Source organism: Cibotium barometz, chromosome 21 (genome assembly GCF_041138505.1).
Source record: "Cibotium barometz isolate CiBa-2024 chromosome 21, ASM4113850v1, whole genome shotgun sequence".
In the NCBI taxonomy this organism is placed as follows: Eukaryota; Viridiplantae; Streptophyta; class Polypodiopsida; order Cyatheales; family Cibotiaceae; genus Cibotium; species Cibotium barometz.
The window spans coordinates 32,605,241-32,677,329 of NC_141066.1; the positions used below are offsets into that span (position 1 = coordinate 32,605,241).

The 72,089-nt window shown below is 41.7% G+C and overlaps 1 protein-coding gene across 4 annotated transcripts; it reads right to left on the reverse strand.

Annotated features, from left to right (window-relative positions):
* Positions 1-5,285: 5,285 nt before the first annotated feature.
* On the reverse strand, positions 5,286-44,614 carry LOC147627093 (Nucleotidylyl transferase superfamily protein). 4 transcript variants are annotated; one of them, XR_015268442.1, is made up of 13 exons: positions 44,263-44,614; positions 43,378-43,497; positions 42,785-42,970; positions 42,660-42,711; positions 41,927-41,992; positions 41,483-41,569; positions 41,238-41,330; positions 16,160-16,240; positions 15,108-15,179; positions 13,241-13,309; positions 7,515-7,625; positions 5,832-5,982; positions 5,286-5,704 (listed from the first exon to the last, which is right to left on the reverse strand). XR_015268442.1 is itself a non-coding variant. In XM_086815665.1 (12 exons), the coding sequence occupies exons 1-12, from the start codon at positions 44,493-44,495 to the stop codon at positions 5,932-5,934; spliced, it is 1,221 nt and encodes a 406-aa protein (XP_086671791.1). In that variant the 5' UTR covers positions 44,496-44,614; the 3' UTR covers positions 5,286-5,931. The 4 variants fall into 4 exon arrangements, 2 of the variants coding, with proteins under 2 accessions (XP_086671791.1, XP_086671792.1); XM_086815665.1 differs by having other exon boundaries at positions 5,286-5,982; XM_086815666.1 differs by lacking the exons at positions 5,286-5,704; positions 5,832-5,982 and adding an exon at positions 7,336-7,372.
* Positions 44,615-72,089: the final 27,475 nt, after the last annotated feature.

Genomic DNA, 72,089 nt, shown 5'->3' on the forward strand with positions numbered 1-72,089 from the left:
GACCCTCGACTTGGGGATGCATGGCGCGAAAAATTATTATCATTAAAATGGGATTGCGAGAGCTTTGCAACATTGGAGAAATTGAATCTCATCGCAACATGTGAAGCCCCTGTGGAAGCAAAGGTGTTATGGTTGTCTCTATTGGAGGCAAGTAGGGCTACTAATGCCACATATCACCTTGCCCATGGTGATCATTTGCATAGACGACGGTGAGTGCTTTTGTCCTCAACTTGTTTCTCATATGAATTGACCATTGTGGATAATGTGCTAATCTTGTGTTCTCTTGTAGTTGGATACGTAGGGAAGTCTTGCTCGAGAATATCTTGCTACTTTGGCAAGAGCCTCATCTTGAGGGACTTCGTTGATATTCCATGGAGCTTGGTGCTACCTACGGATTTGTCCTTGTCGGGATACTATGAGGAATTCAAATTGGAGAGGAGAAAGGCCATGTTTCCTTGAGAAACACGCGTGGAGAAAAAGGAGAAGGGAGTAACTAATAAGGCCAGGAAGAACAAGCAATTAGTGCAGTTAGCCGCTCAGAGATTGGTATTTAGGTAACTTCAATTCTCTCGGGGGCTATTTAGACACTAGTCCTTCAATGATTCAATACTGAACTATTGTGCATGGAATGTTATATGTGTGCTCTTTCCTTTAGGTATTTTTTGACTTTGAAGGAGAGAGGATATATTACATCGATCCCATCAATGGCTAGGAAGTGGACAGATGTTGCAGAGGAGGCTACTTGTATGTACCCTCAAGAGATGGAAAATCTCATAGAGTGGGAAATAGAATATTGTCCTTGGTGGCTTTACATGGCAAAGGGACATGTTTTAGCAAAGAAAAAGAACTTGTTTGAGGCCAAGGAGAAAAAAGGTGAGTGGATAATATATTATCGAATCAGATTATGTTGCTTTTATGTTTGTTATCTTCTGCACATGACCATGCTTTATTTTACAAGGCCAGTGAGGCTTTCACATAATACTATTGTATGCCACGTAGAGCGTGAGTCCTTGAAAGGCTTATGGTTGTTGTCTTGGTTTGAAAATTCATTGAGTTTACAAGGAAGACTCTATCCGTTTTTTTGGGGAATTGGGACTTGATTTGTAAATCTTTTTTGCAATTTTACATGAGCCATATGACGTGGATGACACGTAGGATGTGTGGGAATTGGGACTTGATTTGCAATTTTACATGAGCCATATGACGTGGATGACACGTAGGATGTGTGGGAATAGGGACTTGATTTGTAAATCTTTTTTGCAATTTTACATGAGCCATATGACATGGATGACACGTAGGATGTGTGGGAAGAAGAGCCATCACAACCATTGGTATGCATGTCTCGATTGCCTTTCAATCTATGCGTTGTGTTTTAAAAATCTTTAAGACTTCTATTCCTTTGTGTTATGTGTCTGCTTTTTTTTGTGTAGGTGGGCGTGATAGACCACATGTCAAGAAATCCATATCCTATTTTTATTGTCTCACGAAAATACCATGGACCCTGTTGTGCTACTTAGATAACCCAATTGTATTGCAGTTGTTGGTGATTATGTGGAGATAGGACGTGATTTCGTTGCGGGATTGAAGAACGTCACCTACACTTAAGTCCATGAGCATATGCTTAGGTGTGCAAGTAAGGGCAGACAATATTTAAGGAAGGGCAGATAAGTGTCATGGGCTGCAAATTTGGTATTCTTGGATCTCCCATTTGGCAGAGTCCTCTACGGACAGGTGCCATGTCCACAGTGGGATGCGCATTCAGAGGATCATGTTCGCTACTATGGCATTTCACTGGCAACTCCTACTCTATCAGATTCTGGAGCATTTCTTGTGATGGCCTCCATAGGAGGTAGCAATCCCAGCCTCTTTACAAATGTGTACCTTCTATTACTTTATTTCTTCATGTTCATTGCATTAATAGTGTTGGGTGGAGCACTATTGTCGTGTCTTTGACTTGGAGATATCGAGGAGAGTTCTTGTGGTGCATCCCTCTCCATATGGCTATTACGAGACCTCAAGGCTACACACTGAGGTAATTGCTTCGCCATGAGACACTTTTTTGCATAGTCAACTTTGCACGGAGGCATCATCTTTGTTTCGCCAAGAGAGTGTGCCTTGCTTTGAGGCTTTAGGCATGAAGCTGAGAATTATGTACTCTATCATCACTTGCCATCCGATGTGAGGGCCAGATCATCTATGGGGGAGGAGTTGCGTGGTGTGATGGAGCGTAGTGTGCCCTTCATAGCATGCTTCATAGAGATGATTTCTCTACCAAATGGTATATGCTTGGAGCTCGGTGGGACAACGCCACTTTTTCAAGCATGCCTACGTATAGGCCATGTTTGTGCAGTTGTTGATAGGGATGAGCATACCATCTCTACCTTTGTGATCCCTATGCTACATAGGAGTCTAGGGAAGTAGGTAGATGTAGGTACCTGGGATGTTGGAGATGATATAGATGTACATGCTCGAGAGAACCCCTATGACTAGTGAGCTTCCCCATGCCACTTGGTTTTGGATTGCTATATTACATTATGGATTTGTGGATTTATGGATTTTTATTTCTCCATTTGTTTGAATGTTCCGTTGAGTTATGTATGACATAAATTTATTCTCCCCTTTCTTTTTGTTGTCGAAGTGTACTGCCAAAGTATGCAGAGGTGATGGCTTCAGCTATGGCAGCTAATCGACGTTACGATGCAGATACTTGAGAGTCCTCCTCAAGATGCAATCCCTTTGTTGACGACAAATATACATCTGATTGATTGACACATATGGATACATGCCATACTTGGCATTCTATGTTTTATTTTGACTACATCTCTTTTGTATTGTGGCTACTATTAGAATTCAACTTGGCTTATAAGGATACATGCATTGTCGTGAAAAACTTAGTGTTTAAAGAGCGATACGTGCTTGTGTTATTATCATTTTGTGGTGAATTTATGTTGCACACCTTTGATGTTCTCATTACCTTTGGTGTTCACTTAAATATTGTCGCTCACTTTTTTCTCATTACCTTTGGTTTTCTCATTTCTTATTACCTATCGAGCACTATTATCGTAACGCATTACTTGAAATGTGTCGCTCGATTTCTTCCGTGCTCTCTAAAAGTTTTACTCGAAAAACAGGAGGACCCACTAATTGTGTGGGCTTACAAACTTGCTAGCTTATGGGCTTATGGTCTTGTAGGCTTGCGGGCTTGTTGGTTTATGGACTTACCATCTTTTACCTGCTTGTAAAATTATGGACTTACCAACTTGTAGACTTATCCATTTGCAGGGTTATTGGCTTGCAAGCTTGCTGGCTTATCAGCTTGTGGACTTGCCTGCTTGTAGACTTGCCAAATTTAAAGGCTTGTGGAATCACCAGCTTATAGAACTAGGGGCTGTCGGGCTTACTGCCTTACCGACTTACGGAATTTTGAGTATACGAGCTTGTGGCTCGCGGATTATCTCTTTCATGCTTACAAGGGATTATCGCCTTACGAGTAGTTTATGGTCTTGCCACATCTTGCAAGAGATTATCGTCTTACTAGTAGTTTATGGGCTTGCCACATCTTGCAGACTCGCATGCTTATCAGCTTGCAGGCTTACGGACTTATGGGATTGTGGGCTTGCAGGCTTACAAGCCCATTTGATAAAAAAACATCATACCCTTTTAATTGGTACTAGGGTTTCTCTCTAATGCCCATATTACTCATTGCTCCATGCTCACATCAAGTCTTATAGCTTGATTTGCTCTCTAACCCACTCAAATCTACTCCCTATTTTCATAACAAAAAACTCCATACAAACGAAAAGCAATTAATGCTTAATTAATGTGTTAATCTCAACCATTAAGGGGTCCAAATCTCTAATTGGAGTGTTGCTATTCCTCTATTTTGCATCAAATTAGTAAACTTCATCATCATTTGGAAGCTCAAATCACTAATCCAAAATAGGGTTTTTTGCATATATATATATATTTTTTTTCCTTAAAATAGAATTAGTGCATAATTAGTGAAATTTAGCTTACATTGGTCATATTTGTACTCATATAAGGTTACACTAACCTTGATATCATTCAAGTCCTAAGACCCCTTCATTAGCATAATCATGGCCACAAGAAAGATAAAAGTTCATGAGTGAGGGCTTCCACATGGCAAGTCAAAATTAAGTATCGACGTATGAGAGAGTTTGTGGGACATCATTGTAAATGGGAGAGAGGAGTGTTCGGAATTCAGAGTTGAGTTGTGGGGCATTGTAAATGGGGAGACAAGAGTGTCTCGAGTCCATATTTGAGATGAACAGATGAAAGAGTAGAGATGAAAAATATCTATCATTATTGCGTTGGGACTAAGTAATGCATTCATACACCACATTGCATAGGAGGAGAACTCCAAAGGGACCTAAGATGAATTGGAAAATTTATTTGGAACAAAGGGAAAGAACTCTAAAATAAGCCTTGCATCATGCAACAATTAGTCAGAATAAGCTCCCTCATAGAAGAAGTTGCCATTGACATCCTATTGAAGAGCATGTCAAGTGAAGAGTTCAGTCGATTTTGGTCTCCACCTTGAAGCATCTTCCCAACCCACACCTTGAAGGCATGGAAGATGCACTTATCAAGGAAGACCAAAGAATCAAAGCCAGAGTTGCATCTACAATGCAAGAACAAGCATTCTTCCACAAAGGACAAGGAGCAAGAGGTAAGACCAAGATGAAGTGTGACCATTGCGTGACATAGGGACATATGGCAAAGGACTACCGGCATCAACTCCAATCCAAAGCTAACATGATGACTAAAAGAAGGAGAAGGAGAAGAATTCTCAAGAAAAAACTCATATACTCTCTTTTAAAAGAATGTAACAAGGACATGACTCTCACCTTTACTTGTAACACTACCATGTAGGTTGCTTGCTTATTTTCACACCTTTCCTTACCCATGAGTATATTTTGGATATACAATCATAATGCTCTTGTTGTCTTGATCAGTTGAAGGATAGTTAAAATTAAACTTTTCATTAAGGCTCTGTTTTTTCTAAAGAATTTTGCAATTCCTCTTTTATGAAACTTATGCATGTTTGCAATTACTTTCATGGCTTCATTCTCGCTCATTTATTTACTAGTCATCATATAAAAGCAAAATTCCACAAACAATTGATTATTTATAGGCAATGTAACTAATCACCTCACTCAACAAGGTGAAGTTGGCATCAACGAGCTCTTCACCTGATGTTTCACAACACTCGGGACAAAATAGCTCAACTTGCATTCAATTTCATCTTTGTGCATATTAATTACTTTCTTAAGGAAAAGCCCATCTTTTATATTACCCAAGTTTCTATCCTTGACAATAGGACTTCATCACTTGATTGCATAAAAGTTCAAATTGATTTTGAACACAATCATGTTTGTCGAAAAATACCAGTGGCCCCCCTGCTTAATTGCACTTCCAGACCAACATACCTGGAGCTTATCTTCATTTTGCATGATGATGATTCAATTGCAATACTCCCACTAGCTCATAATAGTTAAGGGAACCAAAATGTGAAACATTACAATTTGTAGAATGTCTACAGTGCCAAAATTACAAAATCTGCTGAACCCACTGTTCCTGCTACATATTTAGGCTATACTTGAGTATTGACCCTTTTTTATGCTCTTCATGCAATTGTCTCTTCAGAGCTTCCAAAAAGGGGGGACAAAATTCAGTGAAGACTCTGCCATCAAAACATACAGCTCATGTCTCTTCTTGTGCCTATCAAACTACGCGAATCCCATGTCCTTACCAGAACAACATCAACTCAGGTCAAGTGACAAATAAGCAGATTATATAGAACTCGCTACCTGACAAGGAGTAAACTTATTTGAAGATGGCATGCTTTAGGCAGTCTTCAAGAGTTTAAATGATACCCAGTCTCCAGTCTCCAAGGTTATTATGACTCCATCAGCTGAACATTTGTGGCAATGGTCTGACTGCCATAAAAGCATCAACCATCTGCAAACAAAATATGACCCCTCTTCAAAACTGCATGACAATTTTTTTGAGACACAAATCCTAACCAGCAAAACCCTCTACACTTAAACAAATAGCCTACACAAGTTTTACAAACACTCCTTAAAATGAGCATGTCACCATGTCCAAAAGATGACTAGTACTAAACCCACTAATTGAAAAATAAGAAAATCTATTTACAAAATGGCGATACCAACACGCTTTCAATGTATTTAGCACAAAAAAATAGAGTAGAAAGGGCTAGCCTTGAAGACATTCAACAAGACAGTTTGTCACGGCAGATACAGCCAAGTGCTTCAGTCTTTGTAGAAAATAAATCACATCCCTCTATTACAAGTCCTTACATCATTTGGATCTTGTGGGCAGCAAGACGGGCTATTCTTGACCAGAATGATGGCAGGGTAACCACCACCCAGGCCAAACTGCTCATAAAACAGCAGACACTGGACCAAACATGTGTTGACACAAGCAGCTGCACAGTGGCCTTCAAATCGTGACCAACTACCCGACTTCCTTGCCAATTATCCAAGTTAGCTAATGACTATCCAGTTTAGGAGGTGGGCTCGTGCTGTAGCAGTTCTTACAGGTGCGTGCAGCAATCAGCAGATTAGTATTCACATCATTTAAATATAGTGACAGATGGACCACAAGACAGCCTTCAATTGACCTAGGTGATTCCACAAACAGCAAGCTGCCCAAAAATCAACAAACAGTGACCCGAAAATGCTTCCACACCCGCTGGCAGCAATACAAACAGTGATTCAGTATGAGGGAACTCCTGAAGCGTTATTAGTGCAGGTTCTAGTTGTTTGGTACTCTCACAGAAGTATTTCCAAATTAATGCACCAAATTCACGTACACTTCAATGTACAGAAAGGCAAAATAGAAAGAGAGAATCCCCCATGCCTCGATACGCCCACCTCCTCCCTCTTGTCATGACACACCACCATAGAACAGCACAAATGATCAAACACCATCATGTTGTCCATTGTCTCCATAAAATGAGGAAAGAGGAGGGGTACTTCTCTATATCAAACTACAAGTCTTATTCAAGCACACGTCCACCTTGAATTGTGTGATAACATGCAAGTAGAGACATTTCTTTAATAAACCCGGAGTTGGAACCAGACATCTTCCCTGACTTCTAAACATTTTTCTGCAACTAGAAGACCTCTTGCCAAAAATACAAGTCATCACTCAACAACTTTGGTCATATCTTCAAGTCACTCGTCTTCCATTGGTGCTATGCTAGTTCTAGAATTTAAAATAGGAGGATATTGCCTGCATCAGATCTACATTTCATACATGAACATGTAGCCTGTCCTCAATCCATGTGAGTCCTAGCCTGTAACAAGCCCTGTTCATCTTTCTACTGAAATAAAAGGGATATTGGTTGATTGCCACCAACAAAAACTAGCACAAACCAGCACTGAGGAAAAAGTTGTTATACTAAAGATCTCATAAAACAAGTGACCATACATTATGACAAAACTCATGGAGCACACATTTAGTACCTCATCTGTGACGGTGGCACGAGCTTTTTGATGACGATCAACCATCCCAGAAAGGATTTCAATGAGACGACATTTGACCTCTCCAGTTAACATTCTACCAGCACCATACTCCTGTCAAGCACATGAAAGGCAAATGAGGCAGATTTAGATTAAAAAATGCCTTGGCATTCAAAGTTTTTCATTGAACAAGTTCAATCCACCTTGCCTCTAAAGAACACAGGAGCACCTAAAGAGGATTTGACATCTCCAAACTTATTACAACACACACACACACACACACACACAAAAAATATATATTAACGTCTTCAAAAGACCCAGAGGCTTTATGAGACCAAAAAGGTAGTACAATGTATCCACAATGAATTTGAAATTTTTGGAAGCAACTCTGGCACTGGATTGTGCTTATGCATTTGCGATCAGGTCGAATCATTGCCCAATGTACGAAACTAAATACATAAGCTAAATTATTATCCGTGTGATGCTACATGATGACAATATGTGGTCATACAGTGATCATATTCCCACGGAGAGAGAAAGAGAGAAAGAAAGAGAGAAAGATATATTAAGTGTCTACTAAAGACCCAATGGGCCTATGAGACCGAAGTGATACAATAATGTCCATAGCATATCTCATCATGGAATGGACAGTAAAACAAAAAGAAAACATAAACATAGCTATCTCACTTGGGTGATACAAAACTGTCCATGGAAACTCATCATGGAAATACTAAGAACATAGAAACATGAGAGCAACATCAGCTCCGAGTAGATGGTATACCACTCTCCAAAATATCAAGCATGGGGCTAATGAGTATGGCCGAGAGGTCTCCCTCAGCGATGTCACGTGGAAAGGTAGCTCGATGGCGGTGGAGAATGTCTTGGATCTGGAGCTGATGAGGCGATCGTGGTCCGGGGGGGGGGGGGGCACGCTAGAGTGCGAAGGCTCGGTCCGAGGTAACTCCTCTCGGGTGAGGTAGGTCGGGAGCAGCTCGTGGAGGGTCCACAAGATCCACTACATCAGTGTCCTCCATGGAAATCTCATCATGGAATACAAAGAACATGAAACATGAGAGGAGCATCATCCCCCATGGATGGTATACCAACTCTCCAAAATATCAAGCATGGGGCTAATCAAGAAGGCCAAGAGGTCTACGTCACGAGGAAAGGTAGCTTGATGGCGATGGAGCATAAACTAGATCTGGAGCTGATGAGGGGATCGTGGCCGACATCCAAGGAGGCAGGGGGCATCGGGCACGCTGGAATGCCGAGGCCCGGTCCAAGGTAACTCCTCTCGGGCCAAATGGGTCCAGAGCAACCCGAGGTGGGTCCACGGGATCCACTATATGGGTGTCCTCTTCCTGCTGGGTCCAGAAGAAGATGGTGATGGTTGGTTGATGGGAGAGGCCGCGGTGGCTGGGGCCGAAGCTCTCTCAAGAAAGTTTCCATGTATCTACAAAGCTTGAGCAAGAAGAGCCCTAGGCAATGCTAATGAGCCTTGAGAGTAAGCCAAATCTCTCATGGAACAAACAGTGAAACCTCCCGCCGATCTCATAGTATACCGGGAAGCGACATATGTAATGCTCCTCTGTCTCAACCTCTGTGTGGCATAATCGGCAAATCCTCTTCTCCCTGGTTCTCCATATGAGCTCCCCCGCTCTAAAGACGCGCTCAGCTTTACCTGTCTCCACTCTAAGGCGGTGGGATGCAATCGCAATCCGCATGGCATGGGACATGTGAACACTCAAGTAGCTCGGCTGTTGGATAAGTCCATCCTCACTGACCATGAGGAAGTGATCTCCGTAGAAGTGCATCTTCAGTGGCACATCTTCGGTGGGAGCTCCGAAGGTGTGATCCATGTGCAGTAGGTGTAGAGGCCGAGAAGATCTAACCGGATAACCCCATTGGTGTCCTCATGAGAAAGCTGGAGAGAAGTGGAGTCCAAACTGTACTGAAGGGATGGGAGGAGGTCCATGCGGAGTCCATATCTTTAGAAAGACACACACACACACACACACACAAAGCCTTTGCTCTTACCTTAATGATGGTGCATGCACAGTAGAACAACTTGGAAGTGTACCATTTCTTTCTAACGAAGCAGCTGCTGGATGATATCGGGATAAGACAAACTCCCATGCAGCAAAGAGGGGTATTAGTTCAACATGAGACTGGACCAAGAACTTTCTCAAGAGAAAGTTGCACCCTCATCGAGGGTCTTTGTTATAGATGATTAAGATATTGGCAAAAACATGCCATTCTGAACTAGACCCACATTCAAAATTGCTGTATTGGAATTGGGAGCTACTATGCAATATCACAAACACACGCAGAGAACTGACCATGACATAGATACATACCATCCACAAAAAAGGATATAAGTCATTCATGATAGCACAGTTGAGACCCGAGTTTCCACGCTTGCCATGATTAAACTTATTGAGCCTCCACTAGACGGATACATGGTATGTGGCCTCAAGAAACCTAGCTTGCAGGAAACGTGTGTGGAAGAGTAGGAAACGCCGTTTCGGCGTTTCTGTAGAAGGGCCACATTTCTCACCATGGGAAACGCTTAGGAAACGGCGAGTTTTTACCCCAAAAAAAAACGATTTTTGACCTTGGGTGTGGCCCGTTTTGGTGCAGCACATTAAAAGAAAAACGGTATAAGTGGCCCAGCCCATTAAAAGAAAAACGGGGCCACTTATAAAGTGGTCCGTTTTGTTGCAGTTTATTAAAAGCATTTTAAAAAAAAAGGGCCAACATATATATATATATATATACTTTTTGGCTTTTTTTCTAAGGTCCATTAAAAAAAAAGACTCGCCAGCCTTTTTTCTATACTTTTTTTCTAAGGTCCATTAAAAAAAAAGACTCGCCAGCCTTTTTTTTAAGAAAAACGATTTCTCAGTCTTGTTCGAGTGTTCTCTCTACTCGCCTTCATCCTCCATGGGTCCATGCAACCTCAATGAGTGCCTTGAGGATCTAGTTGAGGATGAGGGTGTACTTCCCATGTAATAAATTTGTATCTTGCACTGTCATTGATGGCTGAAATTCAGCCCTTATGGACTCCTACTTCCCATGTAAACAAGTTGTATCTTGCACAATCATTGATTAATGAATTTCAGCCCTTATGGTCTTCTTTTCATCTACTTTGTTACATGCTTTTACATGTTTCCTCCCTTCAAAAACTATATGTAAACATGTGCTATATTTTTTCTAAATGTCTGTGTTCTTTTCAAATCTTAGCCTACCCCCGATGTTTCCTAGTAAATGGGTTTCACGTTTCCTTGCGTTTACTTAGGCTTGCCGTTTCCTGAACAGAAACGTTTCCTGCAACCTAGCAAGAAACTCTTGTAGACAACCCTGACAATTTGACCTTCGTGAGGCTTCCTCTCAAACTTGCTCCAAGGCAGTGTGGTAGAGGAAGGGGGCACCAACCAGGGTGCCTGACTGGCTATCCTGCCAAACCCACTCCGCCCACTCTGCTTAGCTCACTCGACAAGGAACTCGCTAACCCAAGTCCACATCATCCAAGCAAGGTTGTCTCAGATCACAACAACAGATGGGCCAACTTGCCTTCAGTGATCTCTACCACTTGCACTCCTTACTGCCTACTCATGGAATATTATCAGGCCCTATTTACTTTAAAATGTTCTCTATAAGCATCCCTGAGGTATATCATACAGAAGAGAGCCTTGCCATATCCAAGCATCATTTGTGCATTCCAACAAGCTTATTTCGCTAGCAGTCAATCCAAGCTGCATGAAATTCCTGTAGCCACCACCTACTCCTTTCCACTGCCAACCTCATCCTATGACTCACACACAAAAAACTGTGTAGTGTGTCAAACATCAGGACGTGTCCTGCATACTTTTTCATATTACACTTGTCCACTAAGAGAGAGAGAGAGAGAGAGAGATTGTTTTTACGTCTACGAAAGACCCAACGGGTGTTTGAGACCAAATGTAATACTACAAGTGATCTATGGATAATTGTATGCCAAGAAAACATGAAAGGAGAAAAAACTAGCTACCCAAATAACAAGACCCAAGTTGCATGTGCAATGTGATAAACCGAACTAGCCATGTGATATCCTCATCCATGATAGTACCATCCTCCTCCATGACAGAGCATAGGGCTATCATGAAGTCCACCTTGTGTGGTCCACGTCTTCAGAGCTTGTGGTATAAGTGCATGGCACTGTGTGAAGGGAGCCTCACAATACCATCCTCAGCGAGTACAAATCTGATGGTTGAAAGGATGCCTGGGATCTGTAATGGGAGTCTGCCAAGGTGTCGCAAAGCATCCTGGATATACATCTAGCAGGTGGAAGCTCGTGATGCTTGGGGCCAGGGACATCTCACCTGTAGTATAGATCTAGTAATCAGGAGGATACACCAATTAAAACACCCCTCACAACAAGTTTAACTAGGAGGGCTACGTTCTTGTTACATGCATTGCAGAAGCGTGATCATGATTAATGCTAAGCAAAACAAACTAATGTTAATCCTATGTTTAGCAAACACACACAAGCCCAGATGTAACGCTAATTTCCAAAACGTGAATATGTACAATGGTTCTTGGATCTAGACTTAGATCCAGTTTGTGCAATGCTATCCTATGATGCAAACCAAAGACTCCTGATATCCTTCACTTGCTGACGCACAAGAGAAGTAGCTCCTGTTGATCTAGAAACGTGCCCTTGCTGCCTTGCTTCTAGTCTTACAGACTCTGGCATATGGATGTGTACTGAAGTGCCTAATGCATAGGCTACAAGTGGGAACGTCGTGTTCAAGTTCGTTTACCCTTTTCAGCCCATCAAAACAATGTGAAAAAAGTCATATTTTGTGTCCAAACCAAGCCCCAAAGGAGTCCCATCCATGGGTGCATGTCCTCAGCACGTCCCGGCACCATTTCGGCTGCCAAAACAGCCCCAAACAGGCCATACCCTGCCTCATATCTTGCCAAGATTCTGGCTGCAACGGGAAGCCATGACCATGTGGCACTCACAGATGTGATGCACATGACAGTTCTATATGTGGATACACAACTGCAGGAGGATCAAGATGCTCCAAGACATGATTTCCCTGAAATTACTTTTTCCGTTTCCTCAACTCCTAGAAGCCCACTACAAGCTTGGGAGAAATACCAAGAAGCGGTGATATTTACACGACCATAGAGCCATGATGTATCAAACTTACAAATTAATAAATTCTTTTGGATTACCCATAGAGAGATTCTGATAGAAGACATTACGATAAACACAAAAAAAGGCTCCTCTCCAAGCTGCAATGTCAGTAACATGGTAAAAGATCCTCAATCTAAGGTTTTCTTAAGAAATGAAACCAGAAGTTAAAGTTGAGAAAGAAATAGAAAGTAATTGGCAAGTGGGTGAAGCACACAAATGAGAAAAGATTTTGGATTAAGATTACATAATGAGAGAAGTTAGCCCTGACCACGTTGAATAGACGACAAAAGCATAGCTGAACCCCTCATTGATAACACCCTCCAAATGGCATGTCACTATCACAAATATGTCATTCAGTAAACACAGAGATCCGGATCCCCTTTAAGATCTAAATTAGTCTTAGCATTAAGGCTTTTCAAATACAAAAGACATGATATGCCCGAAACAAAATCAACTAGTAACAAAACAAATAGACCACATTAGAAATAGACCACATTAGAAATACCGAGATAGAAGCAACCTTCGTAAGGACAGGGTGCCATACCTGCTTGATGTGAGCAAGCTCTTCATCACTCTCAAGAAAGAATGTAAGGTATTTTACTGGCACGTCCACCTGTCTCAGAAAAAAAAAAAGATCACTTCTCTGATAGTTCACACGCCTAAATCAATCTATAGCTTCATTTTAAGATATCATTTAAAAGATAACCAAAAAAAAAACTGATTGCCCATTATCACCATAAAAAAGGATAAATCTGAAATTGGTAGATTGCAAATGGTTTACAAACAACAGAAACAAAAATGATCATTTCTCAGATAATTCTGCTGAAACACTTGCAGTTGCACAAATGACTAGTTTAAATAAAATTCTTGTTGTGAGTCAAAAATTGAGGTGATATTGTCCCCAAGGCAGTAGCCTAGTGGATAAGACTTCGGACTTTCTACAGGAGGTCTTGGGTTCAAATCCTGTTGGGGACACCTCATACTAAGGGTGTGTTCACGTGCAGGTGGCCACATAGGCTGCCATCCGCACACCTTAGGCCGTCATCATTTGATTGTCTTGGCGCTTGCTTCCACCCTCCTCTTCGATGATCCTGCGGCAACAACAATGTGCAACACTTGCCCTTCAAGCTCACACTCTGGATCAAGGATGATGGTTGCCATGGACATCAAAGATCGCGAATCAACTTGCGACACTCAGTTCTACCAAAGCTGTGCAGGGTGTTCACTCCAATCGGCCGAGCAACTAAATTGTGAGAAAACCAATAGAATAACACCAATCACTTCCAGAAACACAAAACTCAAGAAGCCAATAGACGACGCTATCCACAAAATCTCAAGTACACCCCAAAAAAAAAAAAACCGAGCTCAAGACTAATAAAAAGTGGAGACAGTTTCAGACCCTACAGCAGGATAGTTAAGGCATCAGAGCGTTGATGTGCACAAGTTGGGAAGTCCTGAAGAAACATCTACAGATAATAGGTAACAAAAGAGAATACTGAGAAGCCAAAACAAGAAGACCCTATTATAAGCAAAATCAGTAGAGTACAAGTGAGGGTGCCTTGCACAAGATGTGTATTCTCTACCTTTGAAGCCTGATCTATAGTTGGCAAAGCCCCTTAGTGCATTGATTTGGGTGACGAACAATTCAAAGCAGCCCTAGGTTAGTGAATATTGTACCCACAGGTCTAAGCATCCTAGAGAATTCTAGTTGGAAGTCTCAATACATGATAAAGGCCTTACTTTCAATTATTTGTTCACTCCATATCTGAACCTGGTTTACTACTGTTTAGCAAAACTTTTCGATTGTTGTTCTTACACATGCCCCTCAGAATAGTTATCAGTTTTACCGATGAGAACAAGAGAAACGAAGAACAAGAAAAACAAAGATTGTAAAATCAGCTGAAGGATTTGTTAGTCCTTAACTTGATAACAGCCAGCAATTCAGGTTGACAATTCAGATAGCATGCTCCAGCTAACTACCAATCTATCAGCCAATAGAGATTGGCTAGCCCAGAAAAGATGCACTTAGTAAATTGGAATTCCGAGGAAAACAAGATCAATAAGCCATAAGTGTACAATAAAAGTGTACTCAGACAAATAAAGACTGCAGGTTATGCAATGAAGACGTTTGTATGCATTGGCTACCTCACAATTGTAAAATCAGCTTAAGGATTTGTTAGTCCTTAACTTCTTTGATTACAGCCAGCAATTCAGGTTGACAACTCAGATAAAATGCTCCGGCTAACTACCAATCTATCAGCCAATAGAGATTGGCTAGCCCAGAAAAGATGCACTTGGTAAATTGGAATTTGGAGGAAAACAAGATCAATAAGCCATCACACAATAAAAGTATACTTGAACAAATAAAGACTGCAGGTTATTCAATACAGACGTCTGCATGCATTGGCTACCTCAAGATTGGCACCATTCTTCTTGTGTTCATCAATAGTGGCTCCCCCTCCAGAGAATGCATATTTGTTTATCTGCAGTTGCAGCACACTTAACTTAGATATATGTAAAAGAACCTACTAGAGATAATAAACTAATCTTGTCTTTAATCTATCCCCAAACATCTAAACCATCTTCATTTTCAACTCAACAGCCTGCCTCTTATGGCAGGCAAGGCCAGACAAATCATCACTGGAGCATCACTTCCAAAAAAGTTATACACCAAAAAAGATATACATGCAGCAAATGGATACACTAAAGCTGAAACTAAAACAGTGGGGTGTCAGAGCTAAAAGGCTAACTCGTGATTTCTTTTCTATCATTGCCTAATGCACTAGCACAAGGAAGAAGGGGAGAGGGAGGATTTAACATTTTAGTTCTAAGCCTAGTGGGCACAGGACTATATATACCTAGATGAATCCAGGAACATGCCCAAATTCACCTTATCAGAAAGTGCAATTTATAACCTCATGGTAGTCATCCACAAGAAAATAAACCATCAACTCCATCATGCATAGTATAGGCTTAGATACTACGACATCCCCACTAACATCATCAGTGCCCAATAGTGGATGTAGAACTTGGTATTAATATATCACACACACACATAAGAGCATACATCTATACAAAGGTCTGTGTACTGAATTTCTGTCAGAGCTTCGGAGATACGACTAGCTAATGAGGAGAAAAAATAGCTCATATTCATTTACTGCACTTAAGTGATTATGCATGTTCAAAGCTGCAATTTCTCTTCTTTGAGGAATTGAGCTTTACTAGAAAAGGAGCCTAGACATGTGTGCCCATGCATAACGCATGCTTCAATGTTGATGACAACATTACCATCACTTTGGCAAGAGGCTTCAAACATCATTAGCGTTTTGAGAAAAGAATAACTACCTGCCCAATCATTTATTGAAACAGTATTTTGCTCTTCTTCATGTTCTTTATGTACTCAATAAAATTGATGATGTGTTATATCTAAAAAACAAGGAGCATAGCCATTAAAACTATTTACCTTGTTCTTGATGTCTTTCGCTGAATCTGTCACATATATTGCCGAGTTTGGATCGCTGGCAGACATTTTCCCACTTTCACCCTACATAGCAGTTGTCACACTTTAGAAAAAAGGAACCTTTAACAAATTTAATAGATAATAAACCCATGAGTTAAAATACTGGCTCTGCAGTCCATCCCATACTGATTGACCAATAGTGTATATGCTTTAGCACAGACACACATCACAAAGCAGAGCATATATCTTGCAGATGTTTTATTTTCATTTGGAATTCTATGATAAAAGGTTGTGTGTACATTTAAGTGGTAAATTAAGTTCTACGGAAAGCACCCTGTTACATATTCCATTCAAGGTGGATCATGATTTAGGCTAGAAAAGGTTTGTGTGCCTTGGTAATCCAACAACAAAATCCATTGAGATACTTTGCCACTTGTTCTTATTACTTAAGTATCTCAAGTAGATGCGGCATACCATCAGCTCTAACCCTCAGCTTTGTTGAGCTTGACATTGGGTACACTTCAACACATAATCCTCAACAAAGGATCTCATATGTGGCTAATAAAACAACGTGCCAACCAAGGCTAAGGTTCTCTATGTGCCCAGGTGCCGTGCACACTGTGCATCATGATTGTGGCACTAGTACATTTTTTTTCTTGGAGATGTCCACATTACTAGCCATGATTCAATCTGGGTCATTGTGCACCATTTGACCAAGATAACTAGGTTTACACCTACTAAGTCAACAACTAAAGCTCACAAGTTCGCTCAACTCTTTGTAGAGCAAATATAAAAGCTCTATGGTTTGCTAGAGGAGACTATCAATGACAAGGATTCTAAATTTACTACACAATTTTGACAAGCAACGTTTTCCAAATTGCAAACCAATTTGAGCATGTCATCATCAAATCATCTCGAGTCAAATAGATAGACAGAGCGATCTTTCCAAAGTATGGAGGATAAGCTTAGGGCATATGTCTCCAAGATGTAGTCTTAAGTAGGAGAAGTACCTTCCATGCATAAAGTTCACAAATAACAGTAGTAAGCATTCCACTACTAGATTTAGCCTGTTTATGCTTATGTACGAGTATCAACCTAGATCACCCATAGTATCAAGTGCACACCTTAATTTGGTGCCACATGTAGGCATAATTATTCCTTGCAGCTGCCTTAGCATCAGAGTTAAAGGATATGGGCGGTTTAAAGAAGTTCGACAACCCTATAGGTGCCCAGATGTGCTCATGACATGGACCAATGGTTGGGAATGAACACATTTTTTTGGCCTGAAAAGGGCTGGCCGACCTGAATATGACTTGCTATAAAAATCTCTATAAAAAGGCAAGTCAAGGGTCATTCATGGGCATTCAAAGATAAGAGATGCACAGCCAAGACCAAGGGCAAGAGAGCCAAGACCAAGGGCATGCAGCCACAACATCTCGATCAACAAAGTAAACTTATAAATCAGAATTTTCCATTAATGCACAGCAGAGGATAGTTGTTACGTACGTGGACACTTAGGGACCTAATCAAGCGGGTATAGGGGACCCTAGAATTAGGACTTTGATAGGTAGATACTTGGCTACGGTTCCTGGATTGATAAAACATGCGTAATGGATGTTTTATCGCAAGTTAGCTATTTATGGCATAGTTATCACTATATAAGTGAGGGCCTCGGTTATTGTGAGACGGCTGTGCAGATGCACCACAGAAGGTATGAGATCAGACATGCTCATGCCGTGCACATGCCAAGTACATAGGTTGGCGTGTTGAAGGCCTTCATGTAGACTTTGATGGTATGGGATGCTGGAGTTAGACATGGGCCTATGGGATTGTGCAAGAGCCCTCTTGGCTCGAGGCAGATCGGTGGATGCCGGTCACGGTTGGGAGGCGGGCTAGCCTGCTACCTCATGATTTGGTTTAGTACTACTGTGTTTCAACTGTGTTTAGGAAAAATTTTGAGAAAGACTTCACAATTGGTATAAGAGCCACCCTAACGCAGATGCTAACAAAAGGTATGTCTAGGTGTCATAGATGTCAAGATTTCCATGTATTTCTCTCATGGTTTCTCTTTCTTTGAAAATGAATTGCATTGTTGAAGTTTGTATAAAGATTTGTAAGCGTCGAGGTTGGCATGTTGCTGTGTGTACGACAGATGGGAAAGAAGTGTTGGTTTTGTATGTGTTGGGCTTAAGGCGAGTACCCGACAAATGGTCTAAGAGGGGGGAGACCCTATGAGCAGTGCCTCAACATCGACTTGGATTCTACTTCGACATATTTGTTTGTTTCGTATTCATTGAATGTATTGATCCTAGACAGCATGCCCGTGGATTATTCCTTAATAAATTCCTGAGACGGGGCGGGGCATGTTCACCGTTCAGTGTGGTGTTCTGTGCAAGATCCCTATTCCCTTCTCTCTCTCCCCTCTCTCTCTCTCATTATATCTTGGCCACGTGGTTGAATCTGTCACAGCACGCCCCGCTGAGCTTACAATGGTATCAGAGCAGGATTTCTCTTGAAGAAACTTTCTTGGGATGCCATGTCAAGAGCAAAGGGAAACCAAGGGCCTAATGAAGGGAACAACTATGAGGCCAATCGAGGACTTCAAGATGGGAAACAAGGCTAACAATCTTTCTCGTGAGACCGCGGTCATGTCTTCAGCACAGTACCAAGACTTTCAACAGTTCAAACGATTTCTCAAAGACAAAGAATTTGTTGCTTGGAGAACCAAGAGGGAACATGACCAAAGAAGGGCTCAAATGTTTCAACAATTCCTCAAGGAAAGTGTTACGACCTTGTGTTTTCCTCTGGCCAGTATGCAAGTGGGCACGGGCACGGGATGGACAGTGTGAATGGCATCCGTTTGGAATCGGGAAAGAAACCCATGTGTGGCCAGCCCAAGTGTGAAGAGGACAAAAGGATTTAAAGTTTAGAAGGTTTTAAAACCTTTGATGATAAAATAATAATTTTTATTTGGAGGATACGCTTTTGCTATTGCTTTTAGTTTTTGGAGAAAAGCGAACTGAATCCATCCTTGTTAAAAAGGGAAGGGTGGCAGAATTCGTTGGTCGTGTGGTGTGTGCGGGCGCTTCCTCTCCTTGTATGGCTGGTCGCCACAGAGCACAAGCGACGCATAGAGCTTCAGCGCAGGTAGCACTGGACAGAGAGAGCAAGGGTCGGTGTTTTTGTTTGCTTTCCTTCGGCTATGGCGATGTCACATGCACTCTGCACTCAGTGCATGGTGACAAGATGGCTCATCATCAGAAGTGCAACAGTTGTACAGTTTTAGAACCCAATAGGATGATAATTGTCGTACGCCGTGACCCCATTGTACATCCTCAGTCCAGGATAAGTCAGGCACGAGCTACGTAGGTCATTCCTCAGCCTTAGCGGGTCAGTCAGTCAGTCAAGTCCCTTAACCCACTTGGAGAGAATCATTCATGCATGTAGAGTCAGTAGAAGCCTTAGGGTTTGCATCAGAAAGCACTCTGCATCCTGCATAATATGCATTCATATGCCTGTGCATCATTTCGAACATCCCCGAAGCCTTAGGAAATTTACTGGGATTTATCTGGTATTTTTTCCATATTTAATAGTATTTATTTAGCATTATTTGCATTATTGGGCATTTATAAATATAAAACTTTATTAAATGACCAACCTCCAATTAGTATAAATAGGCTTGCATAGAGCCTATTTTCTCATTCAGTCTTCATTGTGCTAAGAGCTCTCCTCCTCAGCCCTAGGAGCATTCTTGCCTTCAGCCCTAGACTAATCCAGCCCTTGGAGCTCATAAGCTTGCTTCTCCAGCCCTTGAGAACCCCTTGCTTCATACAGCCCTAGGCGCCTGCTATCAACCTCCAATCAGCCTGTTTTCAGCATCAAAGCAGCCCTGATTCAGTCCTCTACAGTCTCTAATTCAGCATACCGTCAAGCATCAGTTCAACGCCAGCATTCAGCCTGCAGTACCCTGCGTTTTTCTGTCCAGCAGCAGAATACCTCTGCGTTTCTGTCCAGCAGCCTCAGTACCCTGCAGTTTCTGTCCAGCGGCCCCAAAACCTCTGCGTTTCAGTCCCTCAGCACCCCTACAGGCCTGCGTTTCTGTCCACAGCAGTTTCCAGCCCTGAATCTGCAGTTTGCATCAGTATCCAGCCTTCTGTGCATCATCCATACATGCAGCAGTCATCTGGTGAAGGTAACACAGCATTCATAAGTGTTTTCAGCATTCTAACATAGTGTAGAACAGTCCACCTTCTTCTTCTCTCAGCCTCAGGTGTGCAGCCCTTCCTCACGCCCTTGGGAAGAGTGCATAGGCTCGAGATCAGGTCATCGAGGTGTTTCTACAGCAGTGTACAGATCGGCCACTCTCCGATCCTCCGAGATCTTGCATTTGGCTTATCTACAGTCCACAGTCATTCTCTCTAAAGAAATAAAGCAAATACTATCTCGTTATCGGGATAGGGGGCCCTTCAGTGGGTAATTCGGGACCCAATCTGGTGTACAGTTCTCATATCTCTCTCACTCATCTCTTTAAAGTTTGAAGTATTGAAATGGATTGCTAAACTCACGAAACTCAGGATACAGAAGACGGTGTGAGCATTTGTGTGACAGGATCTTCCAATACAAAGACTTCCGCTGCATATCACATTGGTATCAGATTCAGATTGTCCACACACACCGTATCCTAGCGTGGGGGCATCCTTGGATGGTTAGATTGCGTTCCGACACGACCACCGACTTCAGCATCATGTCTACAGGAGAGAGTACTCATCAGCCGGAAGATGTCTCCCCCGAAGGAGACCTCGTTCTTCCGCCTACAGCAGACACCATAGCTCTTCTTAGAGCTCAGAACCAGCTGCTCATGGAGCGTCTCCAACTCTTGGAGGCAGCAGCAGCACGTCCTTCTACACCTCCAGCAGCACCCGACTACATCTCCCTCTTCTTTCAGATGGAACAACAAAGGAGAGAGGACGAGGCCCGAAGGAGAAGAGAAAAAGAAGAAAGACGGGACTACAAGGAAGCCCAACGCAGGATCGACGAAGACCGGCGTCAGGCTGAACTCGCCGCTCGGGAATACCAACGTGAGCTTGATCGAGAACGTATGTTACTCGAACACCAACGGGAAAAGGAGGCCATACACTTGAGGTATCAGCAGCTCTCCTCAGTCTCCCCAGTCATAGGTGTCACCAGCCAGCATCCCGCAGCAGCATCAACCACCATCATTCGCAGTCAACCAAATTTCAGTAAGTATGATGGTAAGTGTGATCATTCATCAGTTAATCAATTTGTTCATCAGTTTAATGCTCATTTTCCATTAGCTAGGATCACAGACCCACAAGACAAAGTCCACTTAGCGGCTCCCCATCTCACTGGTGAGGCAGTCACTTGGTGGCAGCATTGGTCTAGTATTCATACAGACCAGGCCACAGGTGTCACAACCTTTGACTGGGACATCTTTGTCGATGACCTAAAGACCAGATTTCTCCCGCCACAGTACATGACCGGTCTGAAAGACGAGTTCTATGGACTCAGACAGAACGGATCCCCAGTGCTTCAGTTTTCCGGTAAGGTTATTACTTTAGCACAGCAGTTAGGGTTATCTGAGCAGGCCAAGATGGAGCAATTCATTCGTGGATTGGACTCTAACATTCGGTTCATAGTTCGTAACTTTGAACCAAGTACATACGACCGGGCTCTGACTCTCACTCAGAATGAAGAAATGAAGCTTAACGGGGGCAAGCCCAAGCAGGCATCTCAGTCCAGTACTAAACCCCAGCAGCAACAATCAGCTGCACAGACAGGGAAAGGTAACGCATCTTCTAAAGATGCTAAGAAGGACAGCAGTAATAGCTCCAGTTCAAGGGGTAAGAAGGATAAAGAACCTAAGAAAACCCCTGATGAAAAGGCTAAAGCAGGCATTACTGGAGGTTATCTTCCTCCAGAGGAGCAAAGGAAGTACCAGTCAGAAAATAGATGTTTTTTCTATCATATTATAGGGCATGGTAAGAAGGATTGCCACAAATGGCAAGCGGCACAAGCTGCCAAAGCTCCTTCTGCCATAGTTGCCACAGCCTCCCCAGCTCCTCCAGCCCCACCTACTACCTCAAATGCAGTTTAACTTTTACCTTCCATGCATCCTATGCCATCCGTGGTATTTGATGCTAAGCGGGAGGGTGAGAGCGATGCTGCTCAGAAGAGCCTCATCCGAGCTTATGGCTCTGCCCGGGGCCAACAGTTTGTAGTCCTTTTCGATATGGGCAGTTCTGAAGATGCCATCTCTCCCCAGTTGGCTAATAAATTAGTCCCATATCATCTGGATGTGGATGGGTTTACACCTGGTCTTCGCACCCACATTTCCCAAAAGGCACAGCAATTTGCCTTTGAAGTTCAGAAGGCCTCATTTCAACGAGATTTCATCGTCTCCCCTCTGTTAGGGTGTGACATGATCTTAGGAATTCAGTGGTTCCGTCGGTATGAGCCTATTCCCAATTGGGGACAGGACACTTTTACTATTTGTAAAGGTTTTCCTGAGCCTGTCATGATTCGGGGGGATAGAAGCATTCTTGGCATCCCATTGATTTCACATCTCCAGGCCAGACGAGCTATCCGCAAGGGAGCAGAAGGAGCACTCCTTTATGTTCGTGCTCAAACAGCCCCTCCCTCATTAGTAGCATCCATTACATCTTCAGTCCCTCAGTTAGCAGACCTCCTATCCAAACACCACGACATTATGCTTAGGGACGATCTCCCACCCAGTCTCCCACCCTCTCGCCTTGAGGACCATCACATGATTTGGTCCCTAGATCAGATCCTCCTAGCAGGTTTCCCTATCGTCTTTCCAAGACTTTAGAGGGCGAGTTGGAAAAGCAGTTATCTGAGCTTCTCCGAGCCGGATTCATTCGGCCTTCTTCCTCCCCATTTGCTGCACCTATCCTATTTGTCCAAAAGAAGGACAAGTCTGCACGCCTTTGTGTAGACTACAGGGCATTAAACAAACTCACTATCAAGAATAAGTTTCCTATGCCCAGGATAGAGTACATTTTGGAGCGTTTAGACGGTGCTAAGTTTTTCACTAAGATCGACCTCAAGAGTGGTTACCATCAGGTCCGCATTTTTGAAGCTGACATTCCAAAAACAGCTTTTCGGACAGAGCGTGGTCACTACGAGTTCGTAGTCATGCCTTTTGGGCTTACAACTGCACCCGCAACGTTCAATAAGATGATGTCTAGGATTTTTGCAGTCCATATTGGGAAGTGTGTTTTCATATTCCTTGATGACATACTAGTCTTCTCAGCCACTGCGGAGCAGCATGAGAAAGATGTGGAGAAAGTCTTGCAAGTTTTGCGAGATAATCAGCTCTACATAAACGCCAAAAAGTCTATATTTGGTGTTAAGGAAGTTTAATATTTGGGCTACATCATCGGTTCCGATGGGATTAGACTGGACCCATCAAAGGTTCAGGAGATCTTAGATTGGGACATTCCTAAGACCGCCCAAGAAATCCGTTCATTCGTAGGTCTTTGTCAGGCCTATAGTACCCATGTCCATCAATTTTCCAACCTTGCAGCACCTCTTACCGACTTGCTCAAGGGGGTGAAGACTCGCAAGCAGAAAGTCTCAGTTACAGGTAAGGCACTTGATGCATTCCGTGCACTCCAGAAAGCTGCCTCAGAAGCACCTGTATTAAAGTTAGCATCATGGGACGAACCTTTCAAGGTCATCACCGATGCCAGCAATGTAGCCATAGGTGCAGTCCTCCAACAGGACAATAGACCCGTGGCATATTATAGCAGAAAGTTGGATGTCGCCGAAAAGAAGTATTCGGTATATGACAAAGAGCTTTTGGGTGTGATCACAGCGCTCAAACATTGGAAGCCTTTTCTTTATGGACAGGCTTTCACAATGAAAACAGACCACCAAGCACTTAAGTGGCTTCAGACTATGCCAAGTGCCCAGTGGAGTGATCGACAGGCCAGGTGGAGTCAAATCTTCCAACAATTTGGAGGTATGATTGAATACATTCCTGGTAAGCATAACCCAGTAGCAGATGCTCTCAGTCGAAAGTCCAGCATCCAGGCAGTCCACGAAGCTACCATTCTCGAAATCACGGAGAAGGACTTGGATAGTATGAAAGACCAATATGTCGACTCCCCTGAGTTTGGTACTCAATATAGTTTGGCCCTCACTTCTGAGCCTGGCCACTATTCAGTACAGAACGGTTGGTTGTTCTACAAGAACCGTCTCTGTGTTACTCGGGAAAAGCGTTCCGCTCTTCTCCACGATGCCCATGACTCCTTAGTTGGAGGACATAGGGATATCAACAGTACCCTCAAGAAATTAGAACGGTCCTTTTATTGGCCAAAAATGAGGCGTGATGTCTATGCACATGTACAAGCCTGTAAGATTTGTCAAAAAGTCAAGGTTCCCCATACAAAGAAGGCAGGTTTACTTCAACCTTTGCCTATCCCCGACGGACCTTTTATCGACATATCTATGGACTTTGTAGGGCCTCTACCAGCATCCACTGGATCCCGTAACACTCAATGTTTTACCATTGTGGATCGCTTTAGTAAATTCTGCATGCTCATCCCATGCAAGCATACGGCCACAACCGAGGACGTAGCCCGTCTGTTTCTCAAGCATTGGTATCCAATTTGTGGTTTGCCTAGCACCATAACATCAGATAGAGATTCCAAGTTTACCTCGCATTTCTGGAGGGCATTATTTGAAAACTTTGGAACTAAGTTGCAGTTGTCTAGTGCATTCCATCCCCAGACAGATGGCCAGACAGAAATTTATAATCAGTTGGCCTTTGGTCCTCAAGTCATACTGTCATGACCAGCAGTCCAAATGGGAGCACTATCTTTCGTTGGTCCAAGCTATCTTGAATGACACGCATTCATCCAGTGTCGGACGGACTCCATATGAAGCAGCCTTTGGTCGCCGTTTTTCTTCTCTTTTGACGAGAATGGTGTCTCCATCTTTAGAGGCTAATAAAACCACGGAATCATTTTCCGAGATCATTGAGTCAGTTAAGGACCGCTTGAGCAAAGCTCAAGAAGCATATACCAGACAGGCAAATAAGCCTAGACGAGATGTCCACTTCAAGGAAGGGGATTGGGTCTATTTGCGTATCATGAAGCAGAGATTGAAACAAGTGGGCAAACGTTGTCCCAAGCTTTCATTCCGTAGTTTTGGCCCTTTTCCAATAGTTAAGAAGATAAGTGATGTCTCAATGAAGTTAAAGTTGCCTGCCAGTTGGACAATGCATGATGTTTTCCATGTTTCTTGGCTAAAACCATATGTTGGTCCAGAAGTGTTTGATGTTTCAGATGAACAGCAGCCAGACGTGGTAGACGAGGCAGAAGTTATTGAGCCTGAGCAGATCCTTCTTCATCGATGGAAGCATGGTTCCGGTCGACGGATTCGTCAGTTCTATACAAAATTCCGAGATCGAGGCACCCATGAAGCCGTATGGCTCGACGAGGAGTTCTTCCAGGAGTACCCCCAGTTATTGGCGGACTACTTGGAAGCCATGAACCTGCCGCCAAGCTAATCAGGAGGGAATGTCACATGCACTCTGCACTCAATGCATGGTGACAAGATGGTTCATCATCAGAAGTGCAACAGTTGTACAATTTTAGAACCCAATAGGATGATATTTGTCGTACGTCGTGACCCCATTGTACATCCTCAGTCCAGGATAAGTCAGCCACGAGCTACGTAGGTCATTCCTCAGCCTTAGCGGGTCAGTCAGTCAATCAAGTCCCTTAACCCACTTGGAGAGAATCATTCATGCATGTAGAGTCGGTAGAAGCCTTAGGGTTTGCATCAGAAAGCACTCTGCATCCTGCATAATATGCATTCATATGCCTGTGCATCATTTCGAACATCCCCGAAGCCTTAGGAAATTTATTGGGATTTATCTGGTATTTTTTCCATATTTAATAGTATTTATTTAGCATTATTTGCATTATTGGGCATTTATAAATATAAAACTTTATTAAATGACCAACCTCCAATTAGTATAAATAGGCTTGCATAGAGCCTATTTTCTCATTCAGTCTTCATTGTGCTAAGAGCTCTCCTCCTCAGCCCTAGGAGCATTCTTGCCTTCAGCCCTAGACTAATCCAGCCCTTGGAGCTCATAAGCTTGCTTCTCCAGCCCTTGAGAACCCCTTGCTTCATACAGCCCTAGGCGCCTGCTATCAACCTCCAATCAGCCTGTTTTCAGCATCAAAGCAGCCCTGATTCAGTCCTCTACAGTCTCTAATTCAGCATACCGTCAAGCATCAGTTCAACGCCAGCATTCAGCCTGCAGTACCCTGCGTTTTTCTGTCCAGCAGCAGAATACCTCTGCGTTTCTGTCCAGCAGCCTCAGTACCCTGCAGTTTCTGTCCAGCGGCCCCAAAACCTCTGCGTTTCAGTCCCTCAGCACCCCTACAGGCCTGCGTTTCTGTCCACAGCAGTTTCCAGCCCTGAATCTGCAGTTTGCATCAGTATCCAGCCTTCTGTGCATCATCCATACATGCAGCAGTCATCTGGTGAAGGTAACACAGCATTCATAAGTGTTTTCAGCATTCTAACATAGTGTAGAACAGTCCACCTTCTTCTTCTCTCAGCCTCAGGTGTGCAGCCCTTCCTCACGCCCTTGGGAAGAGTGCATAGGCTCGAGATCAGGACATCGAGGTGTTTCTACAGCAGTGTACAGATCAGCCACTCTCCGATCCTCCGAGATCTTGCGTTTGGCTTATCTAAAGTCCACAGTCATTCTCTCTAAAGAAATAAAGCAAATACTATCTCGTTATCGGGATAGGGGACCCTTCAGTGGGTAATTCGGGACCCAATCTGGTGTACAGTTCTCATATCTCTCTCACTCATCTCTTTAAAGTTTGAAGTATTGAAATGGATTGCTAAACTCACGAAACTCAGGATACAGAAGACGGTGTGAGCATTTGTGTGACAGGATCTTCCAATACAAAGACTTCCGCTGCATATCACAGGCGAGCACTACTCCAGGTGGTGGTGCAGGTGGGGCGATGGCCTCTGTGGTATCGTGCAACAGGACAATGGCGGAGACGCGGCGCCGGCGGGCGACGACGGCATGGCCTTCGAGACAAGCCCGGGCGTGAAGGTGTACAACAGCTTCGACGCGATGGGCATCCGGGACAGGCTCCTGTGGGGCATCTATGCCTACGGCTTCGAGAGGCCCTTGGCCATTCAAGGTCGCGCTATCTGTCCCATCATCCTGAACCGCGATGTATTTAGGGGTTACTTGACATGTCTTCTATCTTTATCTCTCTGGGATATGGAAAAAGCGCAGGGTATTGCTGTGGAAATCAACCCTGGTTTTGGCACCGTGCTTGGATGGTGTATCTATGGATTTCTCATGGAAACAGGACATTGGTTTTTCGGGAGGAAACGGGACTTTGGTTTCGAGGAAACAGGCCTATGGTTTATGGAATACAAGCCTATGGTTTATGGGATACAGGTCTTTGGTTTCATGTGGAAAACATGTCTTTGGATTCATGTGAACAAGTTGTAGTTTCTCGAGGTTACATGCAAGCTGTGGCTATAGGGAAGGACATGTGGTATGGTACAGTCCTATTGCTGTTTGGGAAAGGGTTTGAGGGATCCATGGTAGAGATGGAGAAGACCTTTGGAAGCAAGGAGGTGTTGTACAGGTGTGCCTTCTCTATGGTATGCGGTGCTGTAGTAACGAGAGCTCTTATTTGGAAGTCCTGGGTGAAACTATAAGGGATCCTGTTGGTGGAGGATTCTACAAGTTGTACTTTGTACTCAAATTTAATCAAGTAAACAAATACCGCAAGGGGCGCCACTACGTTTTGGGGCCAATCAGTGTCCTTGTATTATTTGCATGAGCACTCTAGCTCCCCCTGTTTGTTCTCCTTTTCCAGGTTCTCAAAGGTGTTGAAGTGTTTTGTGTGCGAGTGTTTGTTTCACCGCCCGTCAAATTTCTAAAGGCCGGTTTCATGGTTCCATTGCTGGGATATCGTCAACTTTCTCAAGGAGGCGAGCCCGTGGTTGTCACATCAAAAGCTTCAACATGTGGAAAGTGAAAAGGTAGTACAGGAGACAGTGCAGGATTATAGCCTTTGCCTATATGAGGTGAAGAGCAAAAGCTGAGGATGAAGCTCATGAGAAAAGACACCAAGGATAAGAAGTAGTCAGCCAGGAACAAGAAGCAGTTGAAGTGTTATGGTGCAAAACATGGGTTGAAGGCTATGGCTTTCGACACTTTTTTTTTATCACCAGTGGTATCTTCACGAAGGCTTCATGGGTTCAGAAGGCAACTTCTTTCTATGTTTAGCAGTGGTGATCTACTATGCTAGGGGACTTGTGCTTACCACTTGGATGGAGTGCAAGCAGGTTTTGGGTGCTTGAGGATGTATCAGATGAGGCTCAGCCAAAAGTGGAGGAACTTGATGAGGTTCTTATTCCCGAGCAGATACTAGCACACAAGGAAAGAAAGGTACGAGGTAAAGTTTCCTGTCGCTATCTTGTGAAGTTCAAGAACTGTTCACTGATGGATGCGAAGTGGATGGAGGAGGGTGACTTAGTAGATTCACCTTAGGTAGTGCAGCTTTATCTTGATGCCTTTGAGTTGGGGCCGATTGTTGCGACGGCTCATTCAAGTTCAGCAGAACTGGGGTCTGGAGCATTGCCTGATGCTCAAGAGGGGGGTAGCACCTCCACTCCCTTGTTACAGACACGCTCAGTTGTTATCTAGGAGTCGCTTGGTGACATCTTTGTATTCACCCGAAGGTACTGAGGCTGTCAGTACATCTGCTTATGGGACTTCTATGATATTGTGTACTAGTCACACGAGATGGTAAAGTTGAGTATGGTTCACAGTCGGCCGCACCTTGAACTATAACTGCAACTATGGATGGTTTTTGCCTTTGGAACTAAAGTATGACTGAGGAAATTTTGGGACATTGATCTTTGTCATATGGTTCTCGCTGTTCTTGACCACAAGATTGGTCAATTGGATATTGAGATGATGCTATTTGTGGAGTTGGTCTCCTTTGGAATGGCATGGTTTGGTTGAGCTCAAAGTCTGCAACAACCTGAGCTAACACTTCGAGACTCTATGAAGGGCATAAGTCTTGCGAGCAGTCTTAGAGTTGGTTTGGTTCATGGATATATGTATCGAACTCTATTTGTGCATGTATGCATACACTTTTTGAGGTATTATTGTATTCTAGTGCCATTGGATCCTAGTACCATTGAGAATACATTGGGTAATACTCTGGATTGTGTCGTGTGATGCATGTATATTGGTATGATACATCAAGTACTTTATTATGTTCATGGATGCATCACTGGGTGTGGCTCCTGCGGGATGGCCATGTACAAAGTAGGTAAAGCATCAAGACAAACATATGTGGAAAGTACTTCGTGGATGTATAGTTTAGATGCATTGAGTGCCTTCATATGCTCATGTTTGTACCTCCAGTCGTGGGTCCTGCGGGATATCCATGGGTGTAAGGCTTGCGAGCAGTCCTTAGACTGTTATTTTGGAGTAGGTAGAGCATCTTGAGGAGCATATTGTTTGCGAATGCATATATGTGTCATATGTAGAATGATGCATGGTTTTGTTTTTGGCTAACACAGGTTACGTGTTTCCACTTGGTTTTAGACTTTTGCTGCAGGTTCTGAAGGAACAAGCAAGAGTTGTTTGTCACTTTCACGTGACGGTGTGGCCTTATTGTCCAGGATGATTGTTTCATCACCCAGATGCACTGGAAGGGGCATTGCTTTTGTCATATGGGGAATCTTTGCTCTTAGGATGCCTTACTATGTTATTGAGTGCAATTAAGGACGCTTGCTATTTTTCAAGAGGGGGGTATGTTACGACCCGTGTTTTCCTCTGGACAGTATGCAGGTGGGCACGGGCACGGGATGGACAGTGTGAATGGCATCCGTTTGGAGTCCAGAAAGAAACCCATGTGTGGCCAGCCCAAGTGTGAAGAGGACAAAAGGAATTAAAGTTTAGAAGGTTTTAAAACCTTTGATGATAAAATAATAATTTTTATTTGGAGGATGTGCTTTTGCTATTGCTTTTAGTTTTTGGAGAAAAGCGAACTGAATCGCATCCTTGTTAAAAAGTTTAGGGTGGCGGAATTCGTTGGTCGTGTGGTGTGCGGGCGCTTCCTCTCCTTGTATGGCTGGTTGCAAGGAGCACAAGCGACGCATAGAGCTTCAACACAGGTAGCACTGGACAGAGAGAGCAAGGGTCGGTGTTTTTGTTTGCTTTCCTTCGGCTATGGCGAGCACTATTGCAGGTGGTGGTGCAGGCGAGGCGATTGCCTCTGTGGTATCGTGCAACAGGACAATGGCGGAGACGCGGCGTCGGCGAACGACGACGGCATGGCCTTCGAGACAAGCCCGGGCGTGAAGGTGTACAGCAGCTTCGCGACGGGCATCCGGGACAAGCTCCTGCAGGGCATCTACGCCTACGGCTTCGAGAGGCCCTCGGCCATTCAGCACCGCGCTATCTGTCCCATCATCCTGAACCGCAATGTCATCACCCCCCAGTTTGGCACCAGCAAGACCTCCATGATCACTCTCGCCGTCTGCCAAATCATCGACACCTCCATCAGAGAGTTCTCTATTTTTCTCTCTATGGGATGCACGTGGGTGGCTGGTTGGCAGGAGAATAGAGATAGGCTCTCTCTCTCTCTCTCTCTCTCTCTCTCTCTCTCTCTCTCATCGTGAATTTGCAGACCCTATTGAAGAGACTTGGATAAAGAAGATCAAGCTAGATATACATGGGATGATGTTCACGGAAGAGAGGTGTTGTTCCTCTTCGTCTTGAACTTATGTGTATTCAGGGGTTGCTTGACACGTCTGGTGTCTTTATCTCTCTGGGATATGGAAAAAGCGCACGGTATTGCTGTGGAAATCAACCCTAGTTCTGGCACTGTGCTTGGATGGTGTATCTGTGGATTTCTCATGGAAACAGGACACTGGTTTTTCGAGAGGGAACAGGACTTTGGTTTCGAGGAAACAGGCCTATGGTTTATGGGATACAGGTCTTTTGTCAAATCCCCACGGATCCCCTCGTGATCGATCTTGGTTCGAAACTCGAATCTTGCAAACAAACGAACAAACAAACAACAAGGGGGTGCAGGCCTGACTCACCTCCCAACCATGACAGCCGTGGGCGAGCCCACAGTCTTGGCTGTCCCCACCGAGCCACGAGCTGAGCTAACTAGGTTGACGTACTGACCAATCTCCTCCTCGCGACGTCCCATACCGCCACGAAGCTGCCCTCGCGGGCCTCGAGATTGCTGCCGGCCTCGGCTGCATAAAGCAGGTGCACGTCTGCACTAGATCCAGGCTCCAAGACCATAGAGCTCTCACAAACTCGCGAGACTCTCTATATCCAATAACTAACCTTGGCCACCCTTTTATAGGCTCTTGGCCGGTCATCGGGCGTCCACACTTGGCCGCCCGCCCGTCCATACTTGGGTGCCCGCCCATTAGTATATCCCTAACTCAGCTCGTCAATCAGCCTGCCTAGTTCCAAGCTTCCCCAAGCCTCAAACTAGTCTTGCATGCGTATAGCACACGGTAGATACCCACTGTGCACATGACATACTCCCCTTCCTCTAAGAGCTTACTCCTGAGCTCACTAAAAAGCCAGGGTAATCTCTCTGAAGAGAAGTCAATGTCTCCCATGTAGCGTCCTCCTCAACACGATCCTTCCACTTGATCTTGTATTCCGTGATAAGCGTATGACGCAATCGTCGTTCACGAAATCCAAGAATCTTTTCAAGTTCGTGCGGAACAAATGTCATGTCCTGGACCTCTATGATTTCTTGAGGAGTAACTAACTGATCTGCTCCACCCAGTACTTCCTTAAGTCTACTGACATGAAATACAGGATGAACTTTCACATGAGAAGGCAAATCCAATTCATATGCAACTGAACCAATCCGTCGCGTAACACGAAATGGTCCACAGTATCTAGGGGATAATTTCGGAGATCTACCTGTCCGTAAAGTCTCGGAATCTTTCGAAACTCGCAAATACACCATCGTTCCTTCAGAGAACTCTCTAGGTGAATGATGTCTATTAGAATAAAACCTGTCTCGGTCTTGAGCACTTCTAATAGATTCCTTTGCAACTTGTAACATTTCCTGCATATCTTGCAAAAAATTAAGTGCTGCATCATGCTGAAGTCCTGAGAATCCTACTGTAACAGGTGATCTTGGTTGAAAGCCGTACATAAGCATGAAAGGACTAAACCCTGTACTCGTATGCTTAGTACTGTTATATGCAAATTCTAACATAGGAAGATAATCCTCCCATGAATTCTGTCTTTTGGATACATATGCTCGAAGCATATCCTCCAAAATCTGATTCACTCTTTCAGTCTGGCCATCAGATTGAGGATGATCTGAGGAACTCAAATTCAAAGTTGTTTCCAACTTCTCAAAAACAAGTTTCCAAAAGTCACTCGTAAACTTAGAGTCCCTATCACTGACTATGTCCTGCGGTAACCCGTACAGTCTCGGATGAGCACCAGGGATCAAGTCAATACGATGATCTACTGCCGTTCAGGTGGTAAACCCGATGGCAATTCCTTAGGAAATACATCTTGAAACGAATCAAGTATCTTCTGTAATTCTTTGCTTTCAAACACACTTAATTCATTCACATCCATGGAAGGGATGAGAAAAGAAGAAAGTGGAATCAATACACAATGGAAAGCAGTATACAATGAAGAATTCATTATATTTCCAAAATCAATTGTATTTACAAGAGGTCCCTGAGAGGGATGAATACAATCACCTAAAATACTATACTTGGTGTCCCTATGCTGAAAAGAAAAAATATGACTAGACCAATCTATCTGGACATCAAGAGTCTTAAACCACTCAATCCCTAATAACAAGTCTACATTTTCCAGATGCATAACATAGCATTCTAGAGTATCTTTGTAGTCCTGAATCTGGATTGGAAGCATCTCCACCTTGCGATCCCAAACTTGTCTTCCCGCAGGTAGACGTACCTCATAGGTATGGTCGCTGAGTGTCGTATCAAGACTCAATTTCTGCACAAGTTTGTAGTTAACAAAGTTATGCGAACTGCCAGGGTCTAACAGAATGTGAATTTTATGGCCATTCACTTCTCCATAAACTCGGAGATCATGCATGCCAAATACTTTAGAATTGAACAGACAATCAGAACAAGTACTAGGGCGAGAAAGTACAGTAATTGACTTACCTGTCAAAGACAACTGGTTAGCTACCTTTGGCTTGGGTCCTGCGTTTGTCTTGGTACCCTTTTGCTTTGGGCACTCGTTACGCATGTGTCCTTTTTCTTCGCAGATAAAACAACGTCCTTCCTTCTTGAGCTTCAAAGCCCTAAGGAGTCGTTTCTTCTTCGTTGGTGTCGAACTTGTATTCTTCGAAGGTTGGTATGAAGACTTGCCTTCATTCGTGTTAGCCATAGGTGCGGAGAACTTTCTTTTATGCTTGTTCCCCTGCTCAGTAACGGGTTTCGACTTGGAAGAGACCATCGTATCATCATAGATACGAGCTGAATGGATGGCCTCGTCCAATGTTTTGCGTTTGTTATTTTTAACCTGTAATCGGTACGAGTCTGGTAAACCAGCTACGAAAAACCCCAAAAGAGTAGTGGGATCCATCTTTGTAGCTTTCATCTGCAAGTCACGAAACTTCTGGAGGTAGACCTCATAAGTGAGGTGCTGCGAGGTCATGGTCAAAGCTGAAAACCGGACAACAACATCGTAATCATCCTCTTTCTTGAGGAATTCTTTCTTGAAAATGTCTTCAAATTGTGCCCAAGTCGTTGGCTTAGAGTTCAGTTCCTTCCACCAAAGCAAAGCTTTGCCGGACTGCTGCTAACTGTATCTTCTTTCCATCATCATATGGATGAAACTGAAAGTGAACTTGCCACTTGTGTAGCCACGTGTCCACGATCTCCTTGGTTCGCTGCTTTTGCTCGCCCCCGAACAGTTCCGGAGTAATATTGGGGCCTAAAGCTGAAGCCAAGGTATCCATACCTGAGAAAGTAGAGAGGGTAGTGGTCAAGAGAGCGATGGAGTTCTGCAAAGCCTGCATCTGGGCTGCGATTTGTGCCTGACGTTCCGTCGAAGAAGCTTCGAGAGCTACTTTAAACTCTTGGAAATCTGATTTTGACACAAAATCGTCAAAAAGATCGGCATCAGTGCCTTCCGTAGCCGGCAAGCCTTCGCGTTCCACGAGGCGCTCCAACTCTGATTCTTGGGTCGACATCGTGAAGAGGGTACGTGGAGAGAAAATTCGATCTTTGCACAATGAAAGTGCGAGCGAGCTTGAGAGCTTGAAAACTTGAGAACGTGAGAACTCGAGAGATGTGTGGCAAGAAGCCCACTTGAGGGGGCTTATAAAGGTTTCCCAAAAGCCAAAAAAACTCGAAAAGCTAGGCTTAGCTTTTGCTTTAGCTTTTGTGTTTTTTTTTGTCTTGAATAAATATATATATATATATATATATATATATATATATATATATATATATATATATATATATATATATATATATATATATATATATATGGATATATATATTCGCTTTTCTTTAAAAAAAATAAACACCTTTGGAAACCTTGGAGAGGGGAGGACTTTTAAACCTTTTTTTAAAAAAAATTTAAACTCCCCTAAAAAAAACAACAAACGAAAGCACTATTTTTTTTTAAAAAAAAACAAATGCTTTCCTTGCGTTTTGTTTTTTCGCTTCCCTCCTGGATTAGCCCGTGAACTGCCGGCTGCTGACGTCGCCATGCTGCAGTCGCCAACCACTACCGGCTCCTCGTCGACGGCTGCTGCTGACACGCTGTCCTCCGCCTGCAAGAGTCCGCGTGGGCCTGGGTTTTCATGGCATCGTGGCCCTGCCGGCCTGGCCTGGGCTGGGCGTTCGCTTGGCCTAGGAGCCGCCTGGGCTGGCTGCGCTAGCCTGGCCACAAGGCCACGTGGCCTGGCCTAGCCGCCGGCCTGGCCTGGTTGCTTGGCCGCCTAGTCTTAGGCGTCTCCAGCCCGCCGTTAGCCACTGCCTGCAAACATGTCAACGCATCCACCTGCCCGCGTAGCCACCTTCTCACACGTGCTCTCTCGCTCATGCGTTCAACGAAAGCAACATGCTTTTTTTTTTTGGTTTTCTCTCCCTGCAGGTTATGCGACTGCACAACAAAAGCAGGCCTCTTCTTTGCAAAAGCAATCAACCCTTACTAATCCTACCATCTCCCATCAACATGGGTTTCTTTGATGAAGAAAAAACACATACCAAATCTGAAAACTGCAGTATGCACAGAAAAAACAGCAAGCTTTTTTAACACATACCGTTCTTCGACCTCTTCTTCTCTACCTACCGACTTGCTCGTTCACGAGGTATGCTCTGATACCACTGTCAAATCCCCACCGAGCCACGAGCTGAGCTAACTAGGTTGACGTACCGACCAATCTCCTCCTCGCGACGTCCCATACCGCCACGAAGCTGCCCCCGCGGGCCTCGAGATTGCTGCCGGCCTCGGCTGCATAAAGCAGGTGCACGTCTGCACTAGATCCAGGCTCCAAGACCATAGAGCTCTCACAAACTCGCGAGACTCTCTATATCCAATAACTAACCTTGGCCACCCTTTTATAGGCTCTTGGCCTGTTCATCGGGCGTCCACACTTGGCCGCCCGCCCGTCCATACTTGGGTGCCCGCCCGTTAGTATATCCCTAACTCAGCTCGTCAATCAGCCTGCCTAGTTCCAAGCTTCCCCAAGCCTCAAAACTAGTCTTGCATGCGTATAGCACACGGTAGATACCCACTCTGCACATGACATCTTTGGTTTCATGTGGAAAACATGTCTTGGATTCATGTGAACAGGTTGTAGTTTCTCGAGGTTACATGCAAGCTGTGGCTATAGGGAAGGACATGTGGTATGGTACAGCCCTACTACTGTTTGGGAAAGGGTTTGAGGGATCCATGGTAGAGATGGAGAAGACCTTTGGAAGCGGGGAGGTGTTGTACAGGTGTGCCTTCTCTATGGTATGCGGTGCTGTAATAACGAGAGTTCTCATTTGGAAGTCCTAGGTGAAACTATAAGGGATCCTGTTGGTGGAGGATTCTACAAGTTGCACTTTGTACTCAAATTTAATCAAGTAAAGAAATACCGCAAGGGGCGCCACTGCGTTTTGGGGCCAATTGGTGTCCTTGTATTATTTGCAGGAGCACTCTAGCTCCCCCTGTTTGTTCTCCTTTTCCAGGTTCTCAAAGATGTTGAAGTGTTTTGTGTGCGAGTGTTTGTTTCACCGCCCGTCAAATTTCTGAAGGCCGGTTTCAGAAAGAGCCACCGAGCGGAAGGAGTTAAAGCTGCCAAAGCCTATCTTCGTGCCAAAGGGGCCCACCATTTTGGAAGAATTTAGAGCCACCATTTTGGAAGGATTATCAAATTGGTATCATGCCATGAATATCGTCAAGAGGTTTGCAGTGGATGCTAGACCATTGCAAGTTTTGACAAAGAAAGTCGTGGGATCTTTGTGGACCAAAGTTGAAACAGAATCCTTTGAAGCATTGAAACTCTATGTTGGCAAAGGACCAGTATTGGATATTCTAGACGTTTTTGTGGTTGAACATGATGAGCTTGCATTCAAATGGTCTTGAACCAAGAAGGCCATATTGTGGCCTATGAACGTCAAAGACAATAAGGTAGCAGATGCATTATCTGGGAGACTCCTGAGCCATGCGGTTTCTATGGGTTACCATATGGATTTTACTTCAATGAAGAATCTTTATGCTACCAAAGAGGATTTCAAATATATTTTGGAACTGATTGCAGAATGAAGATATGGTGACTTCTTATGTCATCAAAAAGGATTTCCTTACGATGCAAACCTGTTTATGTAAGAAAACGATTTGAGGCCAAAAGTGAACAAAGAAAAGCCATGGTCCACCTTATGTAGGGCAAAGAAGCATACTGACTACAACTTAAGCTTTGGAAAGCTACTTTTATTGGCCTTGTATGAGAAAGGACATTGAGTTATACGTTCGAGAATGTTTGGTTTGTCAAAAGATCAAGTTTGATCGACAAACACCAGCAAGATTATTGCACCCATTGAATGTTCTATGGGAGAATATTGTTATGGATTTTATCTTTGGATTGCCAAAGTCGGAGAATGACGATATTCGGACCTTTTTCAGGATACCAAGAAGATGAACCATGTATGTCAACGGTTGGACCTTTCATATCATTGGAGGACACATAATGCCTTCCATGACAGTTGATTGAAACCATGTACAGATTACCCCTAGAGGAGCATGTTTTGGAGGATCCACTAGGGGTGGAAGAGCCAGAACAGATTGTGTTCCATTCTATGAGAAAAGAGGAAAGACATTGGTCATAAAATCCCTCTTGGGAATGGATGCCAAAGAAGTACTTCAAGGACTATCCAGATATACTACGAGCTTATGAGGAAGTGGTTGGTCCACATGTATTTGAAGTACGGATATGGACGTCTTGCGATCAGGACGGATTCAAGAGAGGGGGATGGTGCCTCTAGCCCTCTTCATTGTATATAATGGACTGAAATTGATCATTATTCTGCTTATATAATGATTATTTGAACATGCTCTAGTTTGGGTGGCAACAATACCCGATAGCCCAAGGAGCGAGATTTGTATATGGGAGGCAACAATGCCAGATGACCCATTGGACGACAACAATGCCAAAATGAGATTTGTATATGGGAGGCAATGATCCCAAATGACCCATTGAACAGCAACGATGCCAGATATCTTGGACTTCACAGTCGCGCTCTCGTTGCAACCAAATGGCCCAGATGACTGTATTGGATTTCGTAGTCAGGCGATCAATGCGACCAGATGGCCTAGATAACTATTGATGAACTCCCGGGCGATCATCGTGATCAGATGGCCTTGAGTGAATTCTCGAGCGGTCCCAGTGACCAGATAGATGGCCTTGAGCGAACTCTCGGGTGGTCCTAGTAACCAGATGGCCTTGAGCGATAGTCTGAGCGGTTTCCCTCGGGAGCCAAATAGCTCAACACAGTTTTCGATGAAACTAGATATCAAGAGCCAGATAGCTCAGCACAGTTTCCGATGAAACCAGACAGGACAATCCATGAACATGAGAATCATTACTTGTGCACTATATACTGATGTATGTTTGAATTTCTTTGACTTTGTGTGCTGTTTTTGATGTGTGGACAATGCTTGGATTTATGGCACGTGATAGTCCACTCGGCTCCAAACTACCTGGCCAGTACTTGAAGTACCTAATAGACGCGAATGATGCATAACTGTTTGTTGACTAGCTTCTGTCTAGTTTTTGCAGAGCATAAGTATGCATTTGTTATATCTAACACATGTGACAAGCCCTGAAGAAGTACCATCAAGAACAAAGACACTGGTCAAAGATAAGGCATAGAGATATTGCCATATGAGCAGATGACATCACAGATATGGGAAAAGACTAGATGCACAAGCTCACTCGACAAGGCTAGTACTGGGAAATATTTGAAACATATGGATGTACTTGATGTACTGGGAACATATGGATATACTTGGAACATATGAATGTACTTGCAAAAATATGGATATGCTTGGAACACTTGTAGCCCGCGATTGAGAACAGCTGCGATGTAAGAGGGAGCGAAAGTAACTATTTGGCCCTCCTAGCTCTATTTCAAATGATAGAACCCTTGCCCGGACACCGAACAAGTGAAAGAAGGCATGGGGACAAGGACCATAAGGTTTGCTCAAGAAAAAGCACTAGTCTTGGTCAAAAAGCAAGAAAAAGCAAAAAATCAAACTAGGTTAACCGCGAGCCAAGGGCACCACTGGCAAGAGAAGACTGAGCCGGACCAAAAAGCTAAAAGCCGCTTTTTCAAAAAGTAGCTCCAACGCTGAAAAGCAAGGCCTTGAAGTTAGAAAAGCAAAGTTAAAGAACTTTGACAAAAGTGAGTAATATTTTATTATGAAGTGGAAAGCAAAGGGAAAATGGTAAAAGCAAAAGCTTGGTTAAGCTTTTGGTAAAAAGCAGAGCCCTCTTCGGGTATAAAAAGGCTTGAACCTCTCTTGTAGCATCATGAAGGAGATCGTGGAGTGTGTGTGGATATCATTATGATCATGGAGAGCTTCTTCGTCGCCATCAACACCTTCTCCAACTTGCTTTTCAGATGTACAGTCAACCCTAGACTTGTATGGGCATATGCATGGGCGATACGGACGCGTGTATGGAGCTGTATGGACATGTGTGGAGCTGTACGGACTGAAAATTCCAAAACCCTAAAAATTTCAAAAACCCTAAATATGCTCCAAAAACCCTAAAAACTACTTTTTGGAGGTTTTTATCGCTCAAAGTCCATTAGAACAAGTTTTATGTCAATTTTCTTGCCAAAAAGAGCTTTTACATGGTTTTCTTCATTGACAAGACTGTAGGAGTTGTGGAGATTACTCATGGGATGAGCGAGTGATCCTTGGATATGAACTAGGACTAGAACCTAGACTTGGACTTGGATTGGAACTTGGACTAGAACCTCGACCTGGAACCTGGACTTGAATTCATTGGATTTGGATATTAGATCTGGTACTACCCCCGTGAGAGTTTCTTGTGGGTCATCGTCATGGTGTGCTCGACATCAAAGATCTTGTGCCTTGACATCGACTTGGATTCTACTTCGACATATTTGTTTGTTTTGTATTCATTGAATGTATTGATCCTAGCCAATGTGCCCGTGGATTGTTCCTGAATAAATTCCTAAAAGTCTCTCTCTCTCTCTCTCTCTCTCTCCCCCTAGTTGCTGCTTCCGGATGCTCCCTATTGATGTATTGTAGGGCTAGATACTTACCTTCAGTCCTTTCTTTTCTTTTCCAAATAGTGTATCAGATCTCATATGGTTGTAACTTTGGTCTCATAGGTCACTTTGGCCTTTTGAAGACGTTAATATAACATTTCATTTCTCTCTCCCTCTCTCTCTCTCTCTCTCTCTCTCTCTCTCTCTCTCTCTCTCTTTTCTGCACATCTACTTCAGTTTTGTGCGTTATGTTCATCGTGAAAGATTTCTGAATTCTGAGCATTTAAGTTACCGATTCGACCCCAAAGCTTCCGCATGTTACAGGTATGGCACGCTAAATTGTTGCCATCAGTACCAAGCAATCTCGTGGCAATTAGACCTCAAGCTTGAGGATGGTTCAAGGAGCATCACAACACTAAGGAATGGCTTTTTGATACACTATATACCTACAAAGATGTACAGAGTCTCCTTTTGGGAACCAAAGCTTAGGTAAGATGACTAGAGAAGGATGGAGAGACTACAGGTGATCATGTTTGCACGCATGATTCATAGTAAGCCATCAATGTCTCGTCCCATAATTCTTGCAAAACTTAGCACCAGTCCTACTTCCCTTTTCTAGACAATGACATCAATTTAGCATCTACATGGTAAATGAGGTGATAGCTGGAGTGGTAAGGGTGTTTATCTAGGACAAGGAGGTCCTAGGATCTAGGGACGTGACTGCATGTGACATCCCCTCCTGCTCAACTTGGAGCATTGGAACAAACCATAGACCTTTGCTCCACAACTTCCCTCCATTCCCAACATGTCCATCCATAGGCTCATCTCCCAACTCTTTGGCCCTGCCAAATTACCTGCATTGGAATTGGAATTGTTGGCTCTTCTTTTGGCTCTTTTGCCAATGGATGCTCTACTGAGATAGGAAACTCGTCTATTGCATTGAGATCTTCTACAGCACTTGTCTCATCCTCCTCCGTATTGGCTTTGAAGAGACACTTAAATCGTTTAGGTGTTTCTACCAGAGACCTGGGCATTTTTTTCCACTACATGTTCCAGCAACTACATGGATGCATTTCTTCAGCCAGATTGTCTCATCTTTATTCCATGATATAGTTACTTCATGTATAAATTGTAACACTTTTGATCTTTTGTAGACAATAATATTTCCTTCTCTCTCTCTCATGAAGAACACAAAAAACTTACTGGTTGAACAGAGGTCTAAATATTAAGTAGCAATGCTAATTGGCACCTGTAATGCTGGAAAGAACAGTGATTCGATAAGAGCTGGTTTATGGAAACCGATTCGAGGAGCTACATCTCGAGTCATTCTGAAATAGGGGTCCTGCAGCCAAAACATAAGGTATCTGTAGAAATGTGAGACATTCAATGAGAAACCTAGCAAAACATTACATCTGAAAAATCAAGAAATGGTCCAGAAGAGTGGATAGCTGCATATAGATAGAGAGAGCATGCAACACAATTAAAGAAACGCACCTGATCAATTGCACATGGTATTAGACAATGAATATCTCTTCTTTCCCCGAACAAGTGAGGAAAGGATGTCGAGAAAGATGGAGCTGCCTGCAGTCAGCCAAAAAAAATTTGCTTAATTGAGCTTCTACCCTAAAGAATAACTGCATAATATCAAAATATAAAAGATTGTCTTCATAAGATAGATGGCGCAAACATAATGAGCACCTCAAATATACTAAAGGCCTTACAATGGTGTTCATAAAGATTTTAACCTTCAGTAAACTGAACCATAACAGTACAAAGATGTGAATCTAAAAACTGGGATGATAGATCATAAAACACGTGTACAAGATAACAAGAGATGTTCATGTTGGTTGTAGACAGCTGCCAGGCTTTTACAAGACAGATACAACTCAGCGTGGAGGTTCTGTGCACAATTCCAGCCAAGTGAGATTGAGTTCCTACCTGCACGGGAGGAAAGCTCACTTTGCCGATGTGATCTTCCCCTGTAAATCCAAAAATTCCTCTAGCCTGCACATGCCAGAGTGACAAACAAAAGCATGGCAAATGCATAATTTCTCTGTGCAAACATAATGTGCTAAAATCAGGGCCACAAATATATAAACACCAAATCAACATAAACATTGAAATTTGACTTGGAAGCAGTGTGCAAAGATACCTCATTGACTGGCACTTTGAAAACCAAACTAAAAGTACATGCTGTGTGGTTCATGAAAAATTCGTTTTGATATACAAATACATAAATATTATATATTTGTTTGCACACAGATTAGAATTAGTACAATCCAGATAATAAATAATAAGAATATGTTGCTTTTGCCAATTTATAAAAAGAAAATAATCTAGATCCTGTAAGCTTTTGTAGCTTCCTGTCTAGGACAAAATTTGGGCCTCTTCATTCTTGGCAACCAGCCAGCAAATGCCAGCAAGCTTTTCAGGGTGCAATGAAACGCTAAAATACAATGTGTAGTATGTAAACATGCTCACTCCCCCCAGTTATGTGTTTCACACATCAAACAGATGAGCCGGGATTGGCAAGATATGGATGGGGAGTCTCCCCCATTGCAACCATGTGTCCGCCCATCAAAGGGTGATCTGTAAACAACCTTAAAAGGGCAAAGATACTCATAAACAGCCATTATTTGAAGTAGACACGTGTAGATGTGAAAATGCTTACTTGATTCAACGTAACGCACTTGGCAATCCGCACCATATTCTGATAAAAGTTTCTGGAAAACAGAAGCCTAGTAAAATACCTTCTTCACGTATCCCACGACAATGTTAAAATCACAAGTCCCTTACCCTCCAACATAATCAAAATCACAAAAGATGAAGGTTCTACTGATATCAAAACCACACGCAATTATGTCCTTGGCGTTCTCCCGAGCCAGGCGTCTACTTTCCTCCACGGTGATGCTTTTCCACATACACTTCTCATCATCCGTGAGTTGTATGACAAGAGGTACTTTAAAAGCATCTTGCAAATATCTGTAAATATATATCAACATATTTTTCTTCCAAGATAAGAATCTTCAAAAAAAACCTCCATAATTTATATGAAGGAGCAAACAACATCTATACTCAGAGGCTTTCAGGGATATAATGAATAACTACAATGTCTCATGGCTGCAATGATCTAGTAGTTTCCTGTTTCATCAATTCGAGCATGACTAAGTCTCTAGATATACATATGCTTATATGCCCATGCATGTGTATGAATTCATAGATACACATACCTGTATACATCATAAATATGTGTATATATCATGTAGATGCACATAAATTTTTTTTACACATCCCATACATGCTCATATATTCGTCTGTGAATGTGCATAATTTGTTTGCACTAACACAAACATGAATAAATCTCAAAACATGATTAATAGTTTACTAACTTTGTAAACAAAAATGGGACGAGGTGTCCCAAATGTAAAGATTCCGAAGAAGGCCCTCTGCCAGTGTAGAGATAAAACCTCTCCCCTTTCTCATAGATATTGAGGATTCTATCAAATTCTCTGCATTCAAAAGAGCAAAGAACACCAAGAACCTTTAGATTTCAAACCCTAAAAATCCTAAAAAGAGACACACAGATGGATGAAATGTGTGCTATAACGGCGTGTATATACTCACATTCATATAAATGATCACATGTGTATATTCATGCATGTGTGCTATGAGGGCACGTAGATATCATACTTGCACGTGCAGACACGTGATCACATTAAGATGTATAAATGTTCACACGTACAGGATGAGAAAGAATGTCCATTATGAATAGGAGTAGAGGGTGTGTGAGCTTTTCTCACGTGTATGAAACACTGAAATCTCATAGTAGCATATACATGACATTTGTGAATCATGTGTGTGTTATCATGGCCTGTGTCATAGAAACACACACATAGATGTAATCTGTATACACATACAAATTCAAAATCCAGGTGCAGGATGCGAAAAAAGTACACGGGTGCATGAAGGTATAGAAGATGAGCATGTGTACATACTCGTAGATACATATACGTGATCATATATGCATACACATGCATATACATAATCATGTATGTATATACAGACGTACGTATATACTATACAGGATACATTAACATGTATGTATGAGCATAAAATACAGGGATACAAATAAATATACAGAATCGTTTAAGAACACATGTGGACATTGGAGCATAACAAAGCAAGAACCTCAGCCTCGAAATCCTCACAAAGAAAGCTTTATCTCCACACAGAAAAAGCCAAGCTTACTCTCTACACAGAGAAGGAAAACACACCTGTGAGCAAAGAAGACTCCTCTGCGAAGAAAAGGGTGGGCAGGCTTGCCAGTGATACTCTCTACACGTTGAACTAGGGTTTGCTCCAGCTTTTGGCAGCCGAATTGAACTATCAGTTTATCGTAGTCGATCCGGCCACCGTCCTTTGCAGAAACCTCCCATGGAGTAATGATCTGTTCCTGCTCTTCTTGCTCAGGGCCCCCATTTTCTGCGAAAGCAGCAGCAGAAGCCATCTCCTGTGGCCACTTTGAAAATCTTAGCTAAAACACATTCCTTGAATCTATGATCATTGTCTAATATATATAGATCTCTATATTCTTATTCTCACTATTCTTGGGCAATTGTTACTTTTGGTGGATGGCTATCCTCAATCAGTGGTAAAAACTTAAAAATGTTGGGCCCACATGCGCGTAGCTGAGTTGGCAGAACAATTGGGTTTCATTGTGAGGAACCACATTCAATGCCATCAAACTGCGTGACAGGGGTGTGTGTTGTGAGAGCCGATGGATAATCCACCTTCCCACTAACACAAAACTTAAAAATGTTGGTTCTGGTTTGTATGCCTGCGTGTACGTATACATGTGCCTATGGACAGAGACTATTATTTATTGTTATTTTTTTAATCTTGGCTTGAAAATAAAAAATATACATGTTATCACCCACACACACAAGCGCCATCGCTCGCATAGGGGAGATTCAAACCCACAACCTAAAGAATCTCAAACTCCATTCCTCCATTCTAACTGTTGCACTAACACACGATCGACATGAGACTATTATTTATGTGTGTGTGATGATAATTATATAATAATATCATGTTTCTTATTTGAATTTCACTTTATATTATGATATCATCATACTAGTTCAGAGACAATATTATGTCTTTAAATTATTATTATAATAATATTATAATTTATAAAGAATTTTACATTATTTGAATCATCATTCTAGACTACTTTAAATTACTATAATAATGATGATTCAGAATCGCCATTTTAGAGTACTCTAAATTACTGTGACAATAATGATGTGTCTTAATTTCTATGACAATAATATCATGATGTAAAGTGATTTTATAGAGATAGTATTATTATTTAAATAATCATTAGAGACGTGATAATCACTCTACATTATAATGTTATGAAACATCTTTAGAGACATGATTACATGATGACAATAATGAATCCACTTATGTTAGAATATTATTATCATAATAATTTAATAATATATTATTATTGGAATCATCTCGTTAGAGACATGATGTCATGATGATGATTCAAATATCATTTCACTTTATATCATAATATTATTGTCATAATAATTCCTTTATAACCGGCCATGATGTGCCATGTGTGAGCCAGTTTTATAATTGTAAAAAATTGGAATATGTGTTTTACTCGATATGAAGTGCAAATATGCACAAATGTAAATATGTTTGTTACTCGATATGAAGTGCGAATATGTGCACAAATGTAAATATGTTTGTTACTCGATATGAAGTGCGAATATGCATAACTGTAGATCAACCCGCTCTTTGAGTGTGAGAGCATGTGCACCTAGATTTGGTGTAATTTGGCCTTCACTTGGTGTAATTTGAGCCCTATGATGTTACAGTTGAACCACGTCAGTCACACCCATGGGAGGTGATGATGTAGGGACTAAAAGACAACATGGTGGTGAGGGTCATGCATCCCCTGAGAGGAGGTGTTGAAATTGTTGGGTCTACATTAGAGTATTGCTCAATTTGAAATTGTTGGGTCTACATTGGAGTATTGTTCAAGTTGAAATAGTTGGGTCTCCATTGAAGTATTGTTCAAGTTAAAAGCTTACCTAGCCTTGCAACTTGTTGAAACATGTCTAGACCGTTGGGAGCTTTGTTGGTTGTGGGTGTGCTCGATTATCATCCAGATCCTCACTCTATTGTGTCACATCACATGGGAAAGCTCCATAGCCATGGGGTGTTGAGGAAGAGCTTAAATCACCATGATGGAGGTGAGAAGGTTTCCTACACTATGGATCAATCCCACAAGAGGTGAAAAGAGAGGGGGTACTCATGCAAGAGATATCCTATAACCAATCCTATCCAAGCATGCATCCATGCAACAATGATTCAAAAGAACACAGTTTTGCAAGAGAGTAGGGAGGAGAAGAGGGAAGAGAGCACATAAGAGATATCCTACATCCTATCCAAGCATGTATCCATGTAGCAAGAACTCAAACGAACACAAGTTGCGAGAGAGTAGGGAGAAGAGGGAACAGAGCACACAAGTATTCTATTACGAGGGGAACAATTGTGTATTGCTTAATGTCAAAGCTACCTTATATTCAAGTAGCTAGTGTTCACACTTGGTTGACCATGACTTAAAAAATAGTCCATGGCCACTATGTTTAGCCTTAAGTAAGAATATACACATAGTCATACACAAAAATAGTCCATGGCCACTATATCTAGTCTTAAGCATGAATTTACACAAAGTCATACACATTTGGCATTGACCACAGAGTAAGGCCGCTTCATATATTCCAATGTTGTCATCTTACAAAAGATAGGCTTTCACTACATAAAATTAAGATGGTAGAGCGCCTAGACATGTGGGCAAGGCCATGTTAACTGGAGTGGTTAACATACCCCCTGTTGTGTCACTAAGCTCAAGTGATGAAGATGCTATCCAGGCATGTATCCACCATCAAGCTATGCACAAGGATTCAAAAGAACTCAAGCGAGAGAGTAGGGAAAATAGGGAAGAGAACTCAAAAGTATATTATTACAAGGGGAATGATTGTGTATTATTAATGTCAAAATCACCTTATATACAAGTGGCTACACACTTTGCCAATCGTGACTTTAAAACAGCTTTAAGCAAGTATATACATGAAGTATATACATGAAATGATAGACTACTCCAATTTGGCATTAAGCACAAAGTCGGCTGCTTCATATGTTTGGGCTCTGTCTACAAAGCTAAGCTTTATTTTGAAAACTATGATGGCAAAGCACTTACAAAAGTGGGATCAGGCGGGCAAGACCATGTTAAGCAGACATAACTCCTTCCTAAAGGTGATTGTGTCCTCACACATCACCGAGCTTGGTAGGTGGAGATGTTGCTATGGATGGTTTAGGAGGCATTCCGTGAAGCTATGTTTCGAGGTTAAGTGGTCCATGAGGTATTCCGTAAATCTGTCTTTCAAGGTTAAGTGGTCCATGAGGTATTCCGTGAAGCTGCTTTCAAGGTTAATAGTACTCTAACCAAATCTCAAGGTTGTTAAAGAGATTATTAGGTTGCCTCTCTTTGCTCAATTGGTTCGGCGATGGAGAGTATTTAATGCATAAAGGCTTTCCACAATAGTGGTTGGTATGGTGTCAAGAAGAGGGCAATAGAGAAGGCAAGGAGTTGTATTCTTGAAGATCATGGAGGTTTCTATAGATTTGAAGGGAATCCAAGAGATTACCTAGATGATTATCGATGACAAAGTTCTGGTGTAGGTGCTAGTGATTGTGATGGATCATACCATGGACCAGGCATGTATCCATCATGCCCCCCATCAAGAGTTGTATGTAGACGGATATTGATAACGAAGGTTGGTGTAGGTGCTAGTGATTTGAGTGCCTATTCATGCAAGATATGTTTACGAAGTGCTATGAATAATGCATGTGTTGTGTATGGATGATGGAGTGCCCGTGTATGTGCCCTTATGCTTCTTGACATTTCATCGAACTCATGTCTCCAAAACACTTCTTTCTTCTTTGTGATGCTTTCTTCAGTGTTTACACTATCTCACATCTGCTTTCTTTGACTCTTTTCTGCTTTCCTTGACATTTACCCTTCATCCCTTTTCTTGGTGGGAAGTCAAGGTCGTGATGCTTTTGTGTACCCCTCTTTGGTTTTATGAGGGTTTTGTCATGGCCTCTAATGCAAGGATTGAGAGTTTGGTGAGATTGGGCCCAAGTTGATGAGGCCTCTAGTTGTGGCTCTGGTTTAGTGGAGAGTGATTGCGTAGATGAATCTATGTTTTGATGGGCCTTTTAAGCTTTCACTTGCCTGGGTTTTTGTTTGCTTGCTTTTAATTACCTGGGAGATGGAGATGGAGACAGCCTGTAGAAAGATTCAACAGTATTGATGCCATCGTTGATGCATAAAAATATGCACTGAAGTGTCAAAAAAATGTCCTTAAGTGTATTTTTTCATAGCTCAATTTTGAAAAACCCAATTGCCTTGAATTAATGGCCAAGTTTTTTAGAGTTTTATTTAAAAACTGGTAGATGAAACTAGTATGGAAGGAAAATTGGCAAAAAGTAAATGCCATTCTTGATTTTTGAGTGGTTGGTGAAAATGTCTTCTTCTTCTTCTTCTTTCTCCTTTCTTCTTCTTCTTCTCCCTTCCCTTCCCTTTTCTTCTTTCTCTTCTTTCTTTCTTCTTTCTCCTCCCTCTTCTTCTCCTCCCTTCCCTTCGCTTATTTTTCTTCTCCCTTTCTTTCTTCTTTTTCTTCTCCCTTCCCTTCTCTTCTTTTTCTTCTTTCTTTCTTTCTTCTTTCTCCCCCCTTCTTTTCTTCTTCTCCTTCTCCCCTTCCCCTCTTTTTCTTTTTTCTTTGTTTTTTTCTTTCTCCTCTCCTTCTCTTCTTTTGACTTTCTTTATTTTTTTCCTCCTCCTCCTCCTCCCCTTCTTTTTCTTCTTTATTTATTTTTTGTTTCTCCCCTTCTCTTCTTTTTCTTCTTTCTTTCTTTCTTTCTTCTTTATCCTTCTCCCTTGTTTCTCTTCTTTTTCTCCTCCTCTCCTTCCCTTCTTTTTCTTCTTTATTTTTTTCCTTCCTTATCTTCTTTTTCTTCTTTCTTTCTCCTCCCTTATTTGTCTTCTTCTTCATCTCCTTCCTCCCTTCTTTTTGTTATTCCTTCCTTCTCCCTTCTCCCACACCTTTCTTAGGTTGGTAGGTTTGCTCTTTGTGGATTGCAATTTTACTCTTCATCATGAGTTGGCATACAAGGGTTAGAAGGGAGTATGAGGCTAAGGTTGGAGGGTGGAGCAAGTGCATGAGTAAGGGGGGGGGGGGGGGGGGGGGCGGGGGGGAGCAAGTGTAGTTGGTGTGGTGTGGGTGGGTGTGTGGGCTGGCGATGTGTGTGAGGAGGGTTGGGGCAGTGTGTGGGTTGGTGGTGTGCATGAGTGGGGCTAAAGGGAGGTGTATGTGAGTGGGGTTGGGGCAGTATGGGTGGGTGTATAGGTTAGTGATGTAGGTGAGTGGGACTAGGGTCGCGTGGGTGGGTGTATAGGTTAGTGATGTAGGTGAGTGGGACTAGGGTGGCGTGGGTGGGTAGTATGGTTTAGCGAGTGCATGAGTAGGGCTATAAAGTGGTGTGGGTGAGTAGGTGGGGGGGATGATTTGGGAGGGGTGATATTACATCCCCCCACCATTTAGAGATATATGTGGATGGCTGTCGATGAAGGCTTGGTGTAACTGCTAGCTTTTCTAAGTGCTTATTCATGCAAGATGTGTCTGAGAAGAAGATCCAAAACCTCGCTGACAAAGACAAAGGCCACCCCTAAACCTCCACCATAACAACCCTTCAGGGAGTCCACCAAGAAGGAGTGGGAGTACCTTGGCTAGCCAAGGAAAGTATGATGCCCATGCAAAGACATGGTAGCAACCACACCATTTAGCCACACATCTACCAAGTAGGAGCCCCATATAATAGAGTTTTACCCAAACCCCAAGCCCCATTGGATCTTTGTTAAGATTTTAGAAGCTCAAGGCTTTTAAGATGAAAGCCCTTCTGTTTCGGGCCTAAAAACCTCACGAAAAAGAGAGTCAAGCGATGGCCTCGAACACCCAACAGTCGACATTCTATTGTCCCAACAAGCAAGTTACTAGAAGCACAAGGCTACTACAAAGGTCCTAAAAACCTCACGAAAAAGAGAGTCAAGCGATGGCCTCGAACACCAACAGTCGACATTCTATTGTCCCAACAAGCAAGTTACTAGAAGCACAAGGCTTCTACAAAGGGAAACCCTACATTTGGGTTCCAAAGATAAGAAAACCTACACTACAAGCTAGTGCAATGTGGTTATGTTTTGTCTCTTCTTAGCATTGGTGTGTACATGGCTTGCAAATCTGGTTTTTTATACTCTTTTTCATCCATGTCACCAAGCTTGAAACGGGTGATGAATCCATTATTTTTTATTTTCTCTCATCATCATTACCACTTGGTGTTTCTACTACATCACCACACCTTACTCTCAAGGTCTTCAAGTGGGTTCTATAAAGCTTGTAACCCGTCAAACACATTTCAAGCAACAGCTCATGGTTCTCTCAAACACGATCGCTCCCTCGTTGCCATAGTACTACAAAAGTGTACATGCACCATACCCTCGCCGACATATTTTCAGATACATCTCTAATAAATGGGGGGACTATGGTGGAGGAGCCTAGTCCATGGTATAGCCCATTGCTTGAAAGATGTATGCACAAGCGATTGTCTCAATGAACCAATACTATTCTAATTGACAACTTAGCCCCACCAAGCCCCTTCAATGGCAACCTCTTCAACTATAAGCCCCTTAATATTCTCTCAAGAAAAGTGAATAAATATTGAGGAAAACAAAAAAAATAATCAAAGAAAGCAAAGAGTTTGAGCTATCACATGGAGGAGACCACACATGGGCATACCTTCAACCAAAGCTCTACATTCAGCCCATGCAACAACACCTGCAACACCTGCAATAATCACTAAGAACTTTGCACATAACGGTTTGAGGGGGTGGTCAACATGACGAGATGACATGAGTGTTGAGTGTTAGGGATTACTTGAGGTGATGACTTATAAATGGAGGAGGGGGCAAGGCTTTGGATGCTAATAGGTACGGGGTGCCCTCGTTTTTGCAAGGGTAGAGTAACCATTCCATGGGGAAGCTCTAGTGTTGTGATTATTTCTCGCCAACTGATCAGTGGCTAGAATCCATCTCATCACAAGGATAATGCTCTCTTTTGTTGTATCTATGGAGAGTCACATAGAACTTCTAAGAGATTCAGGTTTAGTTCCAATATAAAATTCAGCTTCAAAACAATCAACTGTCGTAGATTAGGAATTATTTAGGGGAATGGTTACTGCGGATGGTATGAGGTGTGGGTGGCCTAATGAGATCCATGTCTCCCAAGACGACACAATGCCAACCAAGGTAAGATATGCAATTAGGTAGTCTTTCTAGGGGAACTCTAGCTCAAGGTAAGTTGCTTCCACTGCTAGTTCTATTTCAAATCTTTCAAGCACGAACATGGATGCGATTTTGGCATTGTCCAATCGTGAAAACCTTGCCCCAAGCTTCTTTGGAAGAGTGTCCATGGTCCCACCATAACATGAATCAAATCATCAGATAGTCCCCATCTTTTACCATCCACATCTTGTTAAAAAGCTCTATAGACATTAATTGACATGGCTTAAGCAGTTGTGTCAAACTCATCGGCAAGAATGTCCCGACTCATGGGATGAGTGTTTCCTTTTCTTTTTTTAAAGAACTGGTTACCTTTGCGTATACAAATGGGATGAGTCTTTCTAGTTTTTTAAAAAGAACTAGTTACCTTTTCATATGTAAATGTGATTGGTTCTCGATCATGAAAGGACTAGCCATGCATCTCTCATGTAAGGCATTCTGAGGATCATGGTGTATGACCCTCTTCTCTAAAAATTCATCTCAAATGTATGGTGGAAGCTTAGCCCAAAGGTCTTAATCTTTGCATCGTGAAGAGCGCACAAAGCTTTATCTATGTTCCCATGATAAGTTTGACCATGAGGCTTGTGCCTATTACGAGTGGTGGGCTTCCCCAGGCCTCCCATCAACCCTTGGTGATTATGCTCACACTAGCGCTACCATCCAAGATGACATGTAACACAACATTCGTTTCATCACTTATAAACTAGTTTCCTAGCTTGTTCATGGGCACTTTGGGACATCCTTTTGTCTTAGGTATATGGAAGGAGAGCGCTCAATATGGCACGACTCATCCTCCTCCTCCTCTTTAGGTTCAGGTGTGGGATCTTAGGTTCCCAGTCCTAGTTAGATAAGTCTCTCCAAAGTTGAGAATTTATTCGTAAAAGATAACTTATTGGGACTTAAAGTTCTGAGGATAAGAAGGTTGTAAGGCCAACTACGTCCCTTGTGGTGCAATATTCACGCTCACTTAGCTCATGCTCATACTCGGAGGTGGGGTTGGACCTACCAATGTGTAGGGGATATGCACTGATTCTTTCCTAGGATGTAGTTCCTTTGATAGGGCTGAAATGAAGTTGTCACCTGTCACGTCAGAGAAAATATTGTGGTGACTATGATGACTTATGGAAGGCCAACTTTCACCTCTCATTGAGTCCTCCTCCACTACATCTAACAATGTAAAATCTATTTGGAGTGGTTCTAGAGGCAAAGGCTTTGGAACTAGAACTTTTTGTGGCTTCTTAAGAATGGTCAACTACGGCTGGTGAGCTGTGAGGTTCCCTTACTGGTTTTATGATTGACTCTAGAATAGGGTTTTACTCTCAGGTAGGGTTGTGGTTTATACACGACCACCTACTCAAGTATTGGCTCTAGTATAGTCTACACCTTCCGTATAAGCACTTAGGCTTGTTTCATGCCTTCGCTCATTCTCCAACATAGGGTTGGAGTACTCTTTGAGTTTCTTTAGAAGGTTTGAATAGTCTAGTTAATGGGTTTCTTCTCTTTGAGAAGGGCTGCTTTAAGCAAGAGATTGCCCTCACGAGAGGGAGGTAACTTTGGAGCTATTGTCCAAACCACTTTCAATGGTCATGTTACGGTTTGTCCATCCGTCCTTCTGTGGTTAATTGGAGATGCCTAATTACCACTATGTTCGTAGCATAGTACTTGGGTGATTCTGAATATTCCATATGTAGGACATATGAATTTAGGAATGGCTGGAACTAAGTGTTAGATTTAATGCTTATGTGCTTCTGTGTAATTTTAGCATGTGTTGCTAGTGTGTAACGTGTTTGAATGGACAATGTATGTGCGCTTTTGCCGCACAAGTCGTAGCTGGGGACTTGCCGAACACCGTATGCGAGCCACGAATGGCTACAAGCATACAACCAGAAAAGTAAGCTCAAACAGAATGCAAGGGTGTGTCACTCACCGCTCTAACCGCCGCTGTGAAGGATTCTCGCATCGCAGCAGTGAAGGAGGAGCCGCCTCGCCGCTCTATCGCCTCTCCGCCGCCGCCGTGCCGCTACACAGTGCTCGATTGCTCTCTCACTCTCTCTCTCTCTCTCTCTCTCTCTCTCTCACACGCAGGAGAAGGAAACCAAGGAGATAAGGCAAGAGCACTCTTGTATTCACAACACATGAGAATAAGGATTTTAGGGTTACATTTGACTCTTATAGGTGACTTGGCTGTTCACACTTGGGCGCCCATACGTGGCCGGCCGATCCTAACCCTTATCCTACTGATATTCAAGGTGCGCCTCTCATCGGCGATCACCCAATCCCTTCATCCTTAACATATGGTGCCGACAAGCCCGGCCCATGACTCAGAATATTTAAATTAATGACGTAAAACATAGTACGTCTCAATGTCTGTCATAGGTTAACATGCCCCCCTTCCTGATGTAGATTCCGTCCTCGGAAGCTATGGTATGGTAAGCTCGAGAGAGTTGTTTGGTAGACCGTCTGCAAAACAGGGAAGTAGAGTGAAAGTATGCTGGAATTCAAAAGATATAAAGTGTATAAATTCAAGCATGTTAGACCACAATGGAAGCTACTATGAGAACTTAGTTTAAGGGTCACATGAATGAGCTAGTGTAGCAAATTAACAGGAGTTTAAAATTATTGAAAGTAAATCAAGAGTTAGCAAGGTGTCAAAGGTTAATCAAGGTTTATAACTGACCTAAGTCAAGGAAAATAACCAAGCTTAATAAATAAACAGATGACCACACTGTGTCTACTCTAAGAACAAGTTAATACCACGAGCCTAGGGACACAAGAAACATCAGAGTTACAGGAGCCTTTTGCCTTTATTTTTTTTATGCACGTGACAATTTTTACACACAATGGCGACCTTCCTAAAGCAAAACTAACATCGATCCTGGTACCATGTTTAACACAAGGCATTATCCAGGAATCTATTAGCTCACTTTAGGCAAGGCTATCCCCTACCAACCAAGGCATCGGTCTGGAGTAGAATACTCCTCGCCTACCAAGTATCAATAAGGCGATAGGCCAACATTAAAGCACATCATAGACTTGTATTGCCATTTATTGTAGGCTTTTTTAAAAATATATATATATTTCTTTTGATCTTCGCTCCTGAACTATAATTTGTCTTGCATCCTTTCGACAAAGGGGTAAAAGCTATGTCCTAGAGGTCAACACACACATGGCCAGGTGTCAAACATTAAGATGGTTTGACCCTAGACCTAAGACAATCGTATTCCAAGGTTAACTAAAGACGTCATGCATTCTCAGGAATATATCCAATAAGGTTAAGCTTATTAATGATTTACACTAGCACGTCAAGCAACTTCAAAAACTAAGTAGTACATTAACAATTTCCATGTGGCCATGCATTATAGTTCATGCAATTAATTGAACAGAAAAAACGAAAGAGAGTGGGTATGGAAGAATTACACCTGTATTTTGGAGATCTCCTTGATTCGATGAGAGAAATGCCCGCAATTTGATGAGATATTTATGTATGAGCGTTGCGGCTATCTCAGGACGTGAAAGCGAACCCACCTCAAACTTTTCAACCTGTACAATCAACTAACAAGCACTATACCTCGAGAGGCACATCAGTGTGAAAAATTAAAGACTCGTTTAAGGAATCCAAACTAGAAAAAACTTGAAAACACTAACCTACCTACCAGTCACCACACTACTACTGAGGATACGGTAAGAGGATGTTGTAGAGTCCTGGCTCTAGCCCTAAGGCTAAGCCTCTATCCGCATCATCCAAATAAATAAAGTCAACCTCAGTAATGCCATGAGTTTCATCCGTCCATTCATCATTGTCAGATATTTCCTTTTCATTTTCCCATCCACATAAACTCATCAAGAATGTAACCATGCGAGGATAATCATCTTGTGGTGGAAAAGGAAAGCATTGGGCTATCGGGGATATTTCCTCTACGGAGTAGGGGTCAGTCATGGTCAATAGGCGAATTAGCCATTCTAATTCCTCAACATTTTCCTCTCTGGCTAGTACATCTATATGATCCCATTCAGTTTCAATTACAGGATAGCACATGTGAAATATCTGAGAAAGGTACAGATGATACCTCTCATCAAAGGTAGGAGTGGATGAAGTGTATGATGATCGTGCATCTGCCATATCTGCAAACACAGATATAGCATCAGTAGGTTTATGTGACAGGTCAATCTAGTTCTTGATTGTATACGGATATTTATCCTCTTTTTGTGCTCTTGCTCTTTTTACTATTTTTTTTTTGTATGAAGCTATATATATACATCCCCTTGAATTTGGAAATTACATGGTCAGGGGAGAAGGTTAAGGAGGAAGCATTAGAATGTCGAGCGTGAGTACATGCTCCCCCTTTCCTTGGGTAGATCATATTATTTGCAATGATGTTGCAGCCTCTTGGAACCAATTTGTCCAGCGGGTCATAGGTTGTGATGTGGGCAGATAGCTTTTTATGACCCTTGTGGCCACATCCAATTATAGAGATGGTAGTGTACGCTCCCATTGACGAATGGAGGAAATGGTTTCCGACGATACTATTACAAGGGGAGACGTAGACTCATCGGTTTTTTGTTGGGTGTTGACAAGAGTAGGTGTAGAGCATGTAGAGACTTCTACATGAGTGTGTGCCTGGCATGAGGAGCTAGAAGCTTCATGTGGCTCCCCCCTTCCTGAGCTAGGTGGTAATGATCGATATCGTTTGGGAATCCAAACTAACTCTGGAAGAAGTGGTGCGGAGCACTCTGTTACCTTTCCCTTACCACGGTCTTGAATTGTCATTGGGGTGGCAACAATTGGTTTGCAAGGTTTTACAGGCGATGTAGAGGGATTCAGCTTATGTTTAGGGACCCAAATCTGGTCATTCCCCTCGTAGTACCCTTGGGCTACCAATAATTTTTTAGGGATCCATCGCGATGTTACATTGCCCTTTCTCGGGTGGGTAGCTGCTTTCCTTTTACGAGGCTTCTTGGTGGCTGAACGAGATTGAGCAGGGGAAGTAGCTATTAACGAAGCTTTTGGGACCCATTTATATGTGTTTTTTGGCATAGTAAGCGGAGCTTTAGAGACCAACCTGCATGTTTCCACTTTTGGCGTTGAAGCGTTAGAGGGATGGCAAACAATCAAAGATGGTTTTGCCACTGGACTTTGTGATTTTTCATTATCTAGCATTTGAGTGGATGACTTAGGTGTGGGATTTTGAGCGGTCGGACCTAGTGTTGGTTCTTGCGTTGTGACTCGTCTAGTTGCCCAATCGATATTGTTCTTGGTGGCCATCATCCATTTGCGCCCTAAGTTTACAGTCCCTTCCATGGTACCTGTAGGCATAACCAAAAAGCTTTGAATTACGGTCCCCTTATCATAGGCAACCGGAGTGTGCTGAATTCCTGAGACAAGGGTTTTCTTCTTGTTGATACCTTGAACTTGGATAGCACTCTTGGATAAAGGTGGTTTTCCAAGTTGACACCACACGCCATATGATAGCAAATTGTGTTGCGCTCATGTATCCAATAATGCATTATACAGCACCTCTCCGTAAGGACTCTGTAACTCAATTGGGTATCTTAGAGGTGGGTCAGATTCCAGTGAATCCTCGTCTGCCTCCTCGAAAAATGCTTGTGTAATCCCCAAGTTGGCTTCTCGTTGGCGCCTAGCACGCTGTTGACGTTCTTTGGCTTCAACTCTCGCTTGTATTTTCTTAAGCTCAGCTTGTTCTTTAGCTGCCTTCTTTTGATGGATTGCATGTAGCTCCTCTTGGCTCAGGGGGTCATAGTATCTTTTGAATTTACTCCCGTTAAGGAATCCAATGGTTTCAACTCCGTCGAGAGTCTCCACTCTGATGGTACCTTGCGGGGTAATTTCACATACTCTATACGGTCCCTTACCAGCATATTTGAGCTTCTTCTTTTCGTTTCGCACTCCATACATTAGGACTTTTTTCCCAACCTTGATGTCCTTGTCCTTGAGGAGGTGGCGATCAAACCATTTTTTCCTTCTATCCTTCTCCACAAGGGCATTGTATACAGCCAATTGTCTTTCTTCGTTTAGCCGCTCAAGGATATATAGACGCTCTACTAAGGGATTACCATCCCAACCCTCTTGAGTAGCAACACGAAGACTAGGAATGACAAATTCCCACGGCATGACTGCTTCTTGGCCATATACCATTTTGAATGGTGTGCAATTAATAGCCACTTTGTACGCAGTACGATAGGCCCATAAAGCTGTCGTAAGCTTTAGATCCCAATCCGTGCGATGAGCTTCAACTGTGTTTGTCAAAACAGAGATTAATGTCTTGTTTGTACTCTCGGCTTGGCCATTCACTTGCGGATAATAACGAGTAGATTTATGATGGGATATCATGAAATTTGTTGTGAGCTCCTTAATCACTTCATTTATAAAATGTGTACCATTGTCGCTCACAAGTTCAAAAGGACAACCGAAGCGTGTGATTATATTTTCAAAGAGGAACTTGGCTGTTGTCCTTGCATCTGCCTTACGTGTCGCTTTCGCCTCAGCCCATTTGGTCATATAGTCAGTGGCCACAATAATATAGCGAGATTGTGTATTTCGGGCCGCTGGGCTAATTGGACCTACAAAGTCTAAACCCCACTTTTCAAATGGTTGGTTTACTTTGATTGGATGTAGGGGCATCTGATCTTTCCGTTGGGGTTTCTTGTATCGTTGGCATTCATCGCAACCCTTCACAAAGAGTGATGCATCTTGGAACATAGTGGGCCACCAATACCCTGATTGTAAGATCTTTCGCGCAGTTAAGTCTCCTGAGAAGTGACCACCGGCTACGCCCATATGTGCCTCTTGCAAAATGTATAGATACTCATCCTCTCGGGCACAACGCCTAAGAACGTCATCCTTTCCTCTTTTATAAAGAGTCCCGGCTATCAGGCAATAGGGTTCGCATTCTTTGATCAGCTTTCGAGCTAGATCTTTACGAAGCTCCTTGGGTGGAAAGCCATTAACCAAAAAGTTAACAATCTTCTCACTCCATTCAGGCATTGTCTCCACCATGAATAGGGAAGTGTCAGGTAAGTCATCATCAACCCCCGTAGGAGCCTCACCATTAGGTATGCGAGACAAAGGATCAGCCATAACATGTTTTTTGCCAGGTCTCACAACAACAGTGAAATCAAACTCAAGAAGAATCAATAGCCATCGTGTGATTCTTCCTGTGGAGCATGGTTTGTTTACCAGATACAACAATGCTTGATGATCCACATAGAAAACAAACTTGGTGGCAAGGAGATAATAACGAAATTTCCTTACTGCATATATCATTGCCAACCCTTCTCGCTCCGTAGTGGTGTAGTTCATCTCAGCATCGTTCAACTGGCGACTGGCAAAGCTAATGGGGTAGTCTAATTTGTGTTCTCTGGGTTGAGTTAACACACACCCAATAGCAAAGTTTGATGCATCAATGTGCACATGGAAGAGTAAATCCCAGTTAGGCATCCTCAAGATTGGAGCACTCGCCAAGGCCTTCTTTAATAGCTCATAGGCACGGTCACATTCTTCGGTCCAAATAAACTCGATGAGAAGCTTATACAATGGTCGAGCTATCTCGGCGAAGAAGAGAATAAACCTTCGATAATAACCAACGTGGCCCATAAAGCGTTGGACTCCCTTGTAGTTGGTGGGTGGTGGTAATTCCAGAATGACCTTGATTTTACTCTCGTCCGTGGAAATCCCATTTTTGGACACTATATGCCCTAAGATAACTCCGTGTCTAACCCAGAATTGGCATTTGAAAGGATTCAAGGAGATGCGATATAATCTACACCTTTCAAATATTTTTCGTAAACACATCAAGTGCTCGTCCCAAGAGGAATGAACACAAAGATCATCTAAGAAAGCTTCACGGAAGTCCCTTAGATATTCCTTAAAAGCCGTGTTTATCAATCGTTGGAATGTTGCAGGTGCATTGGTCAAGCCAAAGGCCATGACGCGAAAGGCAAACACTCCAAACTCTGTGATAAATGCTGTTTTAGCTTGGTCCTCGACTGCAATTGTGATCTGATTGTAACCCGAGTACCCATCTAAAAAGCTATATGCCTCCTTGCCTGCCACTCTTTCAAGCACATGTTCAGAATATGGCAGGGGGTAATGATCCCTTCTGGTGGCTGCATTAACCTTTTTGAGATCAACGCACACTCTGAGTTTCCCATTCTTCTTTGGTACGATGACTATCGGAGAAACCCATTCTGAGTGCTCAATAGGGTATATGAATCCACATTTTACAAGCTTTTCAATTTCCTCTTGTACAATCTTTGCGTACTTAGGATTCATTGGGTAGGGACGTTGCTGGACTGGTTTAGCAGTGCTAATCATTGGAATCGTGTGTTGCACCACCGAGGGTGGAACACCCTTCATATCATGATATGTCCAAGCAAATATGTCCTTGAATTCTTTAAGAAGCTTCGTAAGTGCAGCTTCTTCCGCCTTGGTGAGGTCTTGAGCAATAAAAACTGGTTTAGACTCCTCACCTGGATCTGCTAAGTCTATCTCCTTGACTACTGCAGGGCCATCGTAGACACCGCTACTCCCATTGGTAGGCGTTCGTTGGGCTTTTGTGTAGACCACTTTACGTTCCCCTGTGGTAAATGATTTGAAATTCTCGGGTGCGGGGTGTAAGTCTACTGGTTCTTGTTGTGCCATGCTTTTTTCTTTCAATTCCGCTTCCTTTTGTTGCTGAGCCAACTCTTGGTTTTGCCGCCTTCTTGCAGTACGACTTAGTTTCGGCTTCTCTTCGATTTCTAATTGGGCGACGTCATGAGGTTGCGGAATACACCACATGACACTTTGGAGGTATTGTCCCCAATTATCCGCTAACTTCTGATGAGCATCAATGGCTCCTACATAACTAAGCCATTCTGCAGCCAGTGGATCTTTCCTTGTTTATTGCAGTGCGTACATTGGCTCGATAGCGTTGACGCTTATGTCTCGTTTTCTTCTTACCAAGTTTTTGATTTTTGTTTCTATCAGATTCGAACTCACTTGGTCGATTTTCACTTGTGTCCCCCTCACTTTTGGATGAACTGCAGGAGGTCACTGTCCTAGGCCTTGAGCACCCTGCTTCCACATTTGGGTGAATATTTGATTCATCCCCCCTATCAGGCTTAGAGTTAGTTTCTTCTTGAGATTCATACTCAGAGTTGCATTGGTCAGAGTCTTCGCTACTTTCAGTGCCAGTGGAGTTTGCCACTTTTTCGCCATCAGGAGTCAAGTGCATAACACCTATCATGTTTATTGGCACTAACGGTAGCATATCTTGCCCCTCAAGTGTTACCCAACTTGTGCCTCTATTTCCCCATGTGTCTATGGTTGCCGCTAGGTGTACCCAATCCATGTTATCCGACTCAGTCATACCCGGTAGGACATCCATATAAGGAGAATCTTTCCCATCATCAGTCTCTTTTTTGCATGTATAGCAATACCTTAATGGGGCGGAGTGAACAGTGGTATCCGATCGATTATCGATGATAACCTTGCTTTCTAAAGGATGTGCACGACCATTCTCAAGATCAAACTCGAATGACAGAGTCCTGGAATTGTAGGTAGACATGGTTTTTCGACCAATCATGCACCATTTGTGCTTCCCTCATGAAAGGACGTCCTAAGATCATTTGATATGACATAGGATGCTTGGAGAAATCCATTACAATGAAGGTATGTTTTACCTTGTATCCCAGGACCTTGATCTTAAGGTCCCTTAACATTCCAATAGGTTTAGCAATAGTTCCGTTTGCCATCTTAACCACTATGTTTGTGACTTCGAGGTGAGGTCTTCCCATAGATTCCCAACAGTTTTTAGTCACAATGCTCACTCTAGCACCACCATCAAGGATTCCCTTTAGAGTTAATCCCTTGGTAGTAATGGGGAGGGTGGCATTAGATTCGTCACCTTCAAAGTACTGTCCCAACTTGTTAACAGGTATTTCAACGACCAAATCTTTATCTAAGTTGGGTTGTAGATCCCAATGCTCCCCTTCATCTTGAAGCGTGTCAGGTCTATCCATATTTGCAAATTGTGGTAGCCCCCGCCTTTAGTTCTCCATTGAGAAATGCCCGAAGAGCTAAGAATAGCTCAGGATCTCCGTATAATTTGGATATGATCGTGGTCCTGATTTCAGAGGACATGAAATCCATTAGCTTGGACACATTCAACGATACTTTTCGAGATATCGCCCCTTCTGGTGAAGATGGAATTAGCCTATTTGCTTGTGGAGGAAAGGGTGAGGGCTTTATCCCACATGCTCACTTTACTCCTTGGGGAGTGGGCTACATATAGGGCACAACTTCCCATAAGCTCTCACTTGAAAGAAAGCTATGGAGGCTCACTCTCCTATATATATATATCAAAAGACCGAGACTGAGGCCGGGGTCGGGGTCAATTGGGGTTTTTTCTTTTCAAAATTTTTTTCTCCAATTAAAAAATCTTTCCTCTCCACACGTTTGGTTTTTTTTCTTTAAAAATAAAATTTAATTTTTTATTTTTTTATTTTTTTTAATTTTTTGAGAAAAGTTTTCTAGGGTTTCTTTCTAGGTTTCAGCCTTGGTCGCGGCGCGGTTCGCACACAGCACAGGTCTGGGGATTCAAAAATCCCCCTCGCACGCAGAAAACCAGATAGCAGAATGCACGCCCACACGCGGAGCGGAAAAATAACAAAAGAAACAGAAATGCAGAAGACAAATTGCAGAAACAGATTGCAAAACACGGAAACACCTCAACAACAAACACACAGTCGCTTTCCTACAGTGTAAATTGAACTTCACGCAGCAGCCCGAGCTGCAAACTGGAGCTTGGTGCAGGGCAACTCCCCGGCAGCGGCGCCAAAAATGTGCGCTTTTGTCGCACAGGTCGTAGCTGGGGACTTGCCGAACACCGTATGCGAGCCACGAATGGCTACAAGCATATAACAAGAAAAGTAAGCTCAAACAGAATGCAAGGGTGTGTCACTCACCGCTCTAACCGCTGCTGTGAAGGATTCCCGCATCGCAGCAGTGAAGGAGGAGCCGCCTCGCCGCTCTACCGCCTCTCCGCCGCCGTGCCGCTACACAGTGCTGGATCGCTCTCTCACTCTCTCTCTCTCTCTCTCTCTCTCACATGCAGGAGAAGGAAACCAAGGAGATAAGGCAAGAGCACTCTTGTATTCACAACACATGAGAATAAGGATTTTAGGGTTACATTTGACTCTTATAGGTGACTTGGCCGTTCACACTTGGGCGCCCATACGTGGCCGGCCGATCCTAACCCTTATCCTACTGATATTCAAGGTGCGCCTCTCATCGGCGATCACCCAATCCCTTCATCCTTAACATATGGTGCCGACAAGCCCGGCCCATGACTCAGAATATTTAAATTAATGACGTAAAACATAGTACGTCTCAATGTCCGTCTCATAGGTTAACAATGTAGGTTAGTGAGATTGACAAGTTTTATGCTCGTAAGTTGCCTATGGCTGGGACATGATGGCGGTGATTTAGCATGAGCAATTACCGCGAGAAGGTATTCCTTTTAGTACTTTGGCATTGGCAAGATAGCCAATGATTTTGGTATTTTAGTTGTGATATTTTCCCATGAGATATTTTTGTATTTTGTCAGCTATCCACTTTTGTTATACATGGGCGTCGACTTATTAATTTAGTTGCACGTGAATTAGCCTTGGGGGTTTATATGTATTTTAATTTATTGATTTGGATAGGAAGGATTTATTTAAGCTTTTGGTGGTAAAAGAAACTCCTATTTTTTTTAAAGGGCAAGCCCATGCAAGAGCGAGCAACTATTTTTGCATGTGGGCTATCTTTGTTAATAAAGACAAAAGTATCCACTTCGGCTTACATTCATCTTCTCATGTTTGTTTTAATTTTTCTCTATTGAATTAAATTATTTTTGAGAGAATTTGGTTTAAGCTTGTACTTAGAAAAAGATTCCTATTTTAGTGGTATAAGAGCTTTATTAAGTACAAAGGACACCTCTTCAAGGTTTTAAATCAAGAATATATTTTTAAAGCAATTTAAAACTTCAAAGGTATGGCTAAACTATTATAAACTTGAATTTATTGAATTTAGAAAGTATGTAAACAATCTGCTTGGGACTTGTAAAAAGGCTACAGAGCTTTTATCCAAAGGGTAAGAACAGAAGGGTAAATAAAGGTGGGAAACCACTCTGCATATTTGAAAACCACCCTTCTCTTTACAAAACCACCTTTTGATTTCTTCTTCCTCTCCAACATCCAACAGTATGGATGGAATCAACAAATTTAAGGAGGCTTTAGTTCCATCATTAGATTGCCAAAAGGATTAAAAGATTTATATAATGGATGGTCATGGTGGGTTCTCAAGGAAAAAGAAGAAATCGTTTATTGATTTCTTTTTGCAGGAAATAGACTTGGATTAAAGCATAATTAGGAGAAAATTAAGGCTATTAAAGCTTTAAATTTCTTATTTTATTTCTTCTTTATCTCTCCACCTAAATGGCAACGAGACGGGTGATGGTAAAAATTGTGTAGACAGACGACTTTTTCTTCTTCTCCTAAGGGCAGCACTAGGCGCCGTTTTGTTTTGTGGAGAAGCTTTAGTTAAAAGACTTTAATATTAAACTTTAGTTAAAGCTTAGCTTTAATTTGTATATATATAAAAAAGATTTGCCAAAAAGCTTTAGTTTATAAGCTTGGCATAAAGCATTAGTTAAGGAATTTTTTTAAAAAGAAAGAAAGAGTGAAAACCTTTATCCTCTCACATTCGCTGGCAAATGGCCGTGGAGGAGACTTGCTTATAAGCTTTCGAAATCTTTACATTAAAGCTTTAGTCAAAGCCTTAAAAAGCCTATAAATTTCTAAAGTTTTTTTTTAATAAAGAAAGCTTTATCTTTTGCCTTGCGCTGGCCGCCTCCAGGCTTTACCTTTTCTTTATTTTTGTCTCCGTTTGGTGCTACCATGCGTGTTTTGCTTTTGCCCAGAGTAAGCTAAAATTAGCTAGAATATATGTATTTATAGCTAATAATATAGCTATTCTAACCTATAAAGCCTAGCTTCTAGAGTTATAAAATTTAAAGCCTTGTTATTCAGACCGCTCCAAAAGCTTTTAATCATGCTCAAATTTAAAGCTCCTGGAGTCGAAATTCAAGTGGCCAAAAATCTCAAGCAAAATTCTTGTGTGAGGATGTTAAAAAGCTTAAGTAGATATATACTTTTATTTCACTTATAAAAGCATAAGTTAAGACCTTCTAAAACTAAAAGATGGTGAAACAGTTGGGATAATTTTCCATCATGTGACACTAGGAGAAAACCTATTTAGAGACTTTCCTAAAGACTTGTATGTTAATTAGAAAATTATGACATAAGGTTGTCTTTTGCAAGTTTGAGGGACACATGTCCTATATACCTTATGAAGGTACTCATATAAGAATTCAATGAAATCATGTCATAGATTTTGTTACTAGAAAGAATAATACTTAATTTGATAGTAGTCTAGTTTTAGGCAAGTTAAATTATAGGGGGACAATCCTCATGAGAACTATTCAAGGATGAACTAGTGATGTTCCAAAGTTTATAACATGTATAAGTTTATTTCTTTTGGCCTAGTTTGTATTAGAGATAATAGAAGATGTGTTAGAAATTATTATCATGCCCTCTTTGTGTACATGCGAGTTTGCATGGAACTCCACTAACACAAGTGCACATGATCATAACTCCTTCTTTGAAAGGTTATACAAACCCAAAGTCTTACCTAGTTTAGAGACTTTCTTTATGGACTTAATAAATCACATATGACCTTTTCCCAATAATGTAATTTGACATTAACTCACCTATGACGAACTTTTTATTTTGATTCTTAAAGAGAGAGTTACAATGAAGTAGTTAAATTCATGTTTTCATTTTATCAATCAAGATGGTTAGAATTGATACTAGTTATTCATTATATTCATGTTTATATTTTGTTTAAACTTTGGAGTAGTACAATCTAACATAAAAAACAAAAAGCTCCCAATTGAGACAAAAAATAGTTGTGAGAGACTACAACAAAAGCGAAGATCCTCATGGATTCTCTATTCTAAAAACTGAGAAGTTCTGACCACCAAAATTCTTTTGTCTATAGCATTATGACCCAAACATCTCTGCATGACTCTTATCTACCTACGGAACTCCTATGAGTCATGTTATAGTGTAGCCGACTAGCCTATTTATCTGAACGAAATGACGCTCTATTTTAGCAATTATTACGGATCTTTAATAATCAACAAGACGACGAATAGTCAAAGATTTGGACACGTGACCACAAAGAATGTTTCATCTAATACCCATATGCAATACCAGAGTTTTCACTTTAAACATCCATTTTTGTCAAATCATGGAACACATAAATATCATTCGGGGATATAGCATAGAGGATGACCTAGTAGTATCTGATGAGGAATTTCTTACTCATCATCATTACCTTAAATCTAAGTTACCAAATGAGAATGTATTTGTACCTAATCACATCTGTATGATTAGAAGATTGTAAAACTTATTATTGAACTTGTTATAGTTAACGTTTTTATTCATTTCAAATTTCATTTTTCTTTAATAGTAAAAAACTCATCAACTCAAGGTAAGTTTCTCCTAACTTGATATCAATAATCAGTTTATATTTTACTTTATGATGTCAAGTTTCACTTGAATTGTTGTTTCTAGTACTATTGCAAATAGCAACTTTAAAATCTAATCTTAGTTGTTATTTTTCTCTTTTTCTTCAATATTTTAATTTCAATTAAGAAGTTTATATTTTGTATGCATAGAAAGTATATAGATTCACATGTTCTTGGAGTGTTAAAATTATTTTTGCCAGATAATTTCAATCACACTACCATTCCTCATATAAAATATTTATTTTTTCTTAAGTTTCAGGTATGGCAGATTTACCACAATGTCCCATAATACAAGAATAGATTGACTCTCTTTGCAAGTCCTTATATAAAGAATGTAAACTTCGAGAGGAATTTCAGAAGAAACTTTTGAAATGACTAAGTAGGAGCAATAGGAAAGAGATAAGAAAAGTTAACGAAATCAAGAAAATAGACACTTATCGCTCCATTAATAACAAAAAGTCTACGAAATCTATTTTAACATGTTATAGATGTCATCAAGAAGGACATTATGCTAAAGGTTGTCCGACGAAAAAGAAGAACAAGTTCTTATCTACTCTTACTAGTGATGACAAACATCTCAAGCAAAAGGGTATCATCATTAATACACTATCAAACGATGGAGGTATGTGTTCACTTAATTTCGTAAACGGTTCACATTTTTTTGCTTTTATTTGTCATTTCTACTATCTAAAGACCTAAACAATAAACCCTAGCAAACCATAAATTTAACATTAAGATTATATTAAAGAATTCACTTGAAGTTGTAGTGTAGGCATTCTCTAGATAAACTTCTTTTATCTATAGCCTACATAATTTGAGGCATTCAAGAAAATAATTTAAATTTTCTTTAAAAAACATCTTTACTTTTGCAATAAATAAGATTTCGAAAATAAATTCAATAGCTTATCATTCATCTCTCACATAAGAATAGATTTTAGCATGCATACTTTAAATATTTTTCACACTTTGGGTATTAATTATTAATACCCTAATTAAGAATTTTAATTTAAGATAAAGAATATTTGTGTCGAAATTTAAGTTTCATAGGGAACTGGCCACTCCGTCTCAAACTTATACACAATACACATTTATGTCTTCTATCTTTTACCATCTTATGATTGTATGTGGAATACACCTTCGTGGAATGAGAGACTTGGACTCATTTCACATATGTTCATTTGATTGGTTCGTTGCATATATGCATTATGTGTTGATCAAGTTTTCCACACTAATCACACGAAGAGCTTCAATGTGAAGCTATTATTGACCATGAGACCACTACCACTACCACTCGCACAAGTACAATGTATAATAGATACCTTTTAACCTTTAAAAATCATCCCAGAGAGAATGCTTGATGGATGCTCAAATTTTCCCCCGCCTATCCTGACCCATCCAATCTTACTTTCAAACACATGCCAGTTGATATGATGCAATTGAGGACAGTTGCTATCCCAAGTGGGAGGGATGTTACGATTTGTCCATGCATTCTTTTGTGGTTAATTGAGGATGCCTAATTACCACTGCGTTTGAAGCATGGCACTTGGGTGATTCCAAATATTCAATGTGTAAGACATATGAATTTAGGGATGGCTGGAACTAATTTTAGATTTAATGCTTATGTGCTGTTGTATAATTTTAGCATGTGTTACTAATGTGTAATGTGTTTGAATAGATAGCTCGTAGGTTGGTGACATTGACGAGTTTTGTGCTTGTCAATCTCACCACTATGTTTGTACATAATTACCACTATGTTTATAGCATGGCACTTGGGTGATTCTGAATATTCCATGTGTAAGACATATGAATTTAGGGATGGCTAGAACTAATTATTAGATTTAATGCTTATGTGCTGTTGTGTAATTTTAGCATGTGTTACTAATCTGTAATGTGTTACTAATCTGTAATGTGTTTGAATGGACAACTTGTACATTGGTGAGATTGATGATTTTTTGTGTCACTATTGTGTAATGTGTTTGAATGGACAACTTGTAGGTTGGTGAGATTGAGTGCTTGTAAGCCAGTATGGCTGGGATAATATTTTTTCTTTTAGTATTTTTGGCATGAGAAATTATCAGGAAAGTTTTCCTTTTAGTACTTTTGCATTGGCAGGATAGCCAATGCTTTTGGTATTTTGGCCATGGTATTTACGAGATATTTTTTTATTTTGTTAGCTATCTACTTTTGTTATACATGGGCGTAACTTGGTTGCACGTGAACTAGCCCTTGGGAGTTTATATGTATTTTTCCTTGGATATTTCCTTGGCCTCAACTTAGTCTAAAGCCTTGTGATGGCAATAAGGGGGAATGTATGAATAAGTAATCCTTGTATGCTTAACAAATTAGGGCTCACCAAAGTGGTCGATGCTTTAGCCACCATTGGGGTGATAACCATTGTTGGGACAATCCTTGAAAGCATGATCGAATCCACACTTGTAACATGTGCCTCCTATGGAATGACATTGGGGTTTGGCACTGGATTGGAAACATTGAAGAGGTGGCCTACGTGATATGTTATTAAAGTCTCTCACCCTTTGTTGCACCATAGCTTTGAACAAGGAGGCATAGTTGATGGTTGGGAGTCGCTCTAGATATCCCTACTTCCTATTCCAGTTCTTGGATTCTAGTAGTGGCAATGTCACCAAGTACGATTGTACTAGTGTGTGTAAGTACTATTCTACTAGTGTGCGATCACCACACATACAACTATACTGGATTTTTCCTAAACATATGAAAATGGGAATTGGGATTTTTCCAAATTCCCTAATATGGACTTCAATGGAAGGAATTGTAAATATGATGGGTGTTTTTGTGTAATCCTTGGCAAGGAATACTAAGACATAGAAGTTAATTCTTTGTTAATAGGAAGGTCATGGGCCAAAAGTTACATATAAATAATATGAGCACCTACCTCTCTCCATCCATGCATAGCACTCCACATCAAAAAAGCTTTATGCATAAAAACATTCCACATAAAGCCTTATGGATAAAACTTATGCACAAGCTTTATGTGTAAAACCTTATGCATAAAGCCTTATGGATAAAACTTATGCACAAGCTTTATGTGTAAAACCTTATGCATTAAGCTTTATGCATAAAAACATAATAAAAAGCATAAGCATAAAGCCATAAGCATGCTCTATACATAAACATAAGCAAACATAGCTCACATAGAGCATGCAAAGTATGTGTATGCTCTATGCATGCTCTATGTGAATAATACATGCTCTATGAAAAAGTATATGCATACATAGCTCACATAGAGAATATATAGAGAATACACATGGCAAAAGCCTTATGTATAAAGCTTAATGCATAAGCCATATGTATTAAGCTTAATGCATAAGTCATATGCATTAAGCTTTATGCATAATGATTTTGCATAAAGCTTAAACACAAAAACATAATGCATAATCTCAATGCATTTATGCATTAAGCATAGGCTTATGAAATAATGCATAAGCTTAACACATTAAGCACAATGCATTGATGCATTATGCATTGGGCTTATGCTTAATGCATTAAGCCTCTCTCCCTCCTCCCTCCCTTTCGGCACTTTGTAAATTCATAACTTGTTTGGATTATAGTGTTAAATATACCTCTACTTATGGTGATTTATCAATTATATTTAAGGCTATTTTTATCATTTTAATAATTTTCTAAGGTTTGCCACATTCATGAAGAAATGCCTTAGAAGACAAATGCTAAAATACCACTCCTATTCACAAGATATGATTTTTTTAACAAACCCCTAAAAAGACATATTTATGTCCTACTGAGCTACCAAACTAGTGTTATTACTAGGATGTCCCTTTATCACTTTTAGAGTGCCACTATTACACAAATCACTTTCCAATTTGAAAATTATCCTTTATTGTATATCTCACTTTCCCTCTTTTGCATATGCATGTCACTTTTCCTCCTTTGAGCACCTACTCCATCCCTCCTCCCTCCCTTTTAGCACCTCCCTCTCTCCTCCTTCCTTCCTTTAAGCACCTTGGTGCTAGCCATCTTATCCTATTGGTGGGCACAGTTGGAAAGCTTGGCTAGTTGATGTTGGCTAGGTCGTTTAGAGCTACTTAAGTGTTAGGCTTGACTAAGTAGTGATGCTTTTGGTGATCTTTGTGGGGAAAGATCTGGGTGAAAGCATGGATAGGTGGTACCAAAAGCAATGCCATTTTAACACTAATTTTTATTTTGTTTTGGAGAGCTTTAGGTAAATTTAGAAAATACTAGTAGTACTTTAAAGAATATTATTTAAAATTTGATACCACAATAGGAACCCTAAAAGTAGTCATCTTTTTTTACTTGAAAGTAGAAAAGTGCCACCTAACCATGCTTTCAACCAGCTGCTGTTAAAGAAGAAGAATGAACCTATAGAATTGCTAAAATTAGTACCCAGAAGTACAAGAAGAAATAGGTGTAACTGGAAAGAATGTCTAGATTAGTAATGCATATTCAGAGAGTCATGCGTCATAGTATAGGTCCATGTGAGTAATGCATGTTCAGAGAATCGTGTTTCATAGTATAGGTCCATGTGAGTGAGAGCCATGGAAAAGAAACAAGAGGCCACCACACATACTATTGTATTGGTATTATGCGATCTTAGGAGGAACCGGTTAGGGTGGTAATATTAAAGGTGGGTATGGAATTGTTGGCAATATATATCTCTTGATATAGGGTTTTAATAAATGGGCACTTAATTATGCACTAGTCAAGAAGCATTTGGTACAGGCGATAGTGCTAGTGGTTGCTGTGGCATTGGGAGTATAGGTCATGATGTCGAGTTTCCTTGGTATGAATAATAGGTTGTATTATGGTCTTTCATGGCACTAGCCTTGAGGTTGCCCTTGGGACTAGTCATGCCATACTAGCCTAAATGGTTTAGCAGATTTTGTGCCAAGTCGCCCATGCTCATGTCCTTGACTAGGACTATAGTGAGTACTGGTGGGGCATCCTTAGTAGATTTTGTGCCAACTCGTCTATGCTCATGTCCTTGACTAGGACTATAACGAATGTTGGTGGGGCACCCTTAGCCGTTGAGGCTTTGGATGATATGTCCCCTATTTCTTAGTTCAGGTGGTGGATGACTTTTACATCCTTATCTTGGAGATTGTCTACTAGTTCTATTGCCTTGCGAGGCAACACTCATCAAAATGTATTATCTAGACCTGTAGAGATGGTCATGAAGCCTCTTACTCTTGAGACCAATCATAAATTGATCGACAAGAAATAATTTACCTAGTCTCTTACGGGGGCTACATATTATCATACGGAGATACTTGGTTCTAGCAATATAGTCCTATATTGTTTAAATTTTAGTTACATGATTTTAAGTTTTTTCTTTAAAAAAAAATTAAAAAATACAATAAAAATATTTTGAAAAAATGAAAAAAGGTGATGACATGGTAGGTGTTTGCCACATGGCACAAATTTAATGAAGTGGCTTTGACATGTTGAAATTTAACATGTCCATTGTTGACATGGCAAACAATGACATGTATATAAGTGATGTGGCATGCCATGTAGGCAGACATGCAATGTGGCATCCGAAGGAAGCTTGTAGGGGAGGAGGCATTTTTGCTTCTAGCTATCAAAGCCTCTCCTTCATCTTGTGGTGAGCCAAGTAGCAAGAGGTAGAGAACATAGCCTGTCTTTTGTCATTTGATCACATTGGGTTTCTTGTAATTTCTATAATAGTAATGAAAATCAGGTTTCTTTTTTATCTTTGCATTGTATGTTGAGTTTTGTTGGGTCAACATTTTTACTATTTGATTCTATGTTTGGTTCTATATCTAAGTGTTTAAAAATTAAACTTGATATGATGGGTAGTTTGTGGTTTTGCTACAATAAAATCAAATTGCACATAATTATGCACAATACTTTAGACAAACTGATTATGCACAATACTTTAGACAAACTTATTAAACAATGTTTACCACAAGATTTAAAATTAATAAAAGCACAACACAAGTAGTAGAGAAAAGCTCTTTAT

What these genes read in the sequence shown, in the direction of transcription:
- LOC147627093 (XM_086815665.1), bottom strand. Translation starts at nt 44,495, where the DNA reads ATGGCTTCTGCTGCTGCTTTCGCAGAAAATGGGGGCCCTGAGCAAGAA. An exon ending in GTCCCATTTTTGTTTACAAA is followed by an intron (nt 42,971 to 43,377) that starts GTTAGTAAACTA and finishes ATATATTTACAG; the next exon opens with ATATTTGCAAGATGCTTTTA. An exon ending in CGAAAGACATCAAGAACAAG is followed by an intron (nt 15,180 to 16,159) that starts GTAAATAGTTTT and finishes CTGCAACTGCAG; the next exon opens with ATAAACAAATATGCATTCTC.